At 44.2% G+C, this 60541-nt stretch overlaps 3 protein-coding genes across 3 annotated transcripts; all 3 read right to left on the bottom strand.

Moving 5' to 3' along the window:
• Positions 1-7131: 7131 nt before the first annotated feature.
• Positions 7132-19634, bottom strand: LOC136626991 (leukotriene B4 receptor 1-like). The gene is made up of 2 exons (XM_066601944.1): positions 19506-19634; positions 7132-8462 (listed from the first exon to the last, which is right to left on the bottom strand). The coding sequence occupies exons 1-2, from the start codon at positions 19518-19520 to the stop codon at positions 7410-7412; spliced, it is 1068 nt and encodes a 355-aa protein (XP_066458041.1). The 5' UTR covers positions 19521-19634; the 3' UTR covers positions 7132-7409.
• A 9283-nt stretch (positions 19635-28917) lies between these two features.
• Positions 28918-45631, bottom strand: LOC136628072 (leukotriene B4 receptor 1-like). Its single transcript, XM_066603692.1, has 3 exons — positions 45416-45631; positions 34390-34433; positions 28918-30049 (listed from the first exon to the last, which is right to left on the bottom strand). The coding sequence occupies exons 2-3, from the start codon at positions 34399-34401 to the stop codon at positions 29027-29029; spliced, it is 1035 nt and encodes a 344-aa protein (XP_066459789.1). The 5' UTR covers positions 34402-34433; positions 45416-45631; the 3' UTR covers positions 28918-29026.
• Positions 45632-49085: 3454 nt separating this feature from the next.
• On the bottom strand, positions 49086-57534 carry LOC136628071 (leukotriene B4 receptor 2-like). Its single transcript, XM_066603691.1, has 2 exons — positions 57363-57534; positions 49086-52393 (listed from the first exon to the last, which is right to left on the bottom strand). Exon 2 carries the CDS (start codon positions 52375-52377, stop codon positions 51304-51306), a length of 1074 nt encoding a protein of 357 aa, XP_066459788.1. The 5' UTR covers positions 52378-52393; positions 57363-57534; the 3' UTR covers positions 49086-51303.
• Positions 57535-60541: the final 3007 nt, after the last annotated feature.

Genomic DNA, 60541 nt, shown 5'->3' with positions numbered 1-60541 from the left:
TAGTACTAACTAACAAACCGGAACGTATAAGGGGGGTGCAGGTTGAGGGGCACTTGGGGAACAGCGACCACAATATAATCAACTTCCAGCTGTCAATCAATAGGAAGCCTTATCAGGGAGAGACAAAGAAACTAAACTTTAGTAAAGCAAAATTTGATGAGCTTAGAACTACTATCGGTAACATTAATTGGGACAACATCCTCAAAAATATCAGTACGGAGGAAAAATGGGAAAAGTTCAAAAGGACTAAAACTACTAAAGCAACAAGGCAGCGAAGAAGCGCTAAAATCATACAGGGAAAAAACCAAAATATGCAAAGATACGATCAAAACTGCCAAGGAGGAAGCAGAAAGACGGATCGCAAAAGAGAGCAGAAACAACCCGAAGCTATTTTTCAACTACATAAACAGCAAAAGGATTTGCAGGGAGAGCGCTGGCCCTTTAAAAAACAATGCAGGTGAAAATCATACAGGGAAAAAACCAAAATATGCAAAGATACGATCAAAACTGCCAAGGAGGAAGCAGAAAGACGGATCGCAAAAGAGAGCAGAAACAACCCGAAGCTATTTTTCAACTACATAAACAGCAAAAGGATTTGCAGGGAGAGCGCTGGCCCTTTAAAAAACAATGCAGGTGAAATCATTGATGATGACGAAGGGAAAGCAAATCTACTAAACAGTTTCTTCTCAAGTGTGTTCACCAAAGAAAAGGAAATGCCACACGAGATGCAGGGGAATAAAACGAACCCCTCACAAAATATCTCATACCTAACGCAGGAGGAGATGCGGAAGCGTCTAAAGAAAACTAAAATTGATAAATCACCGGGCCCAGATGGATTACACCCAAGGATACTAAAGGAACTAAGTGACGAGATAGCTAGGCCGCTATACCTAATATTTCTAGACACTATCAAGACCGGAGTAGTACCATTGGACTGGCGCATTGCCAACGTGGTTCCAATTTACAAAAAAGGGAGCAAAAGTGAGCCTGGTAACTACAGGCCAGTAAGTCTCACTTCAGTAACGGGAAAAATTTTCGAGGGGATTCTGAGAGACGCCATCGATGAGTACCTCAAGGAGATTAAGGGAATAACTCCTCACCAGCATGGATTCATGAAGGGTCGCTCATGTCAGACAAATCTGATCAGTTTCTACGATGAAGTAAGCTCTAAGCTGGACCAGGGAGAATCTATTGATCTTGTATATCTGGACTTCTCTAAAGCCTTTGACACCGTGCCACATAATAGGCTAATATACAAAATGAGGCAGCTCGGACTGGGCGAAAACGTGTGTAAGTGGGTAAAAAATTGGCTCAACGATAGAAAGCAGAGGGTGGTAATAAATGGTTCGTACTCTGATTGAACCACAGTCGCTAGCGGGATGCCACAGGGTTCAGTATTAGGCCCCACTCTGTTCAACATATTTATTAATGACCTGATAGAGGGGCTGCACAGCAAAATATCAATATTTGCAGATGACACAAAATTATACAATATAATTAATGCAACGGAAGACAATGTGTGGCTACAAACGGACCTGGATAAGCTGGGGGCTTGGGCAGAAAAATGGCAAATGAAGTTCAATGTTGAAAAATGTAAGACTATGCACATGGGCAGGAGGAACGGATGTCACAAATACTCACTTAATGGGGTACCACTAGGGAAAAGTGATATGGAAAAGGATCTGGGGGTATTAGTGGATAATAGACTAAACTGGAGTAACCAATGCCAGTCAGCCGCTGCAAAGGCAAATAAAGTCTTGGGGTGCATCAAAAGAGGTATAGGGGCGAAGGATGAGAACATTATCCTTCCATTATATAAGGCACTTGTCAGGCCTCACATGGAATACTGCGTACAATTCTGGACACCGGTGCTCAGGAAAGATGTCACAGTGCTTGAGGGGGTTCAAAGAAGGGCAACTAAACTAATACATGGAATGACGGGACTGGAATACCCAGAGAGGCTATCAAAATTGGGACTATTTACTCTAGAAAAAAGAAGGTTAAGAGGCGACCAAATAACCATGTATAAGTACATGAGGGGACAACACATGGATCTCTCCCGCGATCTGTTTACACCCAGGACCACGAAGGTAACAAGAGGACATCCGCTACGATTAGAGGAAAGTAGGTTTCATCACCAACACAGAAAGGGGTTCTCTACTGTAAGAGCAGTTAGACTGTGGAACTCTCTACCGGAGAAAGTGGTGATGGCAAAATCCATAGAGGAGTTTAAAAGGGGACTTGATATCTTTCTGGAGAAGGATATTACAGGATATAAATATTAGGTTAAGTGTCAATCCTGGTATATAGGCAGGTAGGAACTATTAGGGGTTGATCCAGGGAACAGTCTGATTGCCATTAGGGAGTCGGGAAGGAATTTTTCCCCCAAAAGGGCTAATTGGCTTCTGGCCTTGGGGTTTTTTTGCCTTCCTCTGGATCAACACAGTAGGATAGACAGGCTGGACTAGATGGACCATGTCTTCATTCGGCCTTACATACTATGTTACTATGTTACTATGTAAAGAACCCCAGTCTGACTGGGGCATGCAGTGTGGGCTGAAGCCCACCTGCATTAAACATGACATTACCTCAGCTGTGATGGGCAATGCAATGGGATATATTTATGTACCGCCGGTGGCTTCCTGGCACCCACCCATGCTGTCGGTCCACAGGGACTTCACAATAGGGAGTTGTACCTGCCTGTGTCTATGAATTAAAAACCCCGGTCAGGTTGGGGCATGCAGTGTGGGCCGAAGCCCACCTGCATTTAATCTGACGTTAGCTCTGCTGTCCAGGGCACTGCAATGGGATACATTTATGTACAGCCGGTGGGTTCCAGGGAGCCACCCATGCTGTGGGTGCACACGGAATTCCCATTGCGGAGTTGTACCTGCCTGTGACTATTTATAAAAAAACACGGTCTGACTGGGGCATGCAGACACCATGACAGAATGAATAGTGTGTGGCACATAGGTTCCCCATTGCTATGCCCACGTGTGCAGCTCCTGGTGGCGGTGGCACAGGATTATATTTCTCATTGCTTCTGTACAGCATTGTCGGCTATCGCCCCGGCCCTTTTAAAGAGGGTCGCTGCCTAGCCATGCCAACCCTCTGCAGTGTGTGCCTGCGGTTCCTCCTAATGGCAGACGCACTTATAAATAGACATGAGGGTGGTGTGGCATGAGGGCAGCTGAAGGCTGCGCAGGGACACTTTGGTGTGCGCTGTGGACACTGGGTTGTGCGGGGGGGGGGGGGGGTTGGGCAGCATGTAACCCAGGAGAAGTGGCAGCGGAGTGTCATGCAGGCAGTGATTGTGCTTTGTTTGAGGTAGTGTGGTGCTTAGCTAAGGTATGCATTGCTAATGAGGGCTTTTCAGAAGTAAAAATTTTTGGGAGGGGGGCCCACTCTTGCCGCTATTGTGGCTTAATAGTGGGACCTGGGAACTTGAGATGCAGCCCAACATGTAGCCCCTCGCCTGCCCTATCCGTTGCTGTGTCGTTCCCATCACTTTCTTGAATTGCCCAGATTTTCACAAATGGAAACCTTAGCGAGCATCGGCGATATACAAAAATGCTCGGGTCGCCCATTGACTTCAATGGGGTTCGTTATTCGAAACGAACCCTCGAGCATCGCGAAAATTTCGTCCCGAGTAACGACCACCCGAGCATTTTGTTGCTCGCTCATCTCTAATCATAATCTTTTTTAGGACAGATCCAGTATCCTGTTTTCCTGCTTCCTTGACTGATCGTGCAATGAACAGAAGGGGCAGAGGTAGCCTGAGTGGATGAACTAATGGTAGCATGGTCATGGTTGTTGGTTAGCTGACCAAAATGGCTACTTGTGCAGTAGGGGGATTGAAATGGACTTCTAAGCAGTTTGGGTAATGTCAGATCATGACACCACTACCTTTGAGTGTGGATTCGTGTTTGCAGTGGTGAAATAATTGAAACAAGTCCAGGTAGTTTAGGGTAAACTGAAAGTACATAGTTCACTCAGTACTTGAAGAGTTAACAAAGCAGTTCACACTTTGCAGATTCTCAATCAATGGTAACTTTAGCAAATTATCTGGTAACAAGTATAACAGGCGTTAATTACTTAACTCTCTCTGTATTAGGGGAGATGCACCCACCAGTCTAAGTTATCTGGGGGGTTGCTCTGGATAGTTATGGGTAGAGATATGGAGGGACTAGCGCAGGTCTTTCTGTACTCCCTCTGTCTGCTAGCTACGTAGGGACAAGTTTTGCTCACGATTGAGAAGTACACTTACCGTCCAGCTCCTTCCGAGTCTGCTCTGACTCTATTTCCTTCTAACATGGTTGAAAACGACTCCGCTCCCTCTCCGGGTGATGTTGGTTCACTACTCCTCATTGCTCCTTGTTCCCAATGCTCTCCTCCAACTCCTGACCTCCTGTAACTTTGTAAGGTGTACCCTGCTGCCTCTCTCTGACATCCTCCTCTGACTGACTAGCCACTTCCTGTCATTTCCCACACTTTCTCTCCCTCTGCTGACTCACTTTCTCCTCCACCCAGCTCACTGTCCTGAGCTTGACTCAGCTCTACCAATCAGAACATTAATGAAAAGCAGCCAATCAGGGTTGTTGCCGGGCAGACTAGCTTCAGCCTGATATTTAGTTAAAGGAGTTGTCCCGCGACGAAACAGGGTTTTTTTTTTTTCAATAGCCCCCCCGTTCGGCGCGAGACAAACCCGATGCAGGCATAAAAAAAAAAAAACAGATAGTACTTACCCGAATCCCCGCGGTCCGGCGTCTTCATACTTACCTTGTGAAGATGGCCGCCGGGATCTTCACCCTCGGTGGACCGCAGGGCTTCTGTGCGGTCCATTGCCGATTCCAGCCTCCTGATTGGCTGGAATCGGCACACGTGACGGGGCGGAGCTATGAGGAGCCGCTCTCCGGCACGAGCGGCCCCATTTAGCAAAGGAGAAGACCGGACTGCGCAAGCGCGTCTAATCGGGCGATTAGACGCTGAAGATTAGACGGCACCATGGAGACGGGGACGCCAGCAACGGAACAGGTAAGTGAATAACTTCTGTATGGCTCATAATTAATGCACGATGTATATTACAAAGTGCATTAATATGGCCATACAGAAGTGCTTACCCCCACTTGCTTTCGCGGGACAACCCCTTTAAAGACAATGTCTTTCTCCTGCAGAATACCTGCTGCTGCCGGCCCCATTGAAAGCCGTGGGTTTTAGGCAATCCTTGCAGCATGATTTTCGGGGAAGAGCTTGAAATATAAGCCCTTACCTGAAAATCATCCCTAGCTATATATTTCAAGCTCTTCCCCGAAAATCATGCTGCAAGGGTTGCCTAAAACCCACGGCTTTCAATGGGGCCGGCAGCAGCAGCGCTGACCCCATTGAAAGCAATGGGATTGCATCCACGATATACTCCCTATGTTTTCAATGGGGCTGGCGCTGCTGCTGGCTCCATTGAAAACACTGAGCGATATTGCAGATTTCTTCCCTGTGATGCGAAGCTCTACTGAAAAATCACAAATGAGTATGAAACCATTGAAAATCATTGGTTTCATAATCATCACTGTCGCATCGCAGAGAAGAAAATCGCTACTTGGTGTCCACCCTAAGTAGACTTCTAAGGTCATACAATGTCCCTCTGGGAAATTTGATATGCAAATAGGAGATTGTACAATGTCTCCACAGCACCACCTATTGGAAAGTGACTTGCATGTAAAGTCAATGTCCAATCATTTAACAGGCTTTGTAACATAATGAGGAATGTAGGCCAAAACCAGAGTCTTCTCCGGAAGGAAATTATAACTATGTACAATCTGTTTTGAGGTGATTTTTGCTGGCTGACTTAGAGGCCTATGATATGGGCTGGTAAGGGTAGGGTTTCCCACAAATGAGTAACTCCAGTAGTTTTCTTATATAAGTTTTTATTGTTAAAAATAAGACAAGTATTTCTTCAATTTGCAGCAGCCGCAGTTACTTTGCTGAGGAAAGCTGCGAGCAGCCAAGCATCACCCTACATACATGGACAGCCTATGTCTGCCATAATGGGAGCTATTCTTATAGAGCAGCCCTTCTCTATTCCATTGAGGGAGACCCCACTGGCCCCCCTACATGTAATTTGTTTATGTGATTAGTAGATAACAGGTCTGCATTAGAGAATAACATTCTCTGTTTAAGGGCTCATTCCCACAGACGTATGCAGTTTTGGTCTGTTGGTAGCATTTTCATGGTCTGAAACTTTGCGTATTTACTATGTATTTGGTCTTTTTTGCATGAGTATTCACTGTGTTTGTCATGTGCCCCCCAAAAATGCAAGAAGACCCCATAGATTTCTCCTGCCTTCATGCATAAATACGCAGTGAATACACATGTATCATGCGTTTTCACTGCAGATTTACACAATCCCATTGACTTTAAGGGCTTAAACAGATTGGCATGATTCTGTCCCGTTATGTGGCCGTGAAAAATGATGGCTGTATAACAGGGCAAAACCATTGATTTCAATGGTTTTCGATTTCACTGGCTCTTTTCTCAGGCGTTAATACTACACCCAAAAAAATAGGACTTGCCCTATCTTTTTCACACGTAGTTAATACTACATGGTAGAAAGAAAGGACAGGACTTATCTTCCTGCTTTTTTTTCAGACTTGTGCAGAAGAGTGCAGAGTTTGAAAAGTTAAAAAGAAAAAGGTTTTTACCTTGTTTATGCGCAACTACGCTCTGTAGCGGCGAGCAGAGTTGCACATACGCCCATGTGAAGAAGCCCTAATGGGTGATTTCTGTCTGAAATATAGACCAAAATAGGACACGCTGCAATTTTTTTCACATGCATAAAACACATGAAAAATGCAGGTCTGAATACCCCATTGCAAATCAATGGGATTTATGCTGTCCATAACACACATGTAAAAAATACACCCTTATGGCTTATTTACACGAGCGTATATCGGCCGGCGTTTTCACAGCCGGCCGATATACGCTTCCATCTTAGCAGTCCTCCCTTCCCTTCCCCTCACCGGCTCTCTGATTCTCTCCTCCACTCCTAGTGGTTTGCAATGGGAGCCCCTTGTCCATAGCCAGCAATTGTAGTGGGCAGGACAGAGCGGAGCTTAGCTCTGTCCCACCCCGCCCCCTCCCATTGCAAACGCCGGAGTGGAGGAGAGAGGCAGAGAGCCAGTGAGGGGGAGGGAAGGGGGGAACTGCTTAGATGGAAGCGTATATCGGCCGGCCGTAAAAACGCTAGCCGATATACGCTCATGTAAATAAGCCATTAATACGGAGCGCAAATATGCCTGTGTGAACAAAGCCTACGACTGAATTGCTGTTTCTGTAATATTTTTCAGCATAGATGTTTCCTTATTAGTTCTTCCTGTGTTGTATATTCGCATACATGTCTCTTTTAATTTCTACTTTCATTGCTCTGTGAGCTCATTTAATTTCCCCACCTCTGATGTCTGTTTTCGACTCATTTGCTGGAAAACTTGAGAAACTTTTTTTAAACTGCCCGCCTCAGAACCAGTTGCTTCAAATAGTTTGGCCATGAATCCCAACCCAGCAGTCCTAATGAAGTTGCCGCCAGCGAACACATATAGAATAGGATTAATGCTACTACTGAGAAACGCTAGGGCTGTAGCATTAGGTCTGGCAATCAAAGCAGCGTTTTTTAGTTTTTTTGATGAAGATAGTTCTCCTGAAACCTCAATTATATTCACCACATGGTATGGGATCCAGAAAAGAGCAAAAGTTACTAAGATCATGATGACCAGGCGGCTTGTCTTATGTTTGGTCTGAAACTTTACAGTCCGCAACCTTAGTCCAACGTAGACATAGCAAGACACTATGATTGTGAATGGAATAACAAATCCCATCATAGTTTCAAATGTGTACTGAAAGGCCAGGTGCTGGAAACCCCCATGTACTGGATCTTGAATGGTGATACAATTTGATCTATTCCTTTCAGTTTTCACTGTGCGGTAAACTGGCGTAGGAATTGCAAGCAACGCTGCTTGTACCCATACTACAAGAACTATAATCCGGGCAGCCAGCTTTGTCCTGATTTTTTGAGACATGTAGGGTTTTGCCACAGCTAGAAAGCGGTCCATGCTCATGAAGGTGATCAGGTATATACTGGCATACATGCTTAAACAGCCAATGTAGTGACACATCTTACATATGATCTCTCCAAATATCCATCTACCGCTGGAAAGTAGATGGAGGAAAAATGGCGCTGTGAGAATGACAATGATGTCTGCCATGGCCAGATGTAAAATAAGGATGCAGGTCACTGTGCGTTTCTTCATCCGTGTCAAGATAGTCCAAATGACAAATGCATTTCCTGGGAATCCAATGATGAAGGCAATTGAGAGAATCGCAATGCCAAGACTGGCAGATGATTTAGGAGGTGTAGCTGAACTGGAATTTGTAACTGTAATATTGAGAGTGGTCATCGGTTCTGTCACAGTGTACTGCCAATAGAAAACAGATGAAAAAATTGAACTGCAATTTCTATAATTACTGCAAGTTTATTTCATGCAAGAAGGGATAGCCATATCATATCTAGAACCAGTGCAGTTGGATAGGGGCTCAGCGAGCCAAGGGCCCGACTGCTACTTTAAATAAATGCTAAAAGAGTGCCCTGCCTAGAGTGCCTTGTCCATTTAATGCTAATATAGTGCTCTGCCTAGAGTGCTTTGTGCACTGAATGCTAATAGGTTGCTCTGCCTAGTGTAGTCTGTGTATTGAATGCTACTAAGTTGCCCTGCCTAGAGTGTCCTGTGCATTAAATGCTAATGTAGTGCTCTACCTAGAGTGCCCTGTGCGTTGAATGCTAATTGGTTGCTCTGCCTAGAGTGCCCTGTGCATTATGCCAATATGGTGCTCTACCTAGACTGCCCTGTGCATTGAATGCTATTAGGGTGGTCTACCTAGAGTGCCTTGAGCACTGCCCATTAGATTTCAAGAAAGGGAAAATCATAATACATTTCAATCATGACTTTTGATTACTATCAGACAGGAAGACTAGAGTTGGACTTTATAGAGCCATAAATAAAGTACTCAGTTAGTAATACCCTGCTGTAATGAAATTTGCATATGGAAAGATAGCAACCCATATGTCGTAATGCATAGGAGCTCTTTGTGCTGCCTACGTTAAAGCCTGAATGCAGGACATAAGTTGTTCTAAAATTAATACCTATGGTAAGTGGGGGTTTAAGGCCGCCAAAGGCCTGGGGCTGTATGAAAATTGTGCTCCACCCGAGTCTAAAATTCTAAAATAACTTGACATTTACTACATAGGCAACAACAGAATTGTACTTACTACATAGAACTCGGCTTACTACCCACAGATGATACCAGATCCGAGGTTGCGACACACATATGGTACCACAAATAAGCTTACGTATGCTTTTGTACGAATTAGATTAGGGCTAAGCAACTAATTTTAACCACATCAGGGGTTCTGGGGCTAAAGATTGCTGTGTAGCCCTATGATCTCACACTCTCAATGAGGTCAACAGAGCCACAGTGCGAATAAGAAGTTATCTCAACCCACAGGTTGCAAAAAAAATTCAACCTCGGTGGATTTTTTGTGACCTGCAGGTCAAGGCAACTTGCAAATCGCATCATGAACCCATTAAATTCACTGATAATGTAAAGTTGTAAGACCATATAGCAATCCTGCGCAATTCCTGTTGTAACTAAAAGTCGGCATGTATAGCCCTAGCCTAATGTGTTCATTACCAATGTAAAAAAAAAAATAAAAAAAAACCCATCAAAAATAGCATATAGATGGCACATCTGTGCCTGTTTTGTACTATTTGGATATATCAACCCCTTAATGATCATTACTCATATGCCTCTTTCTGACGATCACTTAGACGCCTTAAACCTGCACAATTGCCTTTTTATGGCAGTGCAGGTTCAAGCCAGCACAGGTCTCCGGGATCCAGCTGTAACGACTGGGAGAAGAGAAACCCTTATTCCTGTCTGTTGCACCCCTTCAAACAGCCCCATATTTTAGGCTCTGGCGTGATCTAGTGGGAATGTAGTGTAATTATGACTGAGAATCTAGCTAAGATAAAGCTGGAAAGCCCCTGTCTGTCCCCAAGAGCTTCAATGGACTCCGTAAGAAGCTGACACCCGTGATTGAACTGCATGCACTCAAGGTTGGAGTCAACATGCTACCTGAGAGTTCAGTGAACCAGTGAGTATTAGAAATGTCCATAACCATATGGGAGTAATTCTGAGAAGGGAAATACACCCACTGTGTAAAATTAAGGCCACCATGTAAGGAGTAATAGCGATTAGTACCATGATGATCTACCACACATGCTTACTATGGGGCAAATTTTGAGCAGCTGACACAGTTGCAGCCCCCAGGTGTGGTATTCCGTAAGTAAAGGGAGTCACTCTAAAACATGTGGAGGCATGTTGATAGGACTGGTCTTAAGTTAAATGCAAAAAGTTTTTGGGTGCCCCCACCTTCCCCATCATAAAAAAAATACTGGGTAGAACTTCCACAGGCTAGTTGAAAGAATTCGGGCTTTTTAAAGTGTTTTAGGCCAGTTTCACATGAGCATATTACGGGCACAGGCATGCAGATGTAATACATTCATGTGAAACTGGTCATATGGAGTTTTTTTCCATTTTGACCGCTTGACATTTATTTATTCATGTCTTTTAAGAACTATACCTTTTTATTTTTTTGTTGTATGAAGTCTTGTTTATTGTGCGATGAGTTATAGTTTTTAACTAGAGATGAGCGAACGTACTCGTCCGAGCTTGATACTCGTTCGAGTATTAGCGTGTTCGAGATGCTCGTTACTCGAGGCAAGCACCACGCGATGTTCGAGTTACTTTCACTTTCATCTTTGAGACGTTAGCGCGCTTTTCTGGCCTATAGAAAGACAGGGAAGGCATTACAACTTCCCCCTGCGACGTTCAAGCCCTATACCACCCCCCTGCAGTGAGTGGCTGGCGAGATCAGGTGTCACCCGAGTATTTAAATCGGCCCCTCCCGCGGCTCGCCACAGATGCATTCTGACATAGATCAGGGAAAGTGCTGCTGATGGTGGAGCTGCTATAGGGAGAGTGTTAGGAGTTATTTTAGGCTTCAAGAACCCCAATGGTCCTTCTTAGGGCCACATCTGACCGTGTGCAGTACTGTTGAGGCTGCTTTTAGCAGTGTTGCACATTTTTTTTTTTTGTATATCGGCCGTGCAGACCATTGCGTCCTCAGTCTGCAGTCATTGTACATAGTATAGGGCCAGTACTGGTGAGGCAGGGACAGTGAAAAAGGTGAAAGAGATATACTGTCTATATAGGCAGTGGGCTTTTTCAAACAAATTTTGGGAAAAAAACTATATTTGGGCTGCCTGTGACCGTCCTCAGTGTACTGTGTGTCTGCTGGGGGTAGTAGTCCTAATTAATACGCAGCTAAGCGTTACAGTAGCCTTGTGCAAAAGTGTTTCCTGGCTCTGCGGTGCCCGTTACATCACCGTCGTCATCCTGTCCACATTGAAACAGTATACATATATATGCTGCCTACAGTATCTGTCTACTGTCTCAACTCTGCCGTTCAAAAAATAGAAGCAGAATACTTAAGGCCTACTAGCGGCGTCTGGCCACTTGACTGCTTCTGCGCTGTGAATTCCACTATCTCAGTCATACGCACCTACGTCTCACTGCAGGCGTGCGCAAAAGTGTTTTCTGGCTCTGCGGTGCCCGTAACATCACCGTTGTCATCCTGTCCACATTGAAGCAGTATACATATATATGCTGCCTACAGTATCTGTCTACTGTCTCAGCTCTGCCATTCAAAAAATAGAAGCAGAATACTTAAGGCCTACTAGTGGCGTCTGGCCACTTGACTGCTTCTGCGCTGTGAATTCCACTATCTCAGTCATACGCACCTACGTCTCACTACAGGCGTGCGCAAAATTCTTTCCTGGCTCTGCTGTGCGTTCCGTAAGTGAAGTCAGCCTCCAACCACAGGCCAATAAGTGGCACATTTTATTACAGCGTTCTGTTTCTGCTCTACTGGTAATACACCATGCTGAGGGGTAGGCCTAGAGGACGTGGACGCGGAGCCCCAAGTCAGGGTGTGGGCACAGGCCGAGCTCCTGATCCAGGTGTTTCGCAGCCGACTGCTGCGGGATTACGAGAGAGGCACGTTTCTGGCGTCCCCAGATTAATCTCACAATTAATGGGTCCACGCGGTAGACCTTTATTAGAAAATGAGCAGTGTGAGCAGGTCCTGTCATGGATGGCAGAAAGTGCATCCAGCAATCTATCGACCACCCAGAGTTCTACGCCGTCCACTGCTGCAACTCTGAATTCTCTGGCTGCTGCTCCTCCTTCCTCCCAGCCTCCTCACTCCATTACAATGACACATTCTGAGGAGCAGGCAGACTCCCAGAAACTGTTCTCGGGCCCCTGCCCAGAATGGGCAGCAATGGTTCCTCTCCCACCGGAGGAGTTTGTCGTGACCGATGCCCAACCTTTGGAAAGTTCCAGGGGTCCGGGGGATGTGGCTGGGGACTTCCGGCAACTGTCTCAAGAGCTTTCAGTGGGTGAGGAGGACGATGACGATGAGACACAGTTGTCTATCAGTGAGGTAGTAGTAAGGGCAGTAAGTCCGAGGGAGGAGCGCACAGAGGATTTGGAGGAAGAGCAGCAGGACGATGAGGTGACTGACCCCACCTGGTTTGCTATGCCTACTGAGGACAGGTCTTCAGAGGAGGAGGCAAGTGCAGCAGCAGGGCAGGTTGGAAGAGGCAGTGCGGTGGCCAGGGATAGAGGCAGGGCCAGACCGAATAATCCACCAACTGTTTCCCAAAGCACCCCCTCACGCCATGCCACCCTGCAGAGGCCAAGGTGCTCAAAGGTCTGGCAGTTTTTCACTGAGAGTGCAGACGACCGACGAACAGTGGTGTGCAACCTTTGTCGCGCCAAGATCAGCCGGGGAGCCACCACCACCAGCCTCACCACCACCAGCATGCGCAGACATATCATGGCCAAGCACCCCACAAGGTGGGACGAAGGCCGTTCAGCGCCTCCGGTTTGCACCACTGCCTCTCCCCCTGTGCCCCAACCTGCTACTGAGATCCAACACCCCTCTCAGGACACAGGCACTACCGTCTCCTGGCCTGCACCCACACCCTCACCTCCACTGTCCTCGGCCCCATCCACCAATGTCTCTCAGCGCACCGTCCAGCCGTCGCTAGCGCAAGTGTTTGAGCACAAGTGCAAGTACGCCGCCACGCACCCGCACCCGCACGCTCAAGCGTTAAACGTGCACATAGCCAAATTTATCAGCCTGGAGATGCTGCCGTATAGGCTTGTGGAAACGGAGGCTTTCAAAAGCATGATGGCGGCGGCGGTCCCGCGCTATTCGGTTCACAGTCGCCACTACTTTTCCCGATGTGCCGTCCCAGCCCTGCACGACCACGTCTCCCGCAACATTGTACGCGCCCTCACCAACGCGGTTACTGCCAAGGTCCACTTAACAACGGACACGTGGACAAGCACAGGCGGGCAGGGCCACTATATCTCCCTGACGGCACATTGGGTGAATTTAGTGGAGGCTGGGACCGAGTCAGAGCCTGGGACCGCTCACGTCCTACCCACCCCCAGAATTGCGGGCCCCAGCTCGGTGGTGGTATCTGCGGCGGTGTATGCTTCCTCCACTAAACCACCCTCCTCCTCCTCCTCCTATGCAACCTCTGTCTCGCAATCAAGATGTGTCAGCAGTAGCACGTCGCCAGCAGTCGGTGTCGCGCGGCGTGGCAGCACAGCGGTGGGCAAGCGTCAGCAGGCCGTGCTGAAACTACTCAGCTTAGGAGATAAGAGGCACACGGCCCACAAACTGCTGCAGGGTCTGACAGAGCAGACCGACCGCTGGCTTGTGCCGCTGAGCCTCCAACCGGGCATGGTCGTGTGTGACAACGGCCGTAACCTGGTGGCGGCTCTGCAGCTCGGCAGCCTCACGCACGTGCCATGCCTGGCCCACGTCTTTAATTTGGTGGTTCAGCGCTTTCTGAAAAGCTACCCACGCTTGTCAGACCTGCTCGGAAAGGTGCGCCGACTCTGCGCACATTTCCGCAAGTCCCACACGGACGCTGCCACCCTGCGCACCCTGCAACATCGGTTTAATCTGTCAGTGCACAGAATACTGTGTGACATGCCCACATGGTGGAACTCTACGCTCCACATGTTGGCCAGGCTCTATGAGCAGCGTAGAGCTATAGTGGAATACCAACTCCAACATGGGCGGCATAGTGGGAGTCAGCCCCCTCAATTCTTTACAGAAGAGTGGGCCTGGTTGGCAGACATCTGCCAGGTCCTTGGAAACTTTGAGGAGTCTACCCAGATGGTGAGCGGGGATGCTGCAATCATTAGCGTAACCATTCCTCTGCTATACCTCTTGAGAAGCTCCCTGCAAAGCATAAAGGCAGACGCTTTGCGCTCGGAAACGGAGGCGGGGGAAGACAGTATGTTGCTGGATAGTCAGAGCACCCTCATGTCTATATCTCAGCGCGTTGAGGAGGAGGAGGAGCATGAGGAGGATGAGGAGGAGGGGGAAGAGACAGCTTGGCCCACTGCTGAGGGTACCCATGCTGCTTGCCTGTCATCCTTTCAGTGTGTATGGCCGGAGGAGGAGGAGGAGGAGGAGGAGGATCCTGAAAGTGATCTTCCTAGTGAGGACAGCCATGTGTTGCATACAGGTACCCTGGCACACATGGCTGACTTCATGATAGGATGCCTTTCTCGTGACCCTCGCGTTACATGCATTCTGGCCACTACGGATTACTGGGTGTACACACTGCTCGACCCACGGTATAAGAAGAACCTTTCCACTCTCATACCCGAAGAGGAAAGGGGTTCGAGAGTGATGCTATACCACAGGACCCTGGCGGACAAACTGATGGTAAAATTCCCATCCGACAGCGCTAGTGGCAGAAGGCGCAGTTCCGAGGGCCAGGTAGCAGGGGAGGCGCGGAGATCAGGCAGCATGTACAGCACAGGCAGGGGAACACTCTCTAAGGCCTTTGACAGCTTTCTGGCTCCCCAGCAAGACTGTGTCACCGCTCCCCAGTCAAGGCTGAGTCAGCGGGAGCACTGTAAAAGGATGGTGAGGGAGTACGTAGCCGATCGCACGACCGTCCTCCGTGACGCCTCTGCCCCTACAACTACTGGGTGACGAAGCTGGACACGTGGCCTGAACTCGCGCTGTATGCCCTGGAGGTGCTTGCCTGTCCTGCGGCTAGCGTCTTGTCAGAGAGGGTGTTTAGTGCGGCTGGGGGAATCATCACGGATAAGCGTACCCGCCTGTCAACCGACAGTGCCGACAGGCTTACACTCATAAAGATGAACAAAGCCTGGATTTCCCCAGACTTCTCTTCTCCACCAGCGGACAGCAGCAGTACCTAAGCAATACGTAGGCTGCACCCGCGGATGGAAGAATCGTTCTCTATCACCATAAAAAACGGAGACCTTTTAGCTTCATCAATCTGTGTATTATATTCATCCTCCTCCTCCTGCTCCTCCTCCTGAAACCTCACGTAATCACGCCGAACGGGCCATTTTTCTTAGGCCCACAAGGCTCAGTCATATAATTTTTGTAAACAATTTTTATACGTTTCAATGCTCATTAAAGCGTTGAAACTTGCACCTGAACCAATTTTTATTTTAACTGGGCTGCCTCCAGGCCTAGTTACAAATTAATCCACATTCACCAAAGCGATTAATGGGTTTCACCTGCCCTCTTGGTTGGGCATGAGCAATTTTTCTGAGGTACATTAGTACTGTTGGTACACCAATTTTTTGGGGCCCTCGCCTACAGTGTAATCCTATTAATTTTTAGCCCACCTGCATTAAACCTGACATTACCTCAGCTGTGCTGGGCACTGCAATGGGATATATTTATGTACCGCCGGTGGGTTCCAGGGAGCCACCCATGCTGTCGGTCCACACGGAGTTGTAACTGCATGTGTCCACTTCTAAAGAACCCCAGTCTGACTGGGGCATGCAGTGTGGGCCGAAGCCCACCTGCATTAAACCTGACGTCAGCTTTGCTGTCCAGGGCACTGCAATGGGATATATTTATGTACCGCCGGTGGCTTCCTGGGACCCACCCATGCTGTCGGTCCACACGGAGTTGTAACTGCATGTGTCCACTTCTAAAGAACCCCAGTCTGACTGGGGCATGCAGTGTTGGCCGTAGCCCACCTGCATTAAACCTGACATTAGCTTTGCTGTCCAGGGCACTGCAATGGGATATATTTATGTACCGCCGGTGGCTTCCTGGGACCCACCCATGTTGTCGGTCCACACGGAGTTGTAACTGCATGTGTCCACTTCTAAAGAACCCCAGTCTGACTGGGGCATGCAGTGTGGGCCGAACCCCCACCTGCATTAAACCTGACGTTAGCTTTGCTGTCCAGGGCACTGCAATGGGATATATTTATGTACCGCCGGTGGCTTCCTGGCACCGACCCATGGTGTTGGTCCACACGGAGTTGTAACTGCATGTGTCCACTTCTAAAGATCCCCAGTCTGACTGGGGCATGTAGTGTGGGCCGAAGCCCACCTGCATTAAACCTGACGTTAGCTTTGCTGTCCAGGGCACTGCAATGGGATATATTTATGTACTGCCGGTGGCTTCCTGGGACTCACCCATGCTGTCGGTCCACACGGAGTTGTAACTGCATGTGTCCACTTCTAAAGAACCCCACTCTGACTGGGGCATGCAGTGTGGGCCGAACCCCACCTGCATTAAACCTGACGTTAGCTTTGCTGTCCAGGGCACTGCAATGGGATATATTTATGTACCGCCGGTGGGTTCCAGGGAGCCACCCATGCTGTGGGTGCACACGGAATTCCCATTGTGGAGTTGTACCTGCCTGTGACTATTAATAAAAAACCGCGGTCTGACTGGGGCATGCAGACACCTTGACAGAATGAATAGTGTGTGGCACATAGGTTCCCCATTGCTATGCCCACGTGTGCAGCTCCTGATGGCGGTGGCACAGGATTATATTTCTCATTGCTTCTGTACAGCATTGTGGGCTATCGCCCCGCCCCTTTTAAAGAGGGTCGCTGCCTAGCCGTGCCAACCCTCTGCAGTGTGTGCCTGTGGTTCCTCCTCATGGCAGACGCACTTATAAATAGACATGAGGGTGGTGTGGCATGAGGGCAGCTGAAGGCTGCGCAGGGACAATTTGGTGTGCGCTGTGGACACTGGGTCGTGCGGGGGTGGGGGGGTTGGGCAGCATGTAACCCAGGAGAAGTGGCAACGGAGTGTCATGCAGGCAGTGATTGTGCTTTGTTGGAGGTAGTGTGGTGCTTAGCTAAGGTATGCCATGCTAATGAGGGCTTTTCAGAAGTAAAAATTGTTGGGAGGGGGGGGGCCCACTCTTGCCGCTATTGTGGCTTAATAGTGGGACCTGGGAACTTGAGATGCAGCCCAACATGTAGCCCCTCGCCTGCCCTATCCGTTGCTGTGTCGTTCCCATCACTTTCTTGAATTGCCCAGATTTTCACAAATGGAAACCTTAGCGAGCATCGGCGAAATACAAAAATGCTCGGGTCGCCCATTGACTTTAATGGGGTTTGTTACTCGAAACGAACCCTCGAGCATCGCGAAATTTTAGTCCCGAGTAACGAGCACCCGAGCATTTTGTTGCTCGCTCATCTCTATTTTTAACCCCTTCCTGCTGCAGCTCTTTTTCATTTTCTTGTGTTCATTTTTTTCTTTCTATTTTATTTTTCTGATGACTCATGCACATTAGGGCTTGTTTTCTGCAGGGAAGTTGTATTTTGCAATACTACCACTTATATCCTTGTAAAAATGTAAAAAAAAATCTAAGTGTGGAGAGATGGAAAGAACACAATTGTGCCATTTTGTGGGGGTTGCATGTACAGCGTTCATGGTGTAGTAAAAATAGCATATGTTTATTCTGTGAGTCAATATGATTAGAGTTATTTTTCATGTAGTAATGCTTAAAAAAATTAAATACCTTTAAAAAAATTGTTGCCATATTTGACCCCTAGATTTTGTTTTTCGTTCCATAGGGTTGTGTGAGGGCTAGTTTTTTGCAGGGTTACCTGTAGTTTTTATTAATATAATTTTGGGGTACATCCAACTTCTTGATCACCTTTTATTAAAATTTTGGGGGGTAACCAGACAAGTACAATTCTGGCATTGCTTATTTTTCTGACAACGTTCACTGTGCAGGATAAACAATGCATTATTTTGATAGATCACACTTTTGTTATATAGAATATGTGTGTGTATGTCCTCCCTTGCTCCCATCCTTGCCCAAAGGAAGCGGCACTTACCCGCTTCAATTAGCCCTCTCTCCCCTTCGCACACACTCATATAGCTTAGTTATCAGCTGCTCTCTTCGAAGGGTTGCACTATTCAAATGACACAAGACCTAAGAGGTCTGTAGGGAAGTAAGCTCAGCTGATTACTAAGTTTTGCTGCATGCTGACTGCCGAGAGGAAAGAGCAAAAGAGCTGGTTTCTAGGAGGGGAGGGAGGAGAGGGTGGTCGGCCCACTGCCATGCCCCCCCATCCCTCTCCCAGCAACTGGCGTCTGGCATCCTGTGTGACTGCACATAGCTATGGCCGGTCCTGCATGTTAGTTTGATACAATGGTTGCCCCAACGTAGACAGACTCTTGTTGAGCTCCCTGAACTTCAATGTATTTCCGTTCAAAAAGTTGTTTTTATATGATTGAGTGAAAAAACTGTGAAAAGAGAGCCAGCTTTGCTCCAGATGTACAATATCACATACTCTATCGGATACTGCACTGCTTTCTAGGGTAAAATATCACCACACATATGGCACCAGATGGAGCCTGTGTGGTAGCACATAGAAGCCATGTGGCTCCATACTAAGTAGCCAATTGTGCTCCATGCACTGCTGTACAGGCTCCGTGCATTGGGCTGCGTTATGTGTGCATGACTTCTTACATATGAATACTTACAACATGCATGTATGTGTTATATGCAGTGCTCCACAAAGGCTTAAGAGGTAAGTTAACTAATCACATCCACAGCTAATTTATTTCATTATGAACTCAAAACACAAAAGAGCAGAACCATCAATATCAACTTGTTTCTGGTTTCCAAAAAGAAAATTTTTCTATACTATAAATGTAAAAATCAATTGAAAAATAAAAATTCCGTTTCTCTGTTCCATTTGCGGAGCAGATAAACAAAAATAAAAATAGAATTCAATATTTCCGTTGTTCTCATTGTTTTTAATCAATGGGGAAAACTATGGAAACGTTTTATTACTTTTTATTTCCGTTTCTTAAGACAGAGAAAGGGAAATGGGTAACTGAGGCTAAAACCAGTGAGAACTAGCCCTGATGCCTCTTATTACATAAGCCTTCTATATTTGCTTACTATATAATCTGTTTTCTCTTTATGAAAAAGTGTAACTTCATTTTAATTTAAAATAGTTTCAATAGACAACATTACGATTTACATTGTACTTACATTTTGAGTTATCATGTTGAAACCTTCAGTGAAGCCGGAATATCCTGATTTACGTATCAATATTCATTAGCAGATGTAAAAAGAGTGGATACACTACTTCTTCAAAGTGAGCAGATGACACATTCTGCAGGATATTTCAGTGATGTTCTTCAGCTTCCTGCTGTCACAGCCTATAACTGTGTTTTCTGTAGTCACTGTCTGATTGCACAAGTAGTATTTACAGTCTTTAAAGTACCAGGTCCGTATGTAGACTTTCCTATAGGTGGGGTAATAATGCAGTATTGTTGTTTGGAAGCAGTATTTATCAATGTGTTCTCCAATAGGCCCTTCACCATTGGATAGAATTCTGAATATAGCTAGCTAGTAAAGATACAAAAAATGCAGCTGGCAGGGAAACGTACCATTACGCAATAGCCATTCAGATGAATGGCTGGCCTTGTAACACAAAAACTGCTTAAAGTCCACCAAGAACGGGAGCCACTCTTACACAGCAGCTCTCCCTTCAGGCTCAAAGAGGGGGGCCCTAATGGAGCATATAAACAAGGGATGTGTTCATAGCACAACCTCGTTAAGAATCATTTGCTTTTTACGAAGATAATTATATATTGCAAGAAATTTTCACAGTTTTACAAACTTTATGATCAAGTGTGCAGATAAGTGAAGATAAATCAATGAACAACTTAAGAAAAAAGCTCCAACCACAAAATGATGTCTGAAAAGAGAAAAAAGCTGTGATTTTTTTGGAGAATTTTTTGATTCATGAGCTGTGTTTGGGATTGCAACCCAACCCTATTAAGTTGAGGATGAAATACAATATAGACACAGCCCATGGTCAGAAATGTTACTGTTTCAGAAAAAGAAAACTTTATTATCTCAAATAACATCTTTCATAACATAACTGGATTAAGAGTTTATGTGACAGGAAAGCGGCCACCATCTCTGTGTTTAAAGGGGTATTCTCACTTCGGTCCCATCACTCTCCTCTACCTGGCTGCTGCGTCTAGGCTCCAAGAGGCAACAGGTTTTATAGAAAGAGCCAGCAACCTCTGCTCAACTAGTTCCATAACTCCAATAGAAGTGAATAGAAGTTAATATATATTATTGCACAAGGAAGAGAATAATTATATAAGACAATCAATCATTTTTTTTCTTGACTGCGTTATTTTCCTGACCAAAAAGACTGTTGCTTTTTGTTTTTTGAAACCCCATTAAAATCAGTAGGGAAAAAACATCTCCATTTTATTTTAGTTCCTCTCTTCCAAAATCGGAGCAGAGAGACTGGAACCCTGAACTGAGCCCTAACACAAGTGTGAAAGCAGACTCACTATGGTCAGACAGTGAGGATCTAAAAGCACAAAAAAGTCACATATCGTTGTTATAGAACACACAACAGATCTGGGGTGTTTTTTTAGTGACCTTTTAACAATGCATTATTTAGAAAGGGGCAACAAAATTTAAGCTGATCTAAGGGCCCGGATAATGGCCAGGGGTAAGGTGCAGTAGAACCTGGCAGCAAGTGTTCAATTTCTTTGCAGTAGGAAAAAGCCATTACATAAAGCAAATTGAAATCGACCAATCATGCAGGCTATGTTGCTGTTCCCTACTCTGGATATGACCAGATTTACACGGGCGAGCACGATATTGTACCGATACCCGGAATGATATCACATTTCCCAACGTGATTTTTCCGTACGATTTGATTATGATGTGCTTTGTGATAAAAACGCATTACATCTCTGCACATGCAACACACATGTTTTTTCAATAAAAACAATTAAAAATCGTATCACACTCGCATGAAAATCGTATCTGCATGCTAGTCTGGTACAATTTCTTTTCACTTCCATAGAAAATAATGGGCAATATCGCCCCAAAAATAGGAGATGCTGCAATTTTTTTTACCTCGCAGCATCACTGCAGGAGAATAATCACCCATGCAAATACCCTCATTGTAAAGAATAGCTTGTTACACCTCGCAAGTTCTGTGCATCTCGCTTGTCTAAGTATACACTAATAGATCGTTGTCTATTAACTGAGAATTCCCTAATGAAGTATTTGAAAGTGAATTTTGTAAGCAACTTCCTTAATCAGACTTCAGTCATCTCTACCAAATTACTCTTGTGCATGTAAGGGCTCTTTCACACGGGCGCAGCGATTTTCGGTTCGCTGTGTCATGGCCACAGCGTGACCAAAAATTGTGTGAACGAAAGGTGTGAACCAAGTCACGGCTGCATCTCCCATTTATGCATGCTGCACTTGGATTACCATCCGGTGGAGGAAGAGAATTTAGCTCTGCTAAACTCCCTCTCTGCCCCTTGCTGGCTCCCTGCGGTATTCCGGTAGGAAAAGATAGGTCCAGACTCCAGAACTATCTTTCCCAGCGGTGTAAAAACGTCCAACCGGAATGCGCACCGTATGTGCTATCTTTGTCGGCCGGCCATTTTTACGCATCGGGAATACACCCATCTGAACTGATGCATTGGAAACCAATGCATCAGATAGGTAGCATATATTGTCTGGCCGTGAAAACGCGACTGATATATCCTTGTGTGAATGAAGCCCAAGGCTGCTTCCACATCTGCACTTGGGGGTTCTGTTTTCCTGCTCTGTTATGGGAGCAGGAAAGGGGAATCCCCTGGCTGAATGGATCCGTCTAATGATAGAACCGAAGAGCGCCGAATGGTCAAGATTGACTATCATGGGGTCTGCTTGGTTTCCGCTCAGCTGTCTGGCATTTTACTAGAAGAAAAAGTGATACATGCTGGGCTTTTTCTTCCATAATTTGCGGTGCAATGTTGCATTGCTGGTCAGAAATCGAACAGAAGCCATTATCAGGGGCGAACTGAGCCAGCCTCCTGGAGACCGCCGTAAATTGCTGCCGGTAGCAACTTTTTCAGGTGTTTACTGTTGACTGGGTGTTCTGGCTATCAGAGCAATCAGCCACACTATCACTGACATCGCACGTCAGCGCTGAGCACATACTAAGAATGGTGTCCGCGATAATGTGGCAGATTGCTCTGATAGAAGCACCAGATTGGAGAGAAGGAAACAGGAGGAGAGGAAGTCATGGTGTGCGCTGACATGTGGTGTCAGCAATAGTCCAGAAGATTGCTCTTTTAGACTCAGATGGAACACCTGGGCAGCCCTAAGCCCCTGAAAAATGCGCTTTACCCTGCTGTCCTGTTATGACATAAAGAGGCAAGTGACATTGACTTTTGGGGACCTGCAGCTGTGGGGAGGGCAATACTGAGGGGTTCCATGTGAAAAATAGATTCCGTGGAAGCTCCAGCACTCCTTGGATATAAAACTCCATTTAACAGAAAAAGTTAAAAAGGAAAAACAACCTTAAAACCACTTATACGTTTCAAACTCAAAAGGCTTTTTACAATGAGTCATCACAGGGGCCTGTTACAATGGTGCCACCTCTCTCTGGAAGGTGGGCAACGAAACAGTTGGAGCTTGTCCGATGATCAAACAATCCTCTTTGCAGGTGGTCTGTTGAGGCTGTCCTGAGCCCAGTCCCCTTGTGTGCCCTCACACATCCATTAGTCCCAACACCCCCTAACAGTCTGGAGAAAAAGCGGAAAAAGAGGTTCACTACACATGTAACCTCTGAGAGCCTTTTCATAGGCAAAGGGTGGAAAGATTTTAAGGGCCTCAGGGCCTTCATTTAATCACACAACTCTAATCATTTGCATATTTGCCTGAGATGTAACTGCATGCCAAGTTTTGCAGCAAAACAACAACTCCTTCCAGGTGCTGTACTTTTGTTTTAGAAAGAGTGTATGTGTATATATATATATATATATATATATATATATATCTATGTATATATATCTATGTATATATATCTATGTATATATATATATATATATACTAGCTTACCCGTCGCGCGTTGCTGCGAAGACAGACAGACACACACAACCAATCACAGCGCAGCTTTTTTAGGTTACCTCAGTGGTATAATATATAACAACCAATCACAGCGCAGCTTTCATGTTACCTCAGCTTTATAATATATAACACCCAATCACAGCGCAGCTTATATGTTACCTTAGCAGTATAAAATATAACAACCAATCATAGTGCAGCTTTCATGTTACGTCAGCAGTAAGACAAATAACAACCAATCACAGCGCAACTTTTATTCTGCCTCAGCAATATAAAAAATAGCAACGAATCACAGCGCAGCATTCATTTTACCTCAGCGGTATAATATATAGCAACCAATCACAGCACAGCTTTCATTTTACCTCAGCATTCTCAATATCCAGGAATTGTCTTGTGATACGTTCGGCGGATGCATCATTTTGTAGTTGAACACTCATCCCGTTGCTCGTAATGCCTTTTGCTTTTGTGCTTGAGATGGAAATCAAACGATCTTTGTCTGGGGGGGCATAACTGTCGACGACGCTCGCACGCATGCCACCTATCCTAGGATAGATGTACTATGCCAGTAATCTTCCCAGGAGTGTACTCAACAACTTCCCATTAACTTTTCCTATTTATGACATAATCAATGCTCGTGCCAAATTTCAAGTTTCTATTACATCGAGAAGCGAGAAAATTCAATTCCGTACGTAAAATTTGGACGCCAATTGTTTTGCGCTTAAAATTGAATAATCGAGTTGGGACCCATTAACTTTTCCTATTTTTGACATAATCAATGCTCGTGCCAAATTTCAAGTTTCTATGACATTGGGAAGCGAGAAAATTAGATTCCGTACGTAAAATTTGGACGCTAATTCTTTTGCGCATAGAATTGAATAATGGAGTTGGGACCCATTTGCGTTTCCTATTTATGACATAATCAATGCTCGTGCCAAATTTCACGTTTCTATTACATTGGGAAGCGAGAAAATTCGATTCCGTACGTAAAATTTGGACGCTAATTCTTTGGCGCATAGAATTGAATAATCGAGTTGGGACCGATTAGCGTTTCCTATTTATGACATATTCAATGCCCGTGACAAATTTCACGTTTCTATGACATTGGGAAGCGAGAAAATTAGATTCCGTACGTAAAATTTGGACGCCAATTTTTTTGCGCATAGAATTGAATAATGGAGTTGGGACCCATTAGCTTTTCCTATTTATGACATAATCAATGCACATGCCAAATTTTAAGTTTCTATGACATTGGGAAGCGAGAAAATTAGATTCCGTACGTAAAATTTGGACGCTAATTCTTTTGCGCATAGAATTAAATAATGGAGTTGGGACCCATTAGCGTTTCCTATTTATGACATAATCAATGCTCGTGCCAAATTTCACGTTTCTATTACATTAGGAAGCGAGAAAATTCGATTCCGTACGTAAAATTTGGACGCTAATTCTTTGGCGCATAGAATTGAATAATCGAGTTGGGACCGATTAGCGTTTCCTATTTATGACATATTCAATGCCCGTGACAAATTTCACGTTTCTATGACATTGGGAAGCGAGAAAATTAGATTCCGTACGTAAAATTTAGACGCTAATTCTTTGGCGCTTACAATTGAATAATCGAGTTGGGACCCATTAGCTTTTCCTATTTATGACATAATCAATACTCGTGCCAAATTTCATGCTTGTACGACATTGGGAAGTGAGAGAATTAGTGGCAGTGATGGAAAACGAACGATCTACGTGGGGGGGCGTAACTGTCGACGACGCTCGCACGCGCGCCATTTATCGTAGGATAAATGTACTATGCCTATAATCTTCCCAGGAGTGTACTCAACAACTTCCCAAAGTTTCATGGCGATCGGATGAATGGTGTAGTAGCGCATAAAGGACAAACAGACACGCACACAGACATACATTCAATTTTATATATATAGATTCAATGCCCGTGACAAATTTCACGTTTCTATGACATTGGGAAGCGAGAAAATTAGATTCCGTACGTAAAATTTAGACGCTAATTCTTTGGCGCTTACAATTGAATAATCGAGTTGGGACCCATTAGCTTTTCCTATTTATGACATAATCAATACTCGTGCCAAATTTCATGCTTGTACGACATTGGGAAGTGAGAGAATTAGTGGCAGTGATGGAAATCGAACGATCTACGTGGGGGGGCGTAACTGTCGACGACGCTCGCACGCGCGCCATTTATCGTAGGATAAATGTACTATGCCTATAATCTTCCCAGGAGTGTACTCAACAACTTCCCAAAGTTTCATGGCGATCGGATGAATGGTGTAGTAGCGCATAAAGGACAAACAGACACGCACACAGACATACATTCAATTTTATATATATATATACACACACACACACACACACACACACACACACACACACACACACACACGCACGCACACACACACACGATAGTCTACATTCTAAATATATAGTTTGGCTTGATATCCGGGGCACTACTTACTGCTGGAAGAATCTGCATTTCTGTCAAATCCACATAGCATTAGTTTCAATAGCAATGTGCGCCTTAGTTTACACGGTGTGTTGTTTTTCCGTATGTGGATTTCAAATTGTCGTGTTGGAAAAAAAGTGACGTCACTTTTTATTGCAGATTCTCCACCATTTCCATGCAGAATCCATGTTAGGAATTCCATTTGCCCATTGAAAAGGGCGTATTGCAGCACAGATTTGGGGATTTCTGCCATAGTGTTTAGAGGCGAATCCATGTTCGAAAACGCTTGTTAGTGATTATTTTTTTACCAAAAGCCCAAACTGTCTCAATCCTCAGTATGATTTAGTGCAAATATAAGCACTACCTATGCAAATCACACTCCAGGGTTTACTCCAAGTAGGATGATTGGCTTGTTTGAAATGTTGCCATCTCATGGAAATCTCAAAGCAGACACATCATGTATTATTACATTGCAACATTGCAATACACAAAACTTTTTTCCATAAAGTCACATCTTTCGTGTTTTCCCAGCTTAATTTTTTGATTTACCCATTTATGATCATGTCGGGCATATGTAAATGAATTATGGCCGTATGGATTTGTAAATTGTATTTATTAAGCTGTACATGAGGGCACTGCTCTATAATTGCAATATATATATATTATTTAAAGGTGTTATTTCACTAGAGCAATCCCCTATCCACAGGATAGGACTTGCTCATCAGTGGGGCCCCAACCATTATATAATGAATAACAGGAAATTCTGCTTTCATTTCTTATTATTCCCATGGATATCATAAAAGACTTAACACAGGGAGATTAAAGTATTGTTCTCTTTACCTTTCTTCTTATTGTTGGAATCTGAAATATTTTCAGATTGCAGCAAGCCAGATGAAAGAGGTTTTCCAGGCACAAATGCAAAATACTATTGATGACCTATCCTCAGGATGGTATATATACGGATATGCCAACAGCACATAAGGTATACCATGCCTGTGGCCAGACCTTTTAGTTGATGCAGCAGCTACACAGAGCCTGGACTTCCTCCGTATCCTCAGGATGGGTCATTAATAGTTGGTTAGTTGTGTCTGCCACTCGGGACACCGACCAATCAGCTGATAAGGCACCCTCTGACAGCTCCGATATATATCGGAGTCAAAGATAACAATGTTGCTCTGACCCTGGGGTAGTGGCCAGCGCTTGTAATTTAAGGTGCAGCTCTCATTGAAATCATTGGGAACTGTGCCTGTAGTTACAAGAGCCAGTCACTACACTGTAGTCGGACCAGCAGCTTCTGCTCTCACCACTGTGTATATCGGCTCTGTCAACATGTGCCGGCTCTGTTGATTGGCTAGGTTCCCAAGTGGTGGACCCAGGCCGATCAACTATTGATGACCTATCGCAGGAATAGGCCATCAATAGTATTTGTACCTGGAAGACTCCTTTAAGCTTCTTGGAGGTCATATGTCTTTATCTGTCTACAACTTCTGAGTATACTGAAGACAGTCATCTGTTATTTCTGTATATGTTCTAAATCACATATTGTATGTTTTATAAAAACCTTAGAAGATTCCAATACCCTACAGAAGAACCGTAGGGCAGCATATGGAATTTCTATGGAGCCATATGAAGAACCATATGGACCTGCTGTGCTGTGGTACAGACTCCGCTAAGACGTACTTTAGTAACACGTCATACAGTTTACAAATAAATACGTACTGTGCAGTATCATCAGCGATAATTAGTAAAAATCCAACAGAGGGGTAAATGCAACACAAAATATTTTGTTGTAATTATTCATTATAGCAATGGTAAAAATATGAAAGAAAAAGTTAATACTTTGTTCACATCCGCGTTGGTGTACTGCGCTAAATGCCAAACAAAATAGTGCTGCCAGCTGCTCTGTTTTGTCATGGTAAATGATGGTCGGCATGCGGTAGCTAGAATTTTGTTTTTCTGTTCCCAGAATAGAACTGGAAGAAAGAATGCCTTGGTACAAATGTATACAAAGCCTTAAACTGAAACCACAGCAACCGAACACAATTAAAGTGAAATAGTGTGCTAGCCCAATTCACTAGTGTTATCTATGTTACATACATTTTAATTTCAGCCATACTAGATGTTTGCATTACACAACACAACTTTTTAAAAAGATGGTTCTGTTACTGTATTGCGTGACAACTACAAAAAATGGCCAAATTCAAATCAAAATCGACAATGAGGCCGTAGAATGCATGCGAGACTTCATCTTCCTTGGTTCGAAAATTGACCAGGCTGGAGAATCTATGCCAGAGATGAAACGTAGGGTAGCATTGGGGAGAAGTGCAATGCTAAACATGGTCAAAATCTGGGAAAGTAGGGATATCAGTATAGCAACTAAATGCGGGATTGTGTAAACCACAGTTTTCCCCATAGCCAAGTAAGAATATGAAAGCTGGACTGTGAAAAAAAGCTGATAGAAAGAGGATTGATGCGTTTGAGCTGTGGTGCTGGCGAAAGCTGCTGCGTGTGCCCTGTATGGCAAAAGTAACAAACAGAGAAGTCCTGAATCGTATAAGATCTGATATATCACTGAAGGACAAGATGGCCAGACTCAGTCTCACGGAGGACAGGATGGCCAGGGCTCAGGCTCACAGAGGACAGGATGGCCGGGCTCAGGCTCACGGAGGACAGGATGGCCGGGCTCAGGCTCACGGAGGACAGGATGGCCGGGCTCAGGCTCACGGAGAACATGATGGCCAGGCTCAGGCTCACAGAGGATAAGATGACCGGGGTCAGGCTCACAGAGGATAAGATGACCAGGCTCAGGCTCACAGATGATAAGATGACCGGGCTCAAACTCACGTATTTTGGCCATGTAATGCAAGCGGAGTCGCTAGAAAAATCTATAATGCTTGGGAACATCAGTGACAAAGAAGACCTGGCCGCCAAAGGACACAATGGCTTGACACTGTCAAAGCTGACACTAGCATGGATATCACATGACTGAAAGAAGCAGTGCAAAACTGAAGAACATGGAGGTCACTGAGGGTTGTGAATGACTAAACAGCTAAGAACAACTCTAAATGCATTTTAATATATCACACGGTTTGCATTAAATGCATGACTTTGCATCTATGGTACAGAAAATAAATCTCTTACTCTTCTAAGCAAAACATAATCTTTATTTGTTCACATTGTCCAATTCCAATAATTCATCTTGACCCTGCTGCCGGAACACATGGGAGACTTTACGTAAACTATTGGCATCAGAGCCAACACCTTCAAAGAGCTTGGCCAGGAATTCAGCTCCAGCAGTCCTTATAAAGTTGCCACCAGCAAATACATATAAAATAGGGTTCATACTGCTACTGAAAAATGCAAATGCTGTAGTAGTAGGTCTTGCACCTTTAGCTGCTTTGATAAGTTTTTCTGATGAGAAAAGTTCCCCTGACACTTGCATTATATTCACAACTTGATACGGAAGCCAAAAGAGGGCAAAAGTTACTATAATCATGATGACCAAACGACTTGTCCTATGCTTGGTCTGAAACTTTGCAGTACGTAACCTTAGTCCAATGTAGACATAGCAAGATATTATGATTGAGAAAGGGGATAAAAAACCTGTCAAAAACTCAAAAAGATATTGAAAAATCACATGTTTAGTAGAACTATGAAAAGGTATACACAACAGCTTATTTTTATAGGGAATCACCTGCCGGTAGAATGGCATGGGCATAGCTAAGAGAGCTGCTAACAACCATATTGCAAAAACTATATTGCTAACAGATGATTTAGTTTTTATAGTTAGAGGGGCTAATGGTTTTGAGACAGCAAGAAATCGGTCTATACTCATTAAGGTGATGAGGAGAATGCTGGCATACATACTCAAGCAGCTGACGTAATGGCACAATTTACAGATAATATTCCCAAATATCCAGCTACCGGTAGCTAGAAAATGGATAAATACTGGTGCTGTGAGGATGACAATGGTGTCTGCAATAGCTAAATGTAAAATGACAATGCAGGCGAAAGTCCGCTTCTTCATGCAGGTCAACACAGTCCAGATGACAAAGGCATTTCCTGGAAATCCAATGGCAAAGGCAGTTGAGAGGATTGCAATGCCAATACTGGATCTAGTGGCAAGTTCCTTAGTGACATTTGCAGGGGTCATATTGGCAGTTACGGTCAGTCCAAGAAACAAATTCTATAAATAAAAATAAATGTCAGTTATTATATTAGTAACTATATTATTTAATACAATTTAAAATTTCACCACAGAATAATGACTACAGCAGAAAATCTATTTATCTCATATCTATCTATCTATCTATCTATCTATCTATCTATCTATCTATCTATCTATCTATCTATCTATCTATCTATCTATCTATCTATCTATCTATCTATCTATCTATTATTTTGCCTCCCCTAATTTGAACTGTCATAACTTTTATAATTTTAATTAAGTAATTGCATTTTAATTTGTATTACATAATGCTATGTAGCAGTTTAACGCCTTGCTTTTTTCAGAATAAGGCTACATTCCCACGAACGTATATCGACTCGGTTTTCACGCCGAGCCGATATACATCGTCCTCATGTGCAGGGGGGGGGGAGGATGGAAGAGCCAGGAGCAGGAACTGAGCTCCCGCACCCTCTCTGCCTCCTCTCCGCCCCTCTGCACTATTTGCAATGGGGAGAGGCGGGATGGGGGTGGGGCTTATTCACGGAACTTAGCCCCGCCCCACCCCACCTCCTTTCATTGCAAATAGTGCAGAGGGGCGGAGAGGAGGCAGAGAGGGGGCGGGAGCTCAGTTCCTGCTCCTGGCTCTTCCATCCTCCCCCCCTGCACATGAGGACGACGTATATCAGCTCGGCGTGAAAACCGATCCGATATATGTTCGTGGGAATGCAGCCCAATTTTTAGTATCCTTTTGGGAAATATATATTTTTAAAGGCTACATTTTTTTTAGGAAAGTAATTTATTTGAATAAAAAAGTGTTTATTGCTAACATTATTTAATTATTTTTAAAGGGTCAATTCAGTGAAAACACATTCTGGACACCTCCTATGTATATTGCAGTCATTTCCATACAGTGCAGCCTCCTGCTTGATGCTTATCAGACACTATCTTGATGCTAAGATTTCTCTTCTTACTTCCTCTGTACTCTACTAACACTCCCATGATGCATCAGTGCATCATATGACCAGCTAGAGTCAGTACCGTCTCTGCCGGCTGGGAGAACACTGCCATTACCTATACTAACCTAAATAAACTACAGATCACAGTTTTATAGTCAGGAAGATGGGTTGTGATCTCTTTCATTATAACTGTGTGACAGTAGCCTCTAATTATCAGCAATAACTGTGAAAAGAGTTTCTGTTCCTCCATGAAGAGCTTGCGTGATAGAGTTTTTATAATATCATCACAGAGGAATCAAGTTGCCTAATAACTGACTTCTTGAGAGAATGTAAAGTCAAGTAATTCTCAGGTTGTCAGAATGTGACTGGTAATATGGGCTGACTTATATATACTGGGGGACTAGTTATATACGGTAAAGAATAAAAAAGAATTCACCGGAGTGGCCCTTTAACATGTTTTTTGTTTAAAACCAATAGAAGGCTTTTACTTTTAAACATTGTGTATTATTGCCTGTGCGTTGCTGACTAGAAGTAATAAAAATCACCGCTGCAGGTGTAATATGAGACAGCCCTGTGTGCTGTTACTGATGGTATAAAACGGTCAGTCTTTGCCTTTGCATTGATGATTAAAGTGCTTTAGGAATTCAACAGCCTCATGCCAGACATTCATTTATGTCATAATAGGACAGTTACCTTCCGCTTATGTTGTACATGTATTTACAGAAAGGGTTTAACCCAGGGGTGTCAAACTCATTTTCACCGAGGGCCACTTCAGGCTTATGATGACCTTCAAAGGGCCGATTGTAAGGCCGCCTGCAGACGGCTGGGTCGGATCCCGCTGTGAGAATTCTCGCAGCGGGACCCGACCCCCTGCAGGAACCAGCGCGGCACTCACCTGCTCCAGCGACTTCGGCTCTGTGATGTGCTGGCTGCCCCGCACAGTAATAGAGCATGCCGCGATTTGTTTTCCGTGCGAGATTTTGCGCAGACAAACCACGGCCGTCTGCATAGGATTGTCTTTTCTAACGCAATCCTATGGCAGCTTCCACGGGCGGAAATTCTGCGGGAAATCTTGCCGCGGAATTTCCACCCGTGTGCAGGGGGTCTAAGACAGTATATTAAGGGCTTGTTCACACAAGCGTATTTGCATACATAATATGCAGTGAATAAAAGCCATTGATTTCAAGAAGTTCATTCACATGATGTATATTTTTACACAGCATGACCTATTTTGTTGCGTACTGCGCACCACGATAGGCCATTGAAGTGAATGGGCTGCGCAAATACGTGGTGAATGTGCATGAAACCTGTGTATTCACTGCATATTTGCGCACCATTTCAGTGGGCCCACCTGCGTTCCTTTTTACGTACACAAATATACAGGCATAAGCGATTTTCGATTGCGCAAATACGCAGCGTATTTGTGCGACCAAAATACAATTACACCCGTGTGAATGAGCCCTAATAGTGACCCTGATAGTGGCCCCAGTAAAAATAACGACTCCCAAAGTGGCCCAATTAGTAATATTAACCCCCATAGCAACGTTATAATTATAAGCCCACCCCCCAGTAATAAGCCCCCCCCTCAGTAATAATAATAAGCCCCCTCAGTAATAAGCCCCCCTCAGTAATAATAATAAGCCCCCTCAGTAATAAGCCCCACCTCAGTAATAATAATAAGCCCCCACCTCAGTAATAATAATAAGCAGCCCCCCCCAGTAATAAGCAGCCCCCCAGTAATAAGCAGCCCCCCCAGTAATAAGCAGCTGACCCCCCAGTAATAAGCAGCCCCCCCCCAGTAATAAGCAGTCGACCTCCAGTAATAAGCAGCCCCTCCCAGTAATAAGCAGCCCGCCTCCCAGTAATAAGCAGCCCCCCCAATAATACGCCCTCCCCAGTAATAAGCAGCCCCCACCCAATAATACCCCATCCCCAGTAATAAGCAGCCCCTCCCCCAGTAATAAGCAGCCCCCACCCCTCAGTAATAAGCAGCCCTCAGTAATAAGCAGCCCCCTCCCCCAGTAATAAGCAGCCCCCACCCCCCAGTAATAAGCAGCCCCCCTAGTAATAAGCAGCCCCCCCAGTAATAAACAGCCCCCCTCCCCAGTAATAAGCAGCACCCCCTCCAGTAATAAGCAGCACCCCCCCAACCCATATACTTACCTCTTCCTTCTTGTCAGCGCTGCTCCCCCTCTGCTCGCGCTGAGCCCGGATGCACACTGACATCAGTGTGTGCGCCCAGCACGCTTCCTCCCCGAGTCCTCTCCTGCAGAACTGATGAGTAGGGGACTCAGGGGAGGTGGATCCTGGCTGCACACTGATGTCAGTGTGCGCCGGGATCAGCGGTAATAGCGCGATTACCAGCGGGGAGCTGCGACACCCCAGCTGGTAATCGCTTCAGTTGTGAGCGGCGTCGGCATGCCGCGGGCCACATAACATGAGGCAGCGGGCCGCGGGCCTTGTGTTTGACACATGTGGTTTAACCCATTAAGGACCAGGCATGGTAAATATACGGCACCTGGTCCCGGGCTTAAAACCCCGCCGATAGTAAAATTATGACGGGGCTTTAAGCCTCCTGCATCTGTAATCAATCAGAGGAGGCAGGACGGGTTATCAGCTGTTAGTAACACATTTAGCTTCTCTAGCTACCGGTATAATAGGAGAACTGAGTGAAGACAACTCCGCTATGGCGGAGGGCTGTCTTCACAGGCTGCTGCACTCATGCTGCTCTGAGATCTGCAGTCAGTGTCTACACAAAACATGGTCATACTGAGTCTCCTTGAACAGCAGTCTCACTTTGCTTTGGCTAATATGGTCACAAGTGGGAGACCTATATCTGTGGAATAAAATATCCTAATGGGGCTATATCGGCAGGGGTATTCTGATTGTCAGTTGTGTACGAGGAAAATCTTAAAGACCTTTGCTATATATGTATATGTACAGTACATGTATGCAATTACCTGTCTAGCAAAAAATGAGTACGTCACTATAAAAAAAAATTGCATAACTTATCGCATTGATTTCAATGGGTTCATTCACATTTCTGGATTTTGCGCGTGCATTTCGGTTGTGTAAGAAAAAAAAAATTAGAACACCCCCTATCTTTCAGTGTATTTGCGCACCAAAAGTCCTTATACAGGTCAATGCGGCATGTGCTAATGTGCACGCAATACGCAGGAGATGCATAAAAACACTGCGTAATTGCGCTGAAAGAAGAACACATCTGGAACTATTTAGCCATTTTAATTGGTGTATTTGTTTGCCACGTGCAGATGAACATACCCGGCGGGCAGAAAAAGTGCAGTAAAATACACTGAGATGCGAGCAGACGTTGCGCTAAGGCGTGCGTAGTAAGGCTGGTTTCACAACAGCTGTAAGCACAATTTAATTATTGCTACTTACTGCGTCAGACATGATGACGGAGCCCTCTGTCAGGTAGTAATAGCCTGAGTAAAGGTGAGAAAGCACAGAAATAAGAAACTAAGCTGCATTTGTTCTGTACAGCCACATAAGTGTATAGCACCACTTCTACCAAGCCGGCAAGGGGAATAATAATAATCTTATTTGCACAGATCTCTGAAAAAATTAAAAAACATTAAAAATGATACACTTTTTAAAAGTTCCCCATCACAATTCTGCACCTTTTTCTGTTCTAAGCTAAAGACAACGTAAGTAACAGGTCTAAAAAAATAATAAATATGTAAAATTCTGGAAAATCTTTTCTTCGAATGCTGTAGACCTTATCGCCCTGGAGGGTGGGCAGCACCCGCAAGTCGTCACTACGGTCAGGTTTGCTAGATAGACAGTTTGTTGCACATTAATTAAAGCTAGCGATATTCCACCTCGCCTGTGTTCAGGGGGCCTTAGGGCTTAAAGGGGTTGTCTCGAGGAAGCAGTGAATTTTTTTTTTTGCCCAGTCCCCCTAATTAAGCATACATTACTAAGCCCCCCTGTAAATGACTTTTCTAGCTGGTTTGTACTTACAGTTCCAGCGTTTCAGCAACTTATAAAAATTTTCCCAAGATGGCCGCCAGCTCTTTTCCCATCGCTTGCTGTAGCCCGACGTGCGCGCTCCCGAGACGCTACCAGCTGTGTCTCCCTGACAACCAGACGCCCCGCAGCTGCCGACCGGACCCCTGGATTGAACACGGCCAACCAGTCACCCACCGCCAGGCAGCAGGTAACCGGCGCAGCCCCCCCGGCACAGCGGAAGCCCCCCCCCGGCACAGCGACAGCCCCCCCATCACAGCGGCAGCCCCCCCGGCACAGCGGCAGCCCCCCCATCACAGCGGCAGCCCCCCCCGGCACAGCGACAGCCCCCCCATCACAGCGGCAGCCCCCCCATCACAGCGGCAGCCGGCCCCCGGCGCAGCGGCAGCCCCCCCGGCCCATCACTTACCTGGGCGGCAGGACGGCAGGACGGCGGGACAGCTGGGCGGCTTCTTGGGACAGCTGGGCGGCTCTGCACCTTCCTCTAACAGAGGATGGTACAAAATGGCCGCTCCAGCGCGCTCCCGAGCAGTGACAGCTCGTCTGCGCATGCGCAGAAGAGCTGTAGCGGGGAGCACACTGAAGCGGCTCGTGCTGAAAGGAGAAGAACGGACTGCGCAAGCGCGTCTAAAAAAGCAAGCCGCCAGCGAATTTAGACGGAACCATGGAGACGAGGACGCTAGCAACGGAGCAGGTAAGTGAATAACTTCTGTATGGCTCATATTTAATGCACGATATATATTACAAAGTACATTAATATGGCCATACAGAAGTGTATAACCCCACTTGATTTCGCGAGACAACCCCTTTAAGCAGACGAACACGTTTGCGGAGCTTTTCGTGCATTTGAAACCGCGACAAGGTGAAGCCATTGATTTCAATTAATTCATTCTTACAAGCATGTTTGTTACGTGCAATTCCTGTGTGTGAAAAAAGATAGGTCCTACCCTATCTTTCTGCTTTTTTTGCACTTGCAATAGTTTTAAATTGTAAAAAAAGAAGACTTTTGACTTGTTCATGCTCAAATACAAATAGCGGTGAGCATATACGCGCATGCGTTCGTCTGTTGAAGCGGTTATTGCAACCCTCCGATCCTGGAGGAACAAAAGACATTACATCTGCTTAGATTAACCAGTACTGTCCACATGAGCAGTGCTGGCCATTAAAGCAGCATGTAGTGTCTTAGACAAGCCATGTATACTATGCACAATGTCCACCAGGTGGTCAGAGTAGACCCTCTTTGATTATCCAGGCCTGGATGGTTGCTTTAAAATTCTTAGAAAGGAAATAAGTATTGCATTTATTATATAGGAACTTCAAGTGTTTGCTACTAAAAAAAATTCCTGCAGAATTTCCGCCTGTGGAAGCTGTCATAGGCAGATGGCCGTGATTTGTCAGCGCGAAATCACGCGCGGAAAACAAATTGCGGCATGCTCTATTTCTGCGAGCCCTGCACAGAAATGTCACTCCCTGACTGCCGACTCCGCTCTGCGCATGCGCCGGCTGGCCGGCAGCCGGCACATCAAAGAGCCGGAGCCGCGCTGGTCCCTGCAGGGGCTCAGGTCTAGTCCCGCTGCAAGAATTCTCACAGCGGGATCCGACCCGGCCGTCTGCAGGCGGCCATAATGATATACTGAGTGGGATATACGTACAATAACAGATACATCATCAAAACAAAAGTACTTGTTTACAGATTGGGTAGCAATTACAGATATCAGTCAAACTTCTTGCAGAGGAGTATCTCAAGATCTGATGATAATTCAGAACACCAAGTTAGTACCTAATTGAACTAGGATATGAGTAATTGCTACTGATATCTGCTGTGCCCTGAGTGGGTATGTGTCACAGCCCTGGCACATGACCATGTAACAGGCATGTAGAGACGCCCACCTGTGCTTTTCAGTAACTTCAGTATTTCGCCTGTGTTCGAGAACTTCCCTAGAATACATGTTGCTGAAGTAAGATGTTTGCCACTGATCCGCAGAAATGATATCGATGACTCATGGTGTTGGTTTTGCTCATATTGTTGAATCATATGTTTCTGTCTAACTGAAGGATATTTATTCTGCAGTCACAAATTATACTAATTTACGCCTCTAAAAATCTATTCCACACATGACCATGGGGTTATTTCTACAAGATGTTCTCAGATTGTTTCAAACCCACTTCCTTTAACTCGAAAACGTCATCGTGAAACTACAGTGTTATCTAAACGGCTTATCCAATCTCGTCCGGGTGATGCTTCCTTCAGTTAAGATTTGGAAAATGTGGAAGCTGAAGCCACATTGACCTTTGTCGCCTTTCACTTTCTTTGATAAACATTCAAATATTGGTAGCAGTCGTCCCACATCACTGCAACCACAGTTGTCACTGTCAGAGGCATCGTTCACAGCTTTATGTTCTTTTCGCCTTTTTACAAGCTACTGTCACCTCGATCTTAACCCCTTAAGGACACATATTTTGTGCATTGATGATACATTTTTTAGTTTTTGTTTTTGTATCACTGCTTGTTTTTGTGGGATGAGTTGTATATTTTAATGGCACCATTTGGGGTCATATTATGAAATTAGTAACATAGTATGTAAGGCCAATAAAAGAGATATGTCCATCTAGTTCAGCTTATTACCATTTAAGGGAAAAATTCCTTTCTGACTCCAATCTGGTAATCGGAATAATACCCGGCACACCGACCCTTTTGAAGTTATTAATGATGATATCATCTAATATTGTATCACTCAAGAAAGACGTCCACGTTCCTCTTGAACTCTTTTAGCGAATTTGCCGAATTTAAAAAAGTTAAGCTTTTTTTTTTGAAGGGGATGGGAAAAAACTGCAATTCCACAATTTTGGGGGGGGGTTCGTTTTTATGGTAATCATTTTATACTGTGGGTCAGTGGGATTTTGATATCACATTTATGTTGTTTTTTCTTACCACTTTTGCACAATAAACGCGCTTAAAGAAATATTTGTTTTTGTGTTGCCATATTCTGAAAACCACAGTTCCATCAACAGGGCTGTGTGAGGGCTTGTTTTGTTTGTGAAGGGAATTGTATTTTTTATTGTTATCACTTTGGCAACATCCAACTTTTTGCTCAATTTTTTTAGAGGCAGGGCCTAATAAACTGCCTAATGCTATAGGCAGCATGGCGTATCTGGGTGCCTTTGCTAGGTCCCTTTCAGCACCCTGTGATTGTGGCACAGGGATGTCAATGAGGTAACAGAGGGAGAACCTTCCCGCCGTCTAACCACTTAGATGTCACTACTGTTTACGGCATCTAAGGGGTTAAACATCTGGGACCGGAGCTACTGATCTCGCACTATCACCGTTATTATATTTTTATTTCTTTTTAATTAATTAGTTCCATGTAGGGCTTTCACATGTAGGGAATATTCCTCAGAACATTCCGCTATGCAGAAATATACACACCAAAATCAAAATGTCTAAAATGCGGATTTTGATACGGAATTGAAAATGGCAGAATTCTGCCAGCAACCCCATGTCATAATCCACATTTATACCTACAGATTCTGGTGTGGATTTTCACTGCAGAATATTTTCTCCCACGTGAAGGCACCCTTAAAGGCCACTTCAAAGACGTTTTTATTGTTTGCTGGTAATAGTATACAGTCTGTGATAGTATACAGTGCATACTAGGGCAAATAATATAATTGCCAATTGCTTCATTGATGAGATAACCACCCTGCTCTAGTCCCCTGTCATCCTGCGATGTGACTAGGTGAATCTTCCCATAGGCTAGGAGTCACTGTCTATACTAATTCTTATGACACTGACTTTGCAGCTCCCATAGAAATGAATAGAGAAAGTAACTTCCGCTAGCCAGAGCAAATACGATAGGATTTGGCTAGTCACAGAGCAAGTCACATGGGGTGACGGGGAACTGGAGCAGAGCTGATATCTCAGCAGTGAAGAAAATGGTAAGTATATAATCTATGCCAATATGCTCTGTATACCAATTGCATCCAGTAAAAACCATAAACAGTTTCCACAAAGAGGCCTTATAAACCTTTCAGAGAATCGTAGAATGGTAGAGTTGGAAGGGAACTCCACGATCATCAGGTCCAACCCCCTGCTCAGTGCAGGATTCACTAAATCATCCCAGACAGATATTTTTTCAGCCTTTGTTTGAAAACTTCCATTGAAGGAGAACTCACCACCTCCCGTGGTAACCTGTTCCACTCATTGATCCCCCTCACTGTCAGAAAGTTTTTTCTAATATCTAATCTGTGTCTCCTCCCTTTCAGTCTTTCCCTGTGCAGATGGGAATAGGGCTGATCCCTCTCCACTGTAACAGCCCTTCAGATATTTGTAGACAGCTATTAAAGGGGTTGTCCCGCGAAAGCAAGTGGGGTTATACACTTCTGTATGGCCATATTAATGCACTTTGTAATGTACATTGTGCATTAATTATGAGCCATACAGAAGTTATTCACTTACCTGTTCCGTTGCTGGCGTCCCCGTCTCCATGGAGTCATCTAATTTCAGCGTCTAATCGCCCGATTAGACGCGCTTGCGCAGTCCAGTCTTCTCCCTTCTGAATGGGGCCGCTCGTGCCGGAGAGCTGCTCCTCGTAGCTCCGCCCCGTCACGTGTGCCGATTCCAGCCAATCAGGAGGCTGGAATCGGCAATGGAACGCACAGAGCCCACGGTGCACCATGGGAGAAGACCTGCGGTCCACCGTGGGTGAAGATCCCGGCGGCCATCTTCGCAAGGTAAGTAAGAAGTCACCGGAGCGCGGGGATTCGGGTAAATACTATCCATTTTTTTTTTTTAAATCCCTGCATCGGGTTTGTCTCGCGCCGAACGGGGGGGCTATTGAAAAAAAAACAAAAAACGTTTCGGCGCGGGACAACCCCTTTAAGTCTGCTCTCAGCCTTTTTTTTGCAAGCTAAACATTCCCAGATCCTTCAACTATTCCTCATAAGTCATGATTTGCAGACCGCTCAGCATCTTGGTAACTCTTCTCTGAACTTGTTCCAGTTTGTCTATGTCTTTTTTAAAGTGGGGTGCCTTTGATTAAGGGTGTATTATTAGAAAATTTCATCATAGATAAATGACAACATTAACCTGGGTAATAAGGAAAGATGAAAAAAGTGAGGCAATTGATTTATTAAAATTTAACTTTGTCTTCTATGTTAAAAAGTATGCCAACAGTAAGGTGTCACAAGATAAATACTGACATATGCTTAATAATGAGACGCATGCAGTATATGTGATTCAGCTCAGATTCAAGAATGTAATATCAGTGATCCCTAAGGGACCTTTCACATAGGATGGAATATTCCACAACAGCATTGCAGAATATACCCTTCTAATTGGTTATTTGTTGGTTTTTAAACTAAGTATTCACAGTTTTTTTTGTGGATTATTACTAAGAGCTGCATGACAACTCAAAATGCGTAAAAGTTGCCGAGTTCTCCTCGTGTCTCTTTTCTTGATAGGATTTTAATATAGTTCAATAAAAGCCGATTTTATGGATGCTAGATTAGTCTGCTCAAACTTCGTTGTTGACTCCAGTGAAAGTCTATGCATCCTTTGCAGGTGAAGCCGGTCTATTCCTTTCCACAAATATGCAATGATGGTTGAATAATTTTGATTGCTACTTTATCATGCAATGCTTTCTACAGTCATACGCTGGCAATGAAGGAAAGTTTGTTTTACATGTACAACCAAACATGATGTAGCCTTACTGTTGATGAATTTAATAGTAACAACCTGGACAATAACATCAAATATTTACATATTTTCTGAGATGCATATGGCCCCCTGCCCAGAGCAGAAATTCTGTGGCAGGATTTCCCGCAGAATTTCCGCCCGTGGCCGCTGCCATAGGATTGCATTAGAAAACGCAATCCTAGGCAGACGTCCGCGATTTGTCCGCGTGAAATCACACATGGAAAACAAATTGCGGCATGTTCTATTTCTGTGCGAGACCCGCACAGAAATGTCAGTGGTGACAGCCGGCACACAGCGCAGAGAGGAGACGCCGGGAGCGGGTAAGCCGCAGGCCTCTGCAGGGGCACAGGACCACATTTTTGCAGCGAGATCCGACCCGGCCGTCTACAGGCGGCCTATGTAGGGCACTAGAGAAATGATACAGTGTTGTGGGTATTCCACAATATAACAGGGTCAGAGCAACTGGGATCTATAAAGGTCACATTACCTGTACAGAGAGTGTAAGAAGGATTTTAGTTTAATGGACCATAAGGCAATTGTTTATGTGCCATCTGCTTGGGTGAAAGAGTAAAACCAACACCATTTCATGTGTTTTAATGTAAAAAGGACATGTTCAAAACTTCTGATGCATTTTTACGTCTGTTCTAACTATGGAAATTTCTTTTTAACATTCAGAAAGAATGGAAATGGAAAATAACATCTGTAGCACCCCTTAGGCTGGGTTCACACAAGGCGGATTTGCCGCAAAAATTCTGTGCGGAATTTCGCTGCGGCAAGTCTGCCTGCGGCTGCTAATCCTGCGATTAGCCTGCCATGTGGACGAGATTTGTCAAAAATCTCATCCACACGGGGCTTCCAATCCGTCGCTGCAAAGCCTGTGCTGCGGTGCGGATTTCCCGGCTGCAGCATGTCAATTTTTTTTATCTGCGCTGCTCTCTATGGGAGCGCCGGCCGCAATGGAAAAGCATGCAGCCAAAACACTCCAAAACGCTAAATGCCGCGGGTTTTGGAGCTGCACTTTCCCGGCGGAGATCTCGCGGTTTTTCACTGCGGACAAAACCGCAAGATTTCCGATGGGATTCCACCCTGTGAGAACCCAGCCTTACTGTACAGCATTGTAATACATATACTGCACCTTGGACTTTGTCAGAACTCACAAAATGTAATTGCGAAGATGCTGTAACATTGAATAATCTGCACTCTACTCTTCTGCCATTACGTGTGGACAAACATAGTGATTTATAGGCTCTAAAACAGGTTGTGCCAACAGAATACCATGATTACCATGACAGTTTGCCACAATTGGGCGCAAGGTTCCTGATGATGACTAAAAGAACGATAAAAACAATTTCTATTTAGGTTTCTGCCATGTTTTAGCTTTAGAATTGTTCCATGCATGCATTAGGCTGCTTTCACACCTGCGTTAGGGTCAATTCAGGGTGTCCGTCTCTCTGCTCAGTTTTTGGAAAAGATAAACTGAAATAAAACTGAAAAAAATTATCCTTTCTCTCCATTAATTTCAATGGGGTTTCATGAAAACCTATTTTTGAATAAAAAATTGCAGTCTGCTGCATAATTTTTCTGTCCAAAAAACAAAAAACTAACGGAATAGAAGCAGATTAAAGCCTTTCCATTTGCTTTCCGTTGTTTTTAAATCAATGGAGGGAAAAGAAAAAAAAGAATCAGTATTTTTTCTGTTCTATATCAGTTTTTCTCCTCCAAAAATGCAGCAGAGAGTCAGAAACCTTGAACTGACCCTAACGCAGGTGTGAAAACAGCCTCACAGTGTTCAAAATTTCATTTCATTCTATACTTTCGGTTGGGCCAGTTGTGAAACTTTCACAGTAAAACAATCAATTTAAGTGGGCTCTGTAGTTTCCCTAATGGGGTGAGGGCTATAGCTGGGTTCTGTAGTTCTCCACACTGACTCTAGGCTGTCTTCTTACCCACCTTCTCCGCTCCTCCTTGGTCTCAGATCTCTTCCTGGCCACTACCCCTTTGTTGATATATGGGTTCCTATGTGATGTGTAACGGGGTTGCTTCACAAAGCAGGGAGCAGGCTGCGCACTGGATGTCAAATCTTCGTTGGGGTAGACAGGGTAGTTCTTATGTTTATATATGAAGTGAAAATGTTTTCTTTTTGTTTAACTGTACATGAGTGCCTGTGAGTAATAAGATATATATTGGTGCATCTTAGGTACCTATATCTAGACGGTGTAATTATATGTACTGTACATGCTTGTGTGCAGAAAGTGAGCATCTGAGCAAGTATACAAGGAGCAGGGCCTAAGGGGATGCTTAGGGCTCATGTCCATGTGCGTTTTTTTTTACCACGTATTACACGTGTTGCCCGACTGTGTGATACGCGGTAAATGGAGTCAATGAAAGTCAATGGACTTTCATTGATCCATGCATATGTGCATGTAGACATTGTGTGTTGATACGTATGAGAAATAGATTGCAGCATGCTCTATTTCTCTGCGTACCATGCAGAGTGACCCCTATACATTGGTATAGGCAGCGTATACAGCGCTGTCCATACGCAATACATTGTGTTTGGGTGGCATTTTCATACGGAACTCCACTGCCATGAACATGAGGGCTTAGTAAGGGTAGGTGCAGGAAAAACTTTTTTTATTTTTCACGGTACTGTTGCAGCCAATCACTGGCCACTGCAGTTTCAAATCGTAGACCACCAAGGTCAATGATTGGTTGCAGCAGTCACATGCAAAAACTGGGGGTGAGGACCGGAGCGGTGGTACTAGACAGGTTGGGGAATGGATTGCATATGGACAGAATGGCATAGGGCTCACACTGCGTGCATACACAGAGAAATACAGCATGCGGCAATTTATTCTCAATCATATCAATATGTAGTGTCCACACGCTGGTGTGCATGGATCAATGAAAGCCCATTGACTTTCATCAACTCCATTCACAGCGTATCACGTGTGCATGAAACACACACGTAAAACACGATGAAAATACGGTCGTAGGCATGAGCCCTAACTCAGGATTAGGTCTGCTGGATGAGGAATGAGGTTATTGCCTTGCAATAGCTCTTCTGAGACCCATTACACTAGGCAGCAAAGCATTCTGCAAATGTCATCATAAGCAGGAGCGTAACTATAGGGCAGTGGTGGCGAACCTATGGCACGCATGCCAGAGGCGGCATGCAGAGCCATCCCTACTGGCACATGCTGCCGTTGTCTGCTTACCATGTTAGTGAATACTGGCAGGGTCCGTGGCTCTCCTAGCGATATCCACTCAGCGTTGCTGATAGCGGAGCTGATCAAGGCGTACACTGTAACCAGGATCCTCCTTCCCCCTCCCCTGACGTCTCCTACATGGTTCCACGAGAGCAGGAAAGGAGGCGTCCGGCAGTACCCTGATGTCAAAGTGTGCACACCTGGGATCAGCGCCAGCAGCAGTGCTGAGCAGAGGAGGAGGAGGTAAGTATATAGGTCTCAGGGGGGTCAGTATTCCAACTGGGGGTCGCTGTGGGGGTCAGTATTCCTACTGGGCGCCGCTGTGGGGGTCACTATTACTATTGGGGGCCACTGTGGGGGTCACTATTACTACTGGGGGCCACTGTGGGAGTCACTATTACTACTGCGGGCCACTGTGAGGGTCACTATTACTACTGGGGGCTGCTGTGGGATGCCACTTGTACTACTGAGGCCGCAGTGGGGGGGGCTGTGTGTGTGTGTGTCACAATTACTACTGGGGGCCGCTGTGGAATGCCACTTGTACTACTGAGGCCGCTGTGGGGGGGGGGGGGGGGGGAGGGGGTTCACTATTACTACTGCTATAGAGGATGCAGAAGATGCAGTTGCACCCAGGCCCACGAGCCTTAGGGGCCCCATTGACCTGTGTGAATGAGCCTTTAATTGAAGAGTAATAAGGCACAGTGCCTAGGGTGCTATGAGCTGTAAATACAGTCATAGCCACAGCTTGTCATTTCTAAGTAGACCTGAGTAGCTCCCGATTCATGTTTTGCTGATTTGCACCTATAGTAGCAATTGAATACATTGGGCAAGTACATTTGAAGTGAATTCTGTTTGATCGGAAGGTTTTAACACTATACAGATGTAGCAAATTTAAGATCGATAGTAGTAGCACAACACAGAAAATTATCTTAACCCATTAAAAAGCTCTTGTTCTCTATCTTAAACCACCCTGATAGTACAGCACACCAAGATATCATGTTGTGTTAAGAGTCAAGCTAAAGAAAAATACATCTGTATTATTCAGAACTTGTAGCTAAAGCTGAACTTGTCTTTTACTCTGTAAGGCTTTATTTGTATTTTTGAATGTCGCTTTGCTCCCTGGCAGGAATGTAAGATATGAGGGAATATGATTTGCATAAGTATTACCTGTAGTTCCTCATTTACTTTCTACAGGTCCGTTACATTATAGTTGCCTTGGATCCACATGTTATTCCTTTCCTGTCCTTCTACACTATATACATCATTTGACAACTTTGTTACATGACCTTTTGTTTGTATACAGTTGCTACTTTAGTTCTAAAGTCCCTGCAGTACCTGTTAATGATGAAGAGCAGACCGGATGGAAGTTTACTGTAGTTGCAATATATTATAGCAAGATTGTGAAAGATAGGCAAATGCAAAAGAGTAGCTGCTTACTCAACAACTTATTACAAAACGCCCAATTAATGAAATAACTGTCAGTAATCCACGCATAGGAAATGAAAGTACAGTACAACCTCCCATAAATACTCACTTTTACTGGAATACGTCCGTTGTGTGTTGTAGTGTCAGAAGGCATCCAGTAGACAACAAGCAAGCGCTATTTTCCCATATCTGCCTGTGATATCTTGCAATCAGACTAGAACACATGGCTTTCTACCCTACCCACCCTGCCTTACTGTTTTGCATAGGACTAATGACTAATGCTGCTGCTCCTAAAATGTTCCAGTAGCTCTTCAACCAAAACATGTGCCAGAAGCGTCGCTGACTAACGCACTGCGAATCTGCCTGATGAAGTTTGTTCAAATATTATTTTGTAACTGGCTCAAACCTATTGTACTTATTTGCATGTAGGATAAGTGCATTTTTGGCAACTATTTACATTTTCAGACAAGCTTCTACAGGTCTCCGCTGACTTGTATTCCAGTGTATGTGCACAGCACCCTCTACTGGCCACTGACTAACATACATCGGACATAGAAGAATTTTTGTTCTTACAGTAGATAGTAGATAATGGTAATACTTGCACAATTCACTCCATTATTCATTTAGAAGGTGGGTATAAACAGGCGCAATACGACAAGGCATCTTGTTTCAGCAGTCTACAGAGGCAAATATAGAGAAGGATTGCAGCACTCCAATTCCATGATACATTTTTCTATTTCTACAAAAATGTATGGGATAGTATATAGTTGTGGGAGAGTATTAAGATGACTGTATTACACTCGCTATTCAGGCATTAATACAGTTTAATCCGAAGCTCGGAAAGCTGCATATGCTGGACTGAGCTATGCTTGGTAGTGGGGCCTTGAAAGTTTCCTGCAGACCATATTTAGTAATGCATCCGTATTCATTACTCTTATCAATGTGGTTAATGTATGCACACGTCACATTATGTATTCATGCATCAGAACTAAACTTTGTAATGATTTGATACTTTTCTACTGCAATAAGGAGTAACTCAAGGGGTTGTCTCCCAAGATTGAACCACTACACATTTCTTTGTTCTTCTTTGCAGTATTAATAAATTTAACACTGACCTAGCTCCTCAGAAAGGGGACAAGAGTGACTTCACACACAGTTGATGTCTCTTGTTCTTTCTCCAATAATCATTGCTAATTACTTTGGATACTTGAGAGAACTCAGATCCCAGGAGCCTTATTGCTGATTCTAAATTTAAAGGAGTACTCCAACAGTTGTAAATTTTGATTTCTTTTTTATAGCATCCTCATGACGAGAGAGAGGCCTGCTGCTTGAAGGCCCATTTAGACGGGAGGAATGTCGGGCAAATGATGCCTGACACTTGTCCCCGCATACACTCGCTCCCGTGCTGTTGCCAGTATTGCTGGCTCGCTCACAGAGCGGCCAGTAGTTGGCCTGGGATGGCTGGAGGAGATTGCACTCTTTATTCTCCCCCGCCCCTCTCCACTGACTTAACATAGCGGCCATTCAATACTGAACGGCCTGCTATTTACTCTGAATGATCACCTGACCTATTGACTGCAATCCCTGCTAGCCATCCTAAAAAAGCTCCTGCAGTCATAGCGATTCTGCCGTCACACGGCTAAATGTCTGACCATTGTCTATGTGTAAAGAATCCCTCACTGTCCACCTCGCCATACCGCGCACACCGCCAGCCCCTTTACCTTCTTTATATCCCTATAATTTGTAGTATGTAAGCTCGTTGGAGCAGGACCCTCACCCCTATTGTTTCCATCAACTGATTACTATATAACCGTGGTTCTGTAATGTTTGTATTGTCTTTCTGTATTCCCCCTGTCTATGTAAGCGCTGCGGAATATGTTGGCGCTATACAAATAAAGATTATTATTATTATCATTGTTCAGCTCATCATCCATTGTTTATGCAGCATAAACAATGACTGATGATCGTTCAGTGTAAATAGCAGCCGTTCAGTGTTGAACGGCCGCTATTTTAAGTCAATGGAGAGGGCGTGGGGGGGGGAGCGAGGAGTGAAATCTCCTCCAGCTGCCCCACTGTATGCCAGCCATATTTACTCCCATGCAGCAGAGTATGTGTGGGGACGAATGCCAGGCATTTTTTGCCGAACATTCGTCCCATCTAAATGGGCACTGAGTCAAGTTAGGTGAAAAGAGAAAGTACGGATACTGCTGAGATTTAGTTGCATAGCTGAGAGTGCTCTGCTGTTGCTCATTTCCCTCACGTCTTGTAGTGGCCCAGTACATGCTTTCCTGGCCCCCCTCCATAATGTCATACATGTATGTCTTATATAGATGCTCTGTGCAAAAACTATCTTGTCATTCTGTTATGTATATTGCACAGCTGCAGTGTGTGATGGGTTATTGTCTGCAAAGTGGGAGCTGACTATCTGTAAATGTATCAATTTCTATCCTGTCATGTGGTATGAGTAAGGCTATACATGTGAGTGCTTGAGAGCGGGAAAGGAATCCATCTTCTGGAGCTGAAAAAAAGTAAAGTACAGAGACATATGGGGGCACCTTCAGCCCTTATATGTTAAAGATGGAGAAAGAAGAGAGGTTTCCTGGAGTGCTTGTTTCTGAGATGAAGTTGGAGTGAGCCCCGAGAGAGAGTGAGCAACGAGTGAACAGGACTTTCTCAAGGCCCCGTGCAGAGGTACTCTTTTTGTCCTTCAACTGTTCACACCCAAGCGTCCTGAAGTCTGGGACAGCTGGATGGATGTACTCATTGTCATGTCTGTCTGTGAATATTCATAACTCTGCCTCCATGTGGATTACTGTCTATTTTTGCCTTGTACCTTGACAACCACTTCACCTGTCCTAATGTTTATTGGGCATCCCCATGCCAGGGGTGTCCGGAAGAGGCCCAGCGCTGCCCTGGCCTCGGCTGCGTGCGTCCCTCTGGGAGGGAGCGTGGTAAGTGCTGCCATGATAAGGCAGCATCTTGCCCTCCCAGCTCCTCAGCACATGCCATGTGTCCAGGGTCACTTTATGGAATGCTGCATACTCTATACACAAATATATAGTTATCAAAAAGTTCAACTTTACCAGATATCACCATCCCTTAATGATTATTACTTCCATTCTATAAATACAACTATCTTATCAATTTTTTTTCATTGCTACCACTATCAAAAGCTGAAAAACACAGCTAAGCAATTATTACTACATAGTGACTCAATAATATTACCATATTGTTAATGAATAAAAAACACTATAAAAAGGACAATTTTACCACCACACAGTGATCATACAGTCGTAGATACCAGTTCTGCACAGGCACTCTGCAGACTGTACAACTTTGTACAGTCTTGGCTGGATTCACACTGTCATATATTGGCCAAGTTTTCACGCCCAGCCGATATATACGCTGCCCCTCTGATGCATTGGTTTATAATGCATCATTGCACATGGGCATACTTCCGCAGCCTAAAAGCTCCCAGCCGACCAAGATAGTGTATTTCAGCCGGGCGCTTTTATGCTGGCGGCAGCTACATAGACTCCTATGGGAGCCTATGACAGCTACCAGAGAAGGGAGGTGGATGGGAGTTTAGCAGCGTATATGCGCCGGACTCCGGCTGTCTGAACGAACGCACAAACGTTAGCTTTGTGCGCCCGTTCATGCGCTTTTACGGCACAGTTGGGCGCACGTAAAAACACCAATGGCCGTGTGAATCAGCCAGTATTGCCACATAATAGAAATAGATATAAATAACAGGACACTGCAATGAACGAGGACATTAGGAAAGTTCAATTACTTTTTAATACTGTTCATTTACTGTTTGTTTCATGTTTAATTACATTCTGAGAAGTCAGAACCATTAAGGCACCAATGATGGGATTCTATAGTGAATCTTTATGCATCATAAAATACATTCATTTGTATATAAATATATCTCTATATACAATGTAGGATTAGATTACTTTGTGTTTTGAAGAAGTTATTGCACTAGAGTACATTCACATGTAACAGTAGTGGTGAGGCAGAAAGCCAAACTGCTACTGCGAAAAAAGAAAAACTGTATCACATACAACTGTCCATGCACTTTTGTTAACAAGGTCTTGCTATAATCAGTAATACAGTTTAGGTATTGCTCTAGAAGCAACTTTAGATATTGTCCCTGTTGATACCGCTGTGAAGATATGCGGTACCGCATCTACAAATCATCATTGTGGCTTTAATATTAAATATGTTGGCAGCAATTTCCTGCACTAAAACAATAAAAACATAAAAGACAGCCAATCTTCAACCAAACAGCGCAGAGGACATGCTGTCATTTATCCATTTGTCTAGAACACAAGCAGCATACTCCAGAACAGGGCAGCCTTCAACTGGATTGTGAGAAGAGGATTTTATAAAATGATCACAGAGCTCAATTTGCCAGAAAGTGGTTCATGCCAACATCTTCTCATAAGCTTTCTTTTTCACATGGCTCGTGGACTTTGTGATATAACAGGTCTACTTTGGAAAACTAGTTTCTGCAGTGTATTAACAGGGTGAGCATTCCGATTTAACCCTTTCCAATTCACTGTCTGATGTCTTCAGACATTATGATTTAAGGCTGTACAGTTCCGATGTTGGAAGACGTCTGTCGGGGTTCCCTTACTGTATATTACCAGCTTCTCTGCTGTTGGAGCCTATCCAATGTGTCACCTCATGCAGTACTGGCTTTAGCCAGCAGATAGCGCCGTTGTAGAATGGCAGAAAAAGAGTAAGCCCCCTAGGAAAACCAGGATACAAATTGGATTGGAAAGGGTTAATGCCTCATGCACTTGGCTGTATTACGGCTTTGTTCTGCACAGACCTCTAGTAGGGCTTCCATAGAAGTGCATGAGACCTTAGGGCTCCTTTGCATATTTGCGTGCACAATATGTATCGATGTCAATGGGTTTGTTCATAGTTCTGTATTTTGCGCATGCAGAAAAGAGCGCAGCATACCCTAAAAGTCTATGGGTGGTGCAAAAATGTGCGCTTAATATGCTGCGCAATTCTGCTGGAAAAAGAACACATCTGGAACTCCGGCTAAATAGCCATTTAAATCAGGGCATGGTTGTGTCCTGCGCACAAAAAACCATGCCTTGCACATGGAAAAAAGACAGAAAAAAACACCAATAGGCGCACAAGAAAGACTCGTTCATGGGACAAATACTTTGCGCTGAGCCATGCACAATTATGCAAATGCCCATGTGAAGAAGCCCTTAAAGGGGTTGTCCCGCGAAACAAAGTGGGGGTATACACTTCTGTATGGCCATATTAATGCACTTTGTAATGTACATTGTGCATTAATTATGAGCCAAACAGAAGTTATTCACTTACCTGTTCCGTTGCTAGCGTCCTCGTCTCCATGGTGCCGTCTAATTTTCAGCGTCTAATCGCCGGATTAGACGCGCTTGCGCAGTCCGGTCTTCTTCTTTTCTGAATGGGGCCGCTCGTGCCGGAGAGCGGCTCCTTGTAGCTCCGCCCCATCACGTGCCGATTCCAGCCAATCAGGAGGCTGGAATCGGCAATGGACTGCACAGAAGCCCTGCGGTCCACCGAGGGAGAAGATCCCGGCGGCCATCTTCACCAGGTAAGTAAGAAGTCACCGGAGCGCGGGGATTCAGGTAAGCACTATCCGGTTTTCTTTTTTAATTAACCCCTGCATCGGGTTTGTCTCGCGCCGAACGGGGGGGCTATTGAAAAAAAAAAAAAAAAACCGTTTCGGCGCGGGACAACCCCTTTAATATTCCTCTGTTTGCCTCTAATTTCACATAGAGGCATATAGAGTGTCACTTTGTCCAAATCTGATAGAAAAAACATTTTAACATGATCCGAAGTCACATTGTTCTTGAGGTAAGGAGCTCTATGCATGTGACACCCAAAGGAGCATGCTATTGCAGCACATGGGGCCCGGCATCTCCACTGCATGGCTATATCTATCAGGCCTACATTCTGTAACATTTCTATTATGTGTATCTAAGGCTAAAGTTTCCCATTCAAAGGTTCTAATTTTATTCCATTTCTCACTTCAAGGTCAACTGATTCTCCCCGACTTCCAACCCTTGCAAGACCCTTTACAAGGTCTCGTTGGGATCTGACCCTTTTTTGGATTTCTGCCACTGTTCCTTCTAGTAGCTTTGCTACAAAGCCTACACCGAATACTCTAAATAGGTCTGATGCTGCAAAAGCGTACAACAGAGGGTTAACACAGGCACTAAAAAACGCTAGAGCAGTAGCCCCAGCTCTGCTCTTTTTAGCAAGTATTGCCAGTTTGTCAGATATGCTTCCTGATGTCAGATTGGCAGTCACTTGAATTGCGTTGACAACATGGTAAGGAAGCCAGAGGATTGCAAAAGTCACCAAAATTGCAGCAATCAGTTTCTCAATTCTTGATCTTTGTCCAAACCGGCTTGATTTCAGCTTCCTTAATACTAACACATAGCTAAAACAAACCAAAGGAAAGGGAAGCAAGAATGCCACCAGTGTTTCAAAGGTGTAGTGGAATATAGCCTCTCCTCGGCTGGCGTGGCAAGGTTCACAAATATCTGCATTCATTTGTTGATTTCCAATCACCTCTCTGAAAGCAAATGCTGGAAGGGCCAAAGCCCCTGCTAGTAGCCATATAGCTAAGAGGACCTTTGTTACCACTTCCCTTTTACGGAGTGACTGGGCCAAATAAGGTCGGAACACGGCTAGGAAGCGGTCCATGCTCATTAAAGCAATAATAAAAATACTTGCAAACATGTTAAGGCAGCAGAGATAGTAGGCCACCTTACATACCCCTCTACCAAATATCCAGGTCTTTCGGGCTAAAAATGCTATGAAAAACGGAGTCAGAAGAAGAACTGTCCCATCAGCTATGGCCAAGTTAAGGATAAGGATGCAGGTTACAGATTTCTCTCTGCCTTTCATTTTCCATAAGATGCTCCAGATAATGAAGGCATTCCCAGGTAAGCCCAAGGATGCTGCCAGACCCAGAAATATTGCACCTGAGATGCGGGAAGCCTGGGAGCTCAAGATGGTATCATTCCCATAGTTGTTAACGCAGCTGTTCATTTTGAAAAGGCTCAACCTAAATGGGGAAAAAAAGAGGTAAGAAAGTTTCAGTTATGAGAACACTCCATAAAAACTTTTTTATATGGTAATACTACTGCCCCTGTTTCCCCCCAAATAAGACAGTGTCTTATGTTAATTTTGGCTCAAAAAGATTTAACTTTTATTACATGTATAGCTGCCTGAACACTAATCAAATTGACTTTTTATTAACTGTAAGCAGGGCTTAATTTTGGAATAGGGCTTATATTTCAAGCATCCTCAAAAATCCTGGAAAATCATGCTAGGGCTTATTTTCAGGGAAACAGGGTATGATATCCTACTTAATAAGGAAGGTTATCAGCTTTTACTTCTACATAGTATGTGGAACATAGACCCAAGTGATATGTATACAGTAGTTGTATGGTTAATTTAAAGGGGTAATTCAGGCTTCAAAAATTGACAGTGTATCCTCAGGATTGACCCTCAATATCTGATTGATGGGGTTTGTCATCCTGGGACTCCTACTGCTCAGCTTATGGAAGATGGTGTGGCATTTGTGTGACCACTGCAGCTTCTTCAATGTGCACATTTGAGTATGATCTTGTGACTGCTCAGAACACCATACTTTTTATAGCAGCCATTCTGAGTACTACGGGCTTGTCCCACTGACGTGAATGGGACAAGCATACAGTAGTAAGAAATGTCACTATACAGAATGACAGGATCTTACTCAAATGTGCACATTGAAGAAGCTGCAGCACTCACATGAATGTCATTGCTCCCTTCAATCAACTGATCGACGGAGGTTCCAAGGGAGTGACCCCAAGGATAGATCATCAATTTTTAAAGGCTGGAGAGTCCCTTTAATAATAATAATCTTTATGTAAGCTAAAATATGTATTTAACTGTTCCCTCAAACTATTCAGAAAAATATTTCAAGATGTCATGGTCACATTTCACCACAAACCTATTGGCTTAATTTGATGTTGTAGTCAGTCATGTATGCGCATCTATTGTGCTTGTTATGCTTTACAGTGTTGTATCACTTGAATGAAAATGTTTCTATTTGGCATTTTTTATTAATCTGGTCTAACTGCAGGACACAGAGCGTTGTCAGAGTGCTGATCATGTGACCTGGAGGCTAGATGGAAAGTGCAGAATTCATAACCTGGAGGTGGGATGAGCTACAGAAGTAGATCCATTACAGCAGCGTCCAGTGATAATCTGATGGATTTAAAAAAAAAAAAACAACCAAAAAAACCAGACTGTTTCTTTAAGGATATGCATGTACACTCACATAAACTTACACATGGAGGGAAAAGAGATGACATTTTTTCTCTTGTATCCATTTTTCAGACATTGAAGACTGAGCTCTCACTCTCATATTGCCAGCTTATCAGATATACTCCCTGATATGTACTTGTGCATTTTGAGGCTGTTCCCTAATATTCCCGAGTGGGACTTTCACACTTATATGCATCTTCTCTGATGGCTTACTTTTATGGTCACTAGGATGGAGAGGGACACAGCAGGACAGGACTGATCCATTTGGAAACACTGAAGCTGCAAAGCTCTCTCCATTCATTTCCTCTTTAACTGGACTGCTGTTTGCAATGCAGTCTGCAATCTGCTGGTTATTGAACAACTTTCTTGTAATGTTCTCTTTTCACCAGCAGATGGCAGACAGTATTCTTACAGACCATGCAGACTGTCCATAGAGCTGATGAAGAACAGCTGCAGGGATGAGCAAGGAAAGGAGCAAGCGCACAAGTGGGACATTTCAACCCCGTAAGCTCAGCTCCCCCTGTGTATTCTCCCCGTGGAAATACCACTTTAACATATTGTTTATGACATATATAAGCCCTGTAAACAGGCGGATGTGATTTTAATTGCTTTCTGTTGCCATATTCTAAGACCCATAACATTTTTATTTTTACATTAATGGAGCTCGTTGAAAACTTGTGTTTTGTGGCGTATGCTGTAGTTTTTATTAGCACCACTTTAGGGTACATGCAAGTTTTTGATCATTTTTTAATTCAATTTATATAGGAGACTGGGTAACACAAAGAAGCTGCAATTCAGGGATTGTATATGTAGCTTTTCTTATGTGGTTTACTACATGGAAAACAAAGTGCAATATTTTAAGTTTGGACTTGCACGGACATGGCAATATTGAATTATATTTGGTTTTTTTATTGTTCAGATTTTTTTATGGCAAAAGAGTTTTTTTAACTTTTAATATTTTTATGAATGCTATCACACTTTTTCAGTAACATTAGGGAACTTGAACATATGATCACTCATGCTATAAACGAATAAGTCTGTGGTTAATAGGCAACAATGTATAGCAACCCTGGGAGACTTTGTGAGGCTTGAGGCTGCCATGGCAAACTATGAGGGGCCCCCTGGAGGTCGTAAAGATGATTGGGTTTGGCAACTTTTTTCAAGTAGCACATTGCCTCCATAGTACTAGCAGCCATAGTATGCCATAACATAACCAGCTCTATCTCCATTACAGTTAGAACCACAATGCTCCATAGCAAGCCACAGAGCCTCAACCATTATTTTCTCCATGCTCCTCCGTTGGTTTGACCATCTCCAGCATGAAGTTACTATAAGTGCCCAGTTAGCCGCCATTTGGCACAGAATTTCCAACAGAAAGCCTTTTTGTCAGGTGGAAACATCCTACTCCTGAGGGACGCCACAAGCAATCCATGGCTGTCCTACTGATTCTGGGATGCATAAAGCTGCCGACTAGTGTAGACATGAAATATGACTATTTCCTGTAATATTACTACATTTTTTACGGATTACAGCATGTCTCATTATTTCTGAAGAATCAGATTGCCTAAGAATTCGAAAGGTCTATATACTGGCAATCAGCGTGGTCACTAGTTAGTACAACTGCCAAGGATGGTCATCCAACCTTGCCAGAATCCTGAAAGGCAAATCTTCTTAGCTTCGCAGTGATTCAACCTTAGGCCGATTTCACACAGGCAGTAAAACCGCGCAATTTTCATGAGATGCGAGAGTGAGTAAAAATGCGGAATTATGAAACTAATGATTTTCAATGGTTTCCTTTACATTAGCGATGTTTTCCCTGATGCAATGTTGTGAGAAAAAAACAAAAATCTCAGCATGCTTATCTTTCTGCAGTTTGCGATTTTTTTTTATCGCCCATGTATCCCTATGGAGTCTCATTTTTGTTGCATTGCAATGCACGAACTTGCAATTTTTGTGCGATGAAATGCGTTTTTAACATTAGAAAGTCCTACTGATTTTTGTGCTAAAAAATCGTGGTAAAATGGCAAGCGGCAGGGATGTTTTTGCGAGAAAAGGCAGTGCTGACGATTAAAAATCACAGGAACAAAGGCACGATTTTGCTACGATTTTCTTGCGGTGATATCGGGATCGCATGTGTGAAATGACCCTAACGCTTATGTCACTGAATTACTAGACAGATTTGTCATTAAGGCCTCATGTCCACGGGCAAAAGAACAATTAAAATCCGCAGCGTATTACCCGCACGTGGATCCGCACTGCATAGGGATGCATTCACCACCCGCGGGTAGATAAATACCTGCGGATGGTCAATAAAAGTGAATTAAAAAAATTCTGGAGCATTAAAAAAAATGGTCATGCTCCATTTAGGTGCGGGTCTCCCGCGGGAACGGCTCCCGCAGGCTTCTGTTGAAGCCTATAGAAGCCGTCCGGATCCGCAGGAGACCTGTGCCTGAATTAAACTCACCTGCTCCGGGCGATGCAGATCTTCCTTCCTTCGCGGCAGGATCTTCTTTCTTCGGCCCGGCGCATGCGCGTGGCACGCAGCCGGCGTGCCGAGCACATCCCCCCGGCCGAAGAAAGAAGATCCGGCCGCGAAGAAGGGAAGACACGCACAGCCCGCAGCAGGTGAGTTTATTCTTATTTTCAGCCCTCATGTCCTCGGGGCAGGAGGGACCCGCTGCGGATTCTCCATGGAGAATCTGTAGCGGGCCTGATTGTCCCCGTGGACATGAGGCCTAAGGAATCTGGGATATATAGGTGACAAGCAACGTGGCCAACTTCATCACCTATCTTTTCAGAATAAATGGCTGAACACAATTTCCAACATCGTGACTGCTGTGGATACGTTAGCGACAGGTATCTACATGGGATTTCATTTTAGGTCCTCCTAATAGCTAATTGTATTAGTTTTAAATTGACCAAAATTGCACTATTTCCCTTTTTCAGGGACACTTTACAGCTAAGCATGAGCATATATCAGATTACAGCTCCCGTGTTACTATGGAGGATGACTCTGATGTACAATGATATCTCAATATACAATACTAATTGGGACAAACTTTGTATGTTGAAAGTATTGTATCCTGAAGCCATTGTAACGTGAGAGATATGGTGTCGTATCTCACGTCACCATATCAGTAGAGGATTTTGTTGTTTAGACTTTCTTTTTCTCCCTTAACTAATAACTTATGCAGTATTCTATTCTGGACAGAAGTTCTCTGAGAGATCCGTAAAGTCGTTTATCATCACATAACATGATTAGGATTAGCAGCTTTGACATACTAGTCATACTCATATACTATAGATTATATACCTTGTCCAGCACAGGGAAATAATGTGTCGTCACTCCCCTGAAGTTATGGCAGCCTCAAACTTAGCAAGACCAAGAATTGTTCCTTGTGGGACCCTCTACCCTCTCTCACACGAGTATTTTTTTTTGCAGCGTATCTACAGCGCCGAAGTATGCAATGACATATGTACTTGCTGCGTGTAAACAACTATCTTGATGTGTATACACGTGTAATACGCGCCAAATTGTACATGCCGCGTTCTTTTTTATGTGTGTATTTCGCAAGCTGTGTGTGAGAGGTACGGTTGAACGTCAATGTAATGATTGGTACGATTTAATACATGGTAGCATACGCTCGTGTGAGAGAGCCCTAAGACATGTGGGCACAACATTAGCCATACAGAAGAGAATAAGAATATTTTATTTTACTTACCGCAATGAAGAAACTCCCTTTTAGTGCATGAGTAGTCTTTAAAGAAAGTTATTCCTTTCACTCTCCTTCCTTCTAAGTCTCATTTCATTGCTTGCCTCTCTTCTTGTAACTCTGTCTTGGTCCGTTTCCCATGAGTTCCTCCCTTGGACTTGGACTATCCTTCCACTCTCATGTTAAGACATGCTCCTTAAGTATCACGCCCAACTCCTGCTTAGACAGCATGGTGAGGAATGTTCCTACCAGCCTTATCATAGTACATTTAGCCTGGGGTAAATATATAACAGATAGAGGAAAATATGTTTTCCATCAACATGTGTTTTTTATTTGTTTTTGTTACAATTCCAACATTTCGTTTGTTTTACACATTATGACTTGTTTCTTTCTCATACTTAGTTCCTGGCCCTCCCCTTATCTATGTCACAGACCAGCATTCGGATGGCTGAGTGACGTTGATAAAGCAAAATACTTTTAATAGAATGTTGCAGAAACCTCATTCCCGTCAGCGTCCTTCCCACTACTGCTGCTAAGAGTAATGAGCGGAGATGATGGAGTCCATAATACTGGACTCGCCATGCCTGCGGGGCGACCGTATAAAAACTGTTACTATGGCAAAGGACAAAATGTTATGAAACGGAAACTATTTCACTATTACAATAGAAGTGCACGTTTTTGTTGGCAATTACTTTTCTCCATCATGTTTATATATAGATGTAGCAGAGCTTAGTTTACCATTTACATGTGGCTTTATATAGCAGTGCAAGTAAATCTACTGCATTATTATAAATTCAGCTAATTTACGCTCTTGTGTATTTCATACTGGTGAGCACATGTATTGCACTATATAACATATAATATGTATACTGTAAATATGTTGGTGTAGGGTTTAGTTTTAAAGCACAACTGTAGCTTAGAAGTCATTCTTTTGGTTTCTATGCTTTTATTATGCAGAATAATTTACAAATGAGACATGTTATATTGGAATATTAGTCACCAAGGAGTGCTCTAACCATATAAATCATGAGTGTCACGTTCATTGCAGGACCTATCTAGGCATGCCTGCCTGAACATATATATGGCATCCACAACGGACTGCCTATTATTACCAGCGTATCACCATGATTTTTGCCTAGGCATGACAGCATTTCTCACGCATGCTATCATGCGCATTGCGCAGCCTTCCAGATTTTCTTTTTTCTAATTTCCCGCTCTGTCGCTTTGCAATGTTGCATATAAACATCACACACACAATGTAATTGCATATGTACAGTGTGTACCCATAGGGAACAATAGGACAATATCGCGCATAGTACGCGGTAAAATACAAAATGCTGTGTTCTTTTTTTACTCTGAAAACCTGCTAGTGTAAATGGGACAGCCAAAATCTATGTATTTGAATTGCCGTGATGTGGCATGTATTATACGCGCATAAACCGCAATTTAAATGCACTCGTGCGCCTGAGCTGCAGAGGTGTAACAATATATAATGACCACCACCCTCCAGCAAGGAGGAGCTGGTATTTATGTGCACAGACCCCAGGTGATTGGCTGGCTGGAGCAATCCACACAATCAGCCAGCCAAATCAGCCACACCTGCAGAGATGTACTCCTAGATTACCCATAGAACTACAAGACCCAGCAGCACAAACTATCACGACGTGACACTGAGGCTATAAATTGTAATATTCCTAAGGCTTCTTTCACACGAGCGCATATCGTGATCTAATGCATTGGATTGTGAAAGATGCCTTAGTGTTCATACCCATGAACATATTGGTAAAATGCCGTGGGTCCCCGCATCGGCTCTGCCAGCAGAGACCATGTACAGCTGCAAGGGCACTGCGCATGCCCGCGGATCATACGCACACAGAAATGCGCAATATGACTTTTTTTTTTAAATTTCCCTGCTCTGTTTCAAACGGGTATGTGTATAAAAGCGCTTCCCTTAAGCAATGTATTGCGTACAGACAGCATTTCATACGCAGCCTATACAAATGTATAGGGCCCCTGCTGCGTGGTATGCAGACAAATAGAGTATGCTGCAGCTTTTGAAAGCCACAATTTTAAGGGCTCCTGCACACTTGGGTTTTCTTGTGCGTTTTTTTCACGCGATATCGCTGTGTTTTTTTCACGCGTTTGTCAATGGGACCTTCGGGCTCCCACCCACTTGCGATTGAGTTTTTTGTTAACGCGATTGTCAATGGGACTTTCTAATGTTAAAAACGCAACGCAATGCACCAAAAACGCAGTTGCGTTTTTTACAATAGAAAGTCACATTGACAATCGCATTAACAAAAAACGCAATCGCAAGTGGGTGGCAGCCCTTATTTATAATGTTAAAAACGCATCACACAAAAATTGCAAAATACCAACTTGCGATGCGTTTTTTTTACCATTAGAAAGTCCCATTGACAATCGCGTAAAAAAATGCAGCGATATCACGTGAAAAAAGACGCGCAAGAAAAACGCAAGGGTGCAGAAGCCCTAATTCAGCATGTAACGATTAAATGCTAATGGCTCCTTCACACTGGTGATCGTGCCTTTGCCGTGAGAAAATCGCATCTTTGTTCCTGCAATTTTTGATGCTTTTTCCTGAGAATAATCTTGCATTGCATCGCTGCCGTCCGTGACCCTCTCATGCGAAGGTCAATAGGAGTTTCTGATGTTATTGCACGATGACATTGCACGAAAATCACAAGTTTATGCGTTGCAATGAGATAAAAAGGAGGCTCTGTAGGAAAACATGGGAGATAAAAAAAAATAAATAAAAATAAAAAAAATCGCAAAATGTAGAAAGATAGGGCACACTGCAATTTTTTTTTACTCCACATCGCATGAGTGAAAACATCAGAAATGGAAATAAAACCATTGAAAATCATTGATTTCGTATTACTGCATTCTCACTTACTCTCGCATCGTGCAAAAATCACAAAATTATGGTAAGTGTGAAAGCATCCGCAACGATAATTCATTCACTTACCGTTCGTCATTCATTGTATGCAAGCATAAAAACTGAATAACAATCGGCCCGTTAAAACAGGCAGTTTACTCTGAATAAGGGTGGACATCCGAAAGAGATCTACAATGTGTTCCGCCGTTATTGCATTATTCCATTATTGCAAGCACTGGTGCAATAATCTTTGAGAACGCTGTTGGAAACTTAAGGGTTAATTGTCTTTCCA

This window comes from Eleutherodactylus coqui, chromosome 5, assembly GCF_035609145.1.
Source record: "Eleutherodactylus coqui strain aEleCoq1 chromosome 5, aEleCoq1.hap1, whole genome shotgun sequence".
NCBI lineage: Eukaryota > Metazoa > Chordata > Amphibia > Anura > Eleutherodactylidae > Eleutherodactylus > Eleutherodactylus coqui.
Note: the sequence above shows the minus strand (reverse complement) of the source record. Positions and strands in the feature narration are given on the sequence as shown.

What these genes read in the sequence shown, in the direction of transcription:
- LOC136628071 (XM_066603691.1), bottom strand. Translation starts at nt 52,377, where the DNA reads ATGAACAGCTGCGTTAACAACTATGGGAATGATACCATCTTGAGCTCC.